The 60,948-nt window shown below is 39.1% G+C and overlaps 1 protein-coding gene across 1 annotated transcript; it reads left to right on the top strand.

Annotated features, from left to right (window-relative positions):
- Positions 1 to 16,398: 16,398 nt before the first annotated feature.
- On the top strand, positions 16,399 to 35,235 carry tars1 (threonyl-tRNA synthetase 1). Its single transcript, XM_069706562.1, has 19 exons — positions 16,399 to 16,568; positions 17,202 to 17,279; positions 17,994 to 18,184; positions 19,449 to 19,572; positions 20,735 to 20,859; positions 21,650 to 21,767; positions 21,858 to 21,922; positions 22,470 to 22,548; positions 22,778 to 22,924; positions 23,623 to 23,721; positions 25,342 to 25,508; positions 27,230 to 27,392; positions 28,742 to 28,879; positions 30,892 to 30,969; positions 31,069 to 31,169; positions 32,851 to 32,955; positions 33,160 to 33,232; positions 34,400 to 34,514; positions 34,626 to 35,235. Exons 1-19 carry the CDS (start codon positions 16,509 to 16,511, stop codon positions 34,772 to 34,774), a joined length of 2,175 nt encoding a protein of 724 aa, XP_069562663.1. The 5' UTR covers positions 16,399 to 16,508; the 3' UTR covers positions 34,775 to 35,235.
- The last annotated feature ends 25,713 nt before the right edge of the window (positions 35,236 to 60,948 follow it).

Here is a 60,948-nt window from a genome sequence, read left to right as displayed (position 1 = left end):
ATATATGGGGACATATAAAATACTGTGACAAAGTATATAGACAAACTTATAACTGTAATTCAAAACATAAGCTATGCATGCTGTACCTGACATTTACTATTTGAAGAGCCAATATAATGGAAAGAAAACATTTACCAGCATTCAGGTACAAAGAGGTAGAGTTATTATTCAGCTCGTTACGGTGCTCTTTTCCTGTGTGAATAGATTCACTCCACTGTGAACAGATTTTTTAATGCGTTTCTCATCTGAGGTGCTGAGTTGATTGTCAAACCTGAGCCACGGTCAGCCTCTTTCATGTAATACGCTACATGTTGTCAGTTCTCATGAGCTCCAGTAGACTCCACTGCTCCTGCAACCCTGTACAGAATAAGCTGAGACGGATAATGGACAAATCCCAAAATGAGAAGCAGCTCACAGCAACAGATATCTACAATTAGGAAAGATGATCAATAATGTCTGTGCTTGTACCGAGAAGCATCACATTGATGAATCCACTAAACAGAAAGTAGTTTTGATGTGTGATTCATGCAGGATATTTAGCTCTTATTTGTCAGAATTTATTTCAGATATTATTACTTTATCAAGGATATGTTGCTGTTATGAAACAAAAAACATTACATCCGTCACAGGTGGTCTGCTTTACATCAGGGTAATTGAGTCAAACTGCACTATTGTGGTTCCATAATGTGTCATAAATCATTAAAAGCTAATCATCTGTTTCACAGGAAGCAGCCTTTAGAATTGCCACTCCACAATGTCATCACCTGAACCAACATTTACCACAGAACAAATTTAAGTTTGACAAGTTTAAAAGAAGTTTGGAAAAGAACATACAATTTTCATAGAATAATTTTACATTTCCAGCCAATATGGCAGATCCAATCTTTAAGAGTCCACACGTCCATTTGAAGCATTAAAATCCAACTGTTTCACAGGTCATGTGGTGTTTGGAGTGAAGTTATAACAAGTACTTGTATGTAGTTAGACGGTAAAGTAATGGTAGACTGTGGCCCCAGGCTTCGTCTCATTTTTGGTCACTTGGCCTAACTGAGACAGATGACCCAGATAAGGTCATTTCTTTAGCTTTTATCTCTGCCAGACTTGATTATTGCAATGCACTGTATTAAAGGATCAGCAGGCTAAACATCCAAAGACAGCAGCTGATTCAAAATGCCACTGCTGGACTATTAACATGTAACATAACTAACTGGCCATGCTAACAGTTCTGTGAGGCTGGCTTTACACATCCACACCAGTTCTCTGAGCAAAACCCAAACACATCCAACATCTGTTATTTATTCACAAATCAAAGTTTTAGATAAATTAAAACCTTGACCTGCTGTTGGCACCAGATAAAAAGTCAGAGGATCAAGTCTTTACCATTTGTCCTGAGGGAGATGTAAATTCAAAATTCAATGCAATTAATCTAAAGTTTACTGAAATATGTCCAACAAAAGTACAGATATCAACAAGAAAAGTTACAAAGATTCATCCGCTGGGGACCATTATAATTACAGACTTTGATGTCAATCCGTCCAGTTGTTGTTAGTGTATTTTAGTCTAGACCGTAGTGGGAGTCAAGCTGGCTATTATATTTTTAAGCCAGCGGTAACAATATTAAACTCTTATCTGGTTATATTGCTTTAAGGAGTGTCTGTCTATCAAAAATCTGACTGTTAATCCTCTTTGACAATCACAAAAAAAGCCTCCATCAGAGATATGGAGCAGATTGCTGAATGGCAAAAAAACAACAACACATATCCTGAAGTGTTCCTGATATTTGTTACCCTTTAAAAGTCTTACTGTGAGGGGATAAACGTTGTTACATGCAGTAATTAAAAAAAACTCCAGTCATGTTACTTGTGGACAGTGAGGCACCTGCTGCCTCAGAGCCTCACTGACTTCTTAAACCATCTTGAGGGGAAAATAAGTGTGTGGATGAGTGGGAGTGACGGGACTTTCTAGGTCAAGGAAAGTGAATCCCTGGAAAGCTTTTACTTAGAGCAACACGATTTGCTTATCTTGAGTTGCCAAAGCCATAATCACATTGTCACTCTGCAAGGCTGCACTATTTATAGGGGTTCCTATTCATATAAACAGCAAATTACCACGAAAAGTAATCATCCTCCAAAGTCATAAAGCACGCCAGGCCATTAACCTTGTTGCTGTCCTTTTTATTTATTTATTTTTATTCTGACTGGATTTGCTATTAAAAAATATCACGGACACTTCTCCAAACTTTGAGTGGCTGCATATGGTAAATGGTTACACGGCTCGGTTATTCGTGTATTTGCATATTTTTGCCATATTTTCGTGGATATCTTTTGGATGTTATCCAAACACATGCAGGTCATTTGTACTGGAAACATAATTTTGTCCATAAGCGAGAGTGTGAGTGACTGTCATTCTGTGCCAGCCCTGTTATTAACTGGATTCCTGCCCAGTGCACGTTGGGATATACCTCGGGCCCCTGCAAACAAAGGAAACAATGAGTAATTTACATTACTGAAAGGTTTACCACAGTCATGCCACTGGTATTAGCTAAATACCATCACAGCCATTCTTCATTTTCACAGTCAGATTCACTTGTCATTTTGTATTGTTATGAAATGCCAAAATGTCTGCATGATTTTTGCATTTATCCACATGCTCCCTCAGTCTGAAAATGCAGATAAATCCACAGTGCCTCCTATACCCTCTTTTACAGACATATTCCACTCCAGTGTGTCTTGTTTTGAGACCAGCATACTCCTGGTCAAGTAGTCTGTGGGAAACAATTGCAGTGGCCTCCTAGCATCTATTTTGTTATCAAAGAAAATTAGAACCTGTATCTGTGTAGGCTATACCTTAACAGTAGTTGTACCAAGATAATTTTGTTTTGTTTTGTTTTGTTTTGTTTATAAAGTATCTGCAACTGATGAGAAAAGATTTGGCAATGTTTTTTTGTCCTGAGGAAGAAAGTTCAGGAAGTATTTTCATTTAGGCTGTTTTCACACCTGAAAGTCCAGACAAAGGTTTACATTTTTGTTACATTGTAAACATTTGACTCAGTTAGTACCGGTTTTGAGTTGCGATTTTGCGAGCAGAATTTGTGGAGCAGAATTTCTCTAACCTACCATGAATGTGACAACATTGTATGGTTGTATGGTCGGGTACGGTTTGTTGCATCAGGTTTCCTTTATAAATCTTGATGCATTTGCTTTGCACCTAGTTTAGCCTACCGACTTGATAACTTCTTGTTAAATGAGCTTCCTTCTGACCTTTATGGGCTTCAAGACTGTCTTACAATAAATCAAACAGCTGCTCTTCCATTTTCAGCTGTCAGATCAGTTTGAGTCCCGACAAGGTAGAACAAAGCAGTGAGCAAATGTTCTTCGAGTGCTCTGTTGTGGAGTTGAATGGACAGCCTGTAACCTTCTGCCTTATTGGATTCTGCGAGTTCCTGTGCCAGGCATTAGGCTAAACAACTTTTATTTCCCCCCCCCAAACCTTGTAATAGTGTTTAAGGACCTCTGTCTGCCAAAGGTCAGTGCCTGTCAAAGACAATAGCTGTTAAATTAGAAATGCACCATTCTTTCTCTCACTTGGCTGTTTAGTGGTCCCATCAGGTATATTAACCAAAGTACAGGGACAGAGCTTGTCCCTCAAAAACAGTTGAGTTTGTAATAGCATTTTCTCTTCATTCATCTGGGACCTATTGTGGACAAAGAGTCTGGCCTTGTCTCAAGTCCAAGGAAACTTAACATTTAGAGACAATTTATTGCATGAAAGTTTCAATGTTGTCTCCGACAGGCAGGAAATGTAATTTTTCATAGTTTGTGTTTGATCCTGAGGGGTCTTTAGAGCAGGGCACTCCACAATTCTGAAAGAAAAAAAAAAAAAATCTCAAAATGAGAAATGGAGGCAAAACTTTTCTATCAAGGCGAATAATGATGATGTGTTACCGATTCCTGAAGAAGGCTGAAGTAGAGGGTGGAAGCGAGGTGAGACTCAAAGGTGGATTGGAGGGAGGAGACTTTTCGAGTGCAGTGGCTAAATGCAATTTCCTACCAGGTGATTTCAACATTGAGAGGATAAAAAGGAGTTCTAGTACCGTTACCAAACCACAAATGGTAGAGAGTATTTGCCAAGTGGATAAAAAGGTGTCAGACCTTAAGCAGCCTCCTACTTTTTGGTAACAAAGTGGTTTAAAAAAAAAGTGTAAATTCAGTCCCAATTTTGAAAATCCTAAAATGCATTGTACTAATTAAATATTGAATTGATATGTATTGTTGTATCACAATGCTATAATTTGTACAACAGCATTCTACAATGTAGGGCTGGCTCAGTTGGATGACTGTCCATTAAATGTAGGGTTGGTGGTTCTTTCTGTCCATGTAAAAATGTTACCATTACTGAAAAACAAATTTTCATGTGCGTGTGATCACGTGTTCACGAGTTTTTGAACAAGTGAAATTTATGCGTTTTTTCTGTAAGGATAAGTTTGATGTTTTCTTTTTACATTTTACTGTGATTAAACCATCCCATCTCATTAGAGAAGCAGTATCCCTCCTTTTCTGTTTTGCAGTCATATAAATTAAAAATATATTGCAAACAATATTTTGAATTTGGCACAAAGCAATAGAAGTAGGTCAGTTTGCAACAGGAAGTGAATGTGCTACCCCATTCTTCACAGTAATGAATGCAATCTGTCCACTCATTAACAGAGTGTTTTGTTGTGCTTTGAGTGCTGAAATATTTCCATAAAACACTAAGTAGGCGGAAGTTGCAACAACAAATGTCATACTGTCTTCCTGACTTTGTCAATTTTATGGCCAATTTCATTGCTTTGTAGATTTGTTCATTGGCAACATTTCCCCTGTGTTTTGATACAAACTGTAATTCTTGTGGCATTACACTTCTTTCAAAACATATTTTGAAGTTGTAAATTACCAAGACAATTTCTGGTGTACGGAGCTGGGTTTCTGTATGCAGGGGGAAATGTGACAACTATTATCTTCCATTTTAGCACGGTTCGGCCCACTGGAAAACTTTCCCCAAACTGCACACCCTGTAATACTTTCAAACTGAGTAAAACTGAACTGAGCAAAGGTGTGTTGCATAAAAATGGTCTTTGATGTGAAGCAGCTGTCTAACTCTTGTCAGACAATGGTGTGACAAGAGCGGAAAGCTCCAAGGTAATCTTTGTTATTCTGCTAGAAGTAGTGTTGCCCACAGGGAGAGGATTCCCAGACTGTTTAATCAGCCATATTAATCATACATTATTTATTACAATTACACGAGCTGCTCTGTGTGCAGCAGTAGCCTCGGCCCTTGAAGGCAACAGCATGAAAAAAGAGTGTGTGAATAGATTAAACTGAGCCTCTGGCACTTTTCAGAGAACAAAATGTATTGTTCAGGACTGAGTGGGAAGACATCTTTCTATCAACCCTACATGATGTCAGTCCAGAGGCAAACAGGAATGACACACATGTTAGCACGGTGTAATATATCACACAAAATGTCAGAAATGCCCTCAAAGCCTCCACTTCTCAGCTGTGTCCGTACCTCGAGACACCAGGTTGGGACATTCAAGCCAGTTATCTCCTTGAGATACAAATAAGGCACAGTAGGGGAATGCAATAATTAACAGGGGAATGTTAAAAGCATGTAAAACTACATGCCTTTGTTGTCTTATTGGTTGTTTGATTCACTACCAAAGTTTTTGGAGCGTGAGCACCTGCTTTGCCAAATACAAAGCATAGCATGGAGGCTGCCATTATAGGTATTTCTCCAGGCCATCCATCATCGTGGCACAGCAGTGCTGAGGTATGCTTAGGTGAGCCTGATTAAAGCCAAGGATGCCTCCAAACCTGCGCCGAAGGAAATGAGAAGGGAGGGAGGGCTCGAGACCCTGCTCCATCTATCTCCCTACTGCTTTATTCATGTGCTATCTGGTTCACTGGCTTTTGCTTCGTGTTCTCCCTCCATTACTTGGATTTTACAGCAGGTGCTGGTGAATTGTGCATGTCTCATTATATGTTCCCCAATACATTCCTCACTGCCCTTTTGTCTATGGATGATTGTGCCTGGAAAGATTATTGACAATCATCAAAAATTAATCTCCCTTATATGACAGTAAGAATTGGTTGTGTGTGTGTGTGTGTGTGTGTGTGTGTGTGTGTGTGTGTGTGTGTGTGTGTGTGTGTGTGTGTGTGTGTGTGTGTGTGTGTGTGTGTGTGTGTGTGTGTGTGTGTGTGTGTGTGTGTGTGTGTCTGTGTGTGTGTTTATTTATTTAGATGTTTTTACAATTCTAATAAGTGGTGAAAAAAACATGCAGGTTTTTGTATATGATTAGCAGTTCTGCAATGCACTGCTGAGTCAAAATCCTGCATTAAAATGTTTTCCTTAAAATTTCATACACAAGTATTAGCTTCAACAAATACTTAAAGCGCCTACTCATCATGCAGTATGGCTCATTTCAAAATATCGTATAATTTACTGGGATCGGTGAAGTCTTATCTTCACTTATTATAATACATCATAATTTATTTGTTGATTATATCTTGTGTGATTAATCTTAATCTCAATCGCCAAAGTAACTGGTAAATAAAGATATAAAATAAATGTTGTGTGGTAAAAGGTACAATAGTGAAACACAGTATCTTACAGTTCTTTCCACCACTAAATCCAACTGCTTGATTTTAGATTATTTGTGTTGCACTGATTTAATCAAATTTTGATTTCCCCATGTTAGGCAAATTGTAGGTTTGCTTTGAAGAGATAAAGATTGATTTTAAGAAACACTGTTACAAAACAGCCTCGGCTCATAAGTAACAAGTGACAAACTGTAGTTCCTGAGGACGAATGTGGTATAAAGAGGCTTAGCAAGTTAAAATGTTTGCTGTGTGCCCCAGGACTTGATTTAACCATGCATTAAATGTAATCAGTAACATTTAAAATCATTTCTAAATGTTTAATCCGTGAGGGGATGCCTGAATTGGAATGGTCTGATTTGGTCTGCCTTTACCACTCTGAGGGGCTTTATTCAAAGAAGGAAATATTAGAGATGTGTGACTCTTGGTCAAAATAGAGAAATGCATAGCCTGCTTTATGAAATTAAGAAATTAGCAATTATGTTTGTCCAAATGATGAGTTAACTCCAAAAACTGCTCTCAAAGGGCACTGGAGTTTTTGTGTTGGTAGAACAGCCATCCTTATTTGCTATGTTTTAAGTGATGGATTGTGCTGCAGGACGCTCTACAAAAAGACCCTCTGAGGGTTAGTCTCAAAAATGATCATGTCTTTTGACACAGACTCGGTGCACAAACTGAAATCACAAGCTTCACAAAGGGGGAATTCATTCCAAGGCAATTCCTTTCCTGCTATAAGGTCACATGGGAGAAAAATTGTTAAAAGGACAGGGCCTAAGACTGAACCTTGAGGAACTCCACAAGGTAACACGTGCTGAAATGTTTTCTATATATAGTGGGAATGTTGTAGTGGTATGATGAAGGCAGTTTCGTGTTTTGCCTTTGATGTCAACTCCCAAAATTAAAGCAGTACATTTAAATTCTTGCTTGTCAAATGGTGTATTAAGATCTAATAGGATTAAAATTGAACTTTCGACCCCAATCTGCGGCAAAAGCGAAAAAAATCACTCGCTGTAACTATAGAAGTAACTGCACAATATGTTGCTCTAGAATCCAGACACCTCACACAAAACTGAGGCCATGGAAAACGTATAGGATTCGAGGTACTATCAATGTATATACTGTAGATACACTTTTGAAGGACGTATTATACTGTCAAATGTAATAAATAAAAAAAAGGGAAATTACCCGTTTCATTATAGTATAAGATGTGTTTGCAAATTGTTAGGGCAAGAGGACAAATGATTGACACTATACAAAATGTAGATTCTGTCAAACATAAGAAAGAAAATCCCCAAAATCTGTTTAATACAAGGAGGACAGAGGTAGTGAGGAATTTTTTGGCCAGATGAGGAATATTAATATGCCCTCACATAAATGCACAATAGATGCAGGTGGTGGAAAAATATTGATCTTAAAAGCACCTTTGTTAACATTATCAACATCATTAGATACAACAGAATCTCTAGCAGTGTTTAGTAAAAGGTAAAGATAGCAAAGAGAATTTAAAATGAAGATGAAATAAAAAGTACTATGTAAATCTGCAGGAATTACTTTTTTGTCCTGTAGGGTACAGCAGAAACAGCATGTGAACACAACTTTCACATATCAAGCTGATTTAGCTTATTTATTAGAGAATAGTTGTTAACTTAAGTCACGAAAAATATTTTGGCCACCCTGCAAATGTAAAGTGATGATTCTTGTAGTTATATGCAACACCTTTTAGTTTGCATTATGTTGCATCGTGATGTTGACACAGACAGAACTATTCAAAGTCAAAGTTGCTGCTCAAAGTGAAGAGTTGACTAACATTTTGCTTTGTATTGCTGATTTTGTATGGCAGAAAATGAAATATTCCATTTCACGCTCCCTGTTGGAATTTATGAGCTTCCTGGATTTTGTTCGATGCTTTTCAATTTGTAAAATGAAATGAGAACTTGTGAGATTAATACAGCTTACCTGTTTGGATCACTGAGGTTTTCTTACACAGTGCTCACCAAAGATATGGGAATGATTCCGAGAAAGTCGTGCTGAAGCCTAGGTCGATTAAGTGGGGGTTTTTTCTTCCTTGTTTTTATGCTTCTAATGAGCTGTTTCATCTCAAGAGGCTTATCCTGCTATTGAAGTGAATAAACCCGTAATATATGTTTGGAATTCAAAATGAGTTCAACTTCCTTTCACTATTGTGTAATGCAGCACCTTTTCTTTGGGAATGTATTTCTGTCTAAATTACAGCCAAGGTGACAAAATATTCATCAGAATAAGAATGAAGTAAGTGCTTGTTGCGACTCGACTCTGCATTAAAAGTCACCACAGACAATATATAGGATGGCTGCATAAATAGACAGGCCAGTGAATGCATCGGTGTGCAGTAATGTCGCCTGTCAAAATTACTTTTGAAGGCACTTTTATAGAACCCAAGAGTATTTCCTGTGTAATGAATGCGTTTTCAGGCTCTGAACTGCTATAATAAATAATTACTAATGGTATAGGTTTGCATATAAGCTCCTGAAAAAATATCACAATCTTGGCTTCTGTCAGGGGAGGCATCGTCATATTAACAAATGTATAATGTGATTTTTGTTTCGGGAGGGTTGCTCTTTTAAGGACATCAGGATTCTGTTGGCAGTAGGAGAGGACATAAAGTGTAATCCTCTAATGACAGGCAGGCCTGGCTTGGCTCACATATTACTGTGAAGAGGTAGTAGCTACAGCAGATCCTGTTAGTTTCAATTTGCTTTCTGCTGCTGAGCCAGCAGACTGAACTAAATGATAAGGGACCAGATTCGAGCGTAATCCTTCTATCACGCTCCCTCTCTGTCTCTCGCCTTTAAACTAACTGCCAGTTGATCTGCCGTCACCCCTGGCAGCAGGAAGAGGCCAGAAAATGTTCCTCTGGATGTGATGTGATGTACATTTCAGTGTTTTCTACTTTGATTGATTCTCATTTCGTACTTAAATTCAAGCAGGGATTCTTTTTTTTCCTCCTGCTTCTGCTTTTTACCCTCTACCCTGGCAGCGTACTGTGTTGGGAAAAGGCAGCCTTCCCTTGGTGTATTTGACACTATGTGGCAATACTGAAATGGCAACAACCCCAATCCAGACCCCCTACCATCTGAAATATGACTCATCCTCATGCTTTGAAGAAATAAATGTGACTACATTTTTAAGGGTATTTTGTATTATTCATTTATAAGTTTGTGGTCACATGCAGACTGGCACACCTGATTACTTTAAGTGGATACAATGGAATGAGCAGGTTTTACTTTAACACGCCACAATTTCATATCTTCATTCCACTTCATTGTCAAGCAGAGAAATGTTTCGTGGGAGTCATTCACCTTGAATTAAAAAAAAGCTCAAGCTCGGTGCTGAAACATTTTTGAGAACATATTTTTTCTTTTTCCCATGAATTTCTTTTCCCCTGTTTGTTGTGCTTCATTTGACTGCTGTCAGAGCTGTTTTTATGTGGATCAGCATTTGAATTTCATCTCAAAGGGAGCACCTCCGTCTGAACCAGAAACTCTGCAGGAAGCTCTGCAGAGGAAGGCAAGCGACCCAGAAACAGACCTGCTTGTGTGTGTGTGTGTGTGTGTGTCTCTGTGGATGTGTTGTTGAGAGGAGCGGGTATAACAATGGGCTGATGCAGATCAGAAGATCCATTTCTAAGTATTTCATCTGCATACAATATGAAGAGACAGACATCACAATTTGTTTTTTTATTTATTTAGTACAATACACAATCGTCTGGATGCTAATACATTCAGAAAATCCAGATATAAATAATCAATTAATAGTGAATTAAAATAATGTAGAATGACAACCGTATGGTAACAGTTGGCTGCTGATCACCGTCAGTTATGATTCATGGACTCATCAAATTCACATTATGTTTCTCATTGTGTCCTTGTTTGCAAACTTCCTGTACATTAGGACATTATTTTGTCAACTCTCCCATCTGAGATTTCTAAGCTAAGAACAGCCTTTATACTGTATTACCAAGAAATTACTTTCCATACGCGTTAACAGCTAATAGATTACCATAACATTGAGTGCTGTGTCTTTAGTCTGTTGACATAAACTGAAAGCATCCAGGAGAAATTTTTCTGTCTCGAAAACACAGGGAAAGCACATTTAATAATACTCTGTATAAAACTGTTGACTGTTGACTTTGAAAAATGTTTGGCAATGAAATAAAGAATTTGGTATTTAATGAGTCTGATAATGTGACGACTGATGTGGAAATTCAAGGCTGAAGTATTTTTCTCTGCACAGCTTTTCCTCGTTGGCTTCTGAATACAAATAATACTGTTTGGAAACATGAACAATTTATTATTCATGCCTTGCTAAAAGGAGTTTTGTTGAATGAAATACAGTCATTTGAAGCACAAAATGGAAAATTTACCATTGTGAGGTTTCTGTTGTAAAATATTGCTGACTCTTGCTGTCAATAATATTCAGAGTAACAATAAATATAGGTAGTAGCAGGTTTCACACTTGCTTTCATAAGGGACAAAAATCAGTTTATACAGATTGTGGGGACCCACCTCAGCCAAGTCCCGATAATGGAACTCATTAAATTATAAGGAAAATAGATGGATTAATGTTCAAACTATGTTGGATTAGGCAAGAATTGGTAATGACTATGGTAAGATCCCCAGGAAATGAAGTCAATACAATGTCCTCTGAAGTGATGGAAACACAACTGTGTGTGTGCGTGCACGTGCAGGTGATGAGCATTAGGACGGTTGGTGGGAGAGGTGTGACAGCGCCTGGGGAGGTTTAGAGCATCTCACAAAGGATTTTGCAGCAGATGGTTGTCTGCCCGGTTGGGCTGAGCAGCGAATCTCCCTGCTCCCGTCTCTGACCTGGTGTCATAGTTTTTCCAGTGCGGAGGGCAGCTGAAGGCCAGTGATTTTTCATACTGGAGCTTGCCCTTGGAGGAGGAACACAGCAGGGGTTTTTTTGCACCAGGCTGTAAGAACAATTTCACTTCCTGACCTGTATTATTAAAACTGGATTTGTTCTGAGGAGTTGATGATCCTCATTAAGTGCTCTTAAGGGGGAATTAGCTACTCTGAGCTTGAAAACATCTTCCAGCTCCCACAGCTTGTCTCATCTTTCGCCATTCATCCTTTACAGCTCCGGATTTTACATCTTTGTTGCATCACTGAGTTAAGGCTTTGTTTTGAGGATGTTGGCCATGGGTGAAAATTAGTGAGGTTTTAAATGGGCTTCACTAACATTTATAAATTCTTTATTGAAGACGTCTTCTCCTGTTTTGTTTTAGAGACATGTTTCAAGTATGACACAGTGCAGCAAATGATGATTTAGACTCTGTTTAAAGAAAATTGTATCATGTCGGAATAAAATATGTATGATGCATTTGGAACAAATCCCATCATGCATTCGCCTCTGCAATTTATCTTTGAATGTGAAGCAGAGTGAAAGAGGCAGGAGCTCTGGGCCGTTATCTCCAGAGATGCCTGCAGACAAATGCTGGTTATATCAAAACTTGAGTGAGGGAGGTGACAGTGTCAGCTGCTGGATTGTGGGGGAGTGCAAACTGCAGGCAGAGAACTGTGGTGGAGACTGCTTGGTGTTGTTGGATTCAGGGTTAGGCCTGTCCTGGGTTTCTCTACTGACACCTAATGGCTAGTGATATAAAATATTCAGTTCAATCAGAGTGACTATAGATGTGGCACATAAATCGTATCCTTACCACAGCAGAGACTCCTTATATAATCCACCTTCACAGCATCTTTACCTTTTTTCACTTTCTCAGTAAGAATCCACTTCACTTTATCTCACACCTTTTTATCCTTTTATGCACTGCTTTATCTATTTAAAATGAGAGTGGTGGCACTTTAGCAATTACTATTCTAATAATAAATAATTAAATCAGTAACCTATCAAAATATGTTTGTTTCACATCCTTAAACCTGAGCCAGTATTACGACTTTTAAAATATTGAGTTAACAAAAATATACATTAAAAAAATGTCATGTTTGTAATTGATTGTTATCCATTTTATGTACGAAATCTGCCCATGATCAAACATTCACAATTACATAAATATTTTTATAGCTAAACTGCAGTTATTGTACCTTTGTTTCACCTTGCCTGACTCTGGGTTGGAACAGGAACTGTATTCAAGCCCAAAACCGAGCCAAGAAATAGAACATGGTGCCTGACTTTTCAAGTGCATGAAGGTTAATTATTCAAGACTTCCTTCCCCTCACAAGAAGCCAAGAACAGCAGGAGAGCGAGGTGAGCTGCAGTGTCTTCTTTTTTCCCTCGGAGAGTGTCAGAAGTTTAAAACCACTGTTTGACTATAATTGAAATGCACATGTCGTCTGAAGTCTGGTGCCTTCAAGCAAGAAAGAAAAATACAGGACAAACACAACCTCCGAATGGGTCGTGGGAAGCAGAGCAATCAGTGATATGATGCTAATCAGCAACACGACTAATCTGTTCTTTGTTATTTTGATTATGCATGCATTGTGAGCGTAAATTACGGGTGTAGATTAGTTAGTTCATCAGTTTAAAGATTAAGAACACATTCCGGCACTCCATAATGAACATGTTGGACATGTAGACAACAACACAATAAGATGAATGTTTTCATAAGTAAGTTTAAAAGCAATTCAAATATACCAGAAATTCTGTGTTTTGTTTTTTTTTTTCATAAAAAGAGAAAAAAGTAGAGGTAGTGGAATGAATTTACTCTCAAAATTTCAATGTCAGCTTTGTACGAAAGCTTCTTTTATTTTGCCTTCATTAAGAGTTCCCAAACTACATTTTTTTCTCATTGTTAGTCGTCAAAATATGCAGCGAGAGGAAAAGCTAAAAAGTAGCCCAGACCTTGACCAAATCACCCCTGCTTTAGACTCTGTGGACTATTTAGCAACGATATTCACTGAAATTTTAAACCACTCACAATGGCAACAAAAGGCACCACACTGTACTTTAATTTCCAGCCCAACATCCAGTCAAAATCTATTCAAAGCACCACAGAGTACTTTTGTGCTTATACTTAATACCCTGCACCACATTCTGGATGAACCAACAACACTTTAACCATGTATGTAGGCTCATGATTATAAAGCAGGATAAATGGATCTCCAATAAATAAATAAAGACAGTATTTGTCTTATATACTGTAGTTTTTTTCTGCAAGCAACTTCAGTGATAGTGATTTGAAATCAGGAGATGAGCTTTGTTGTAAAGTTAGGCTAAAGCTATTGCAACGATTTGTTAAAACATTAACAAGAAACCTGGATTCACAAAAGACTGGCATGCTGTCAGATAGTAGCCCCACATGAGAACCACATTTTGTACTTGCTTGCTTGGTGAGCAATAAACTGGTCATTTCCAAACCAGCAATCACAGTACAGGTATAATAAAACAAGTAGCTACCTAATGTTCCAACGACGGCATCTTAAGAGCAGAAAAATTGTTTGTCATTACTGGTCAAAGAGGCAGATTAATTCAACTGCAACCAGTAATGGTTGCCACTGGCAACTTAGTGTTCAGCTGAAACCACTTACGAGTAGCAGAACAATGAGTTTCAAGATCTCCATTTCTACCCTCTCTCTTTTTTCCCACTTCATAAATGATCTTATATTCAAAAGTAGCGCTGTCAGAATATAAATGTTAAACTTGATGCCTGGAAGGCCGTTGGATTGTGCAGGGAAAAATTCATCTGTTGCTGAACAGAAGGAAAATCCACCTCGGTTTAAAAAGAAAAGAATATTTCAATCCCGATCAATGCTCCTCTAACAATGTCTCTGTATGTATTATTCTTGTTCCTCCTGGGCAACCACGTCAGCAATAATTTAACTATATTTATAATACAACTGTGAATTCAAGGCACCTCAAAAAATATGAATAAAAGAAGAAATGACTGATCTATTTAACAAACAAATGTTTCTACCTAAGCTGGTGGTCAAACTGTGGTGTATGCAGGTTATGCTCGAGCCAAACAACAACAATAACAGCACTGAGCACTTTAAGATATAGCTCTCCAGTGTTGAACAGTGAAATGAAACACTTGTAATGAACACTGGCACACATGCGGCTTCACCAATTCAGAGTATGATAATAACCTTACTGTCAGGAATTGTGTTGTGCAAGAGCATCACCAAAAAAGAGAGGAAACAGCATCCAGATATGAAAAGTCACCTGGTGGTTTCCCTTCCCTCCATACAGAATCAATACTGCAGAGACAACTACGCTGTGCTTTCTGAATGTGTGTTTACTGTCTGAACAGACTTCGCCTGGACTGTTGGAGTGTTGATGATTGGGATAATTAGGGACATTTCTACCACTGAGCATATCCTCAGTATTTTTTCTGGGCTGACAGGCAGCTCCCAGGATTTTTAGACGTTGTAAACTTATGCTGTATTTATTGCATGTCATTACACCGACAAAATAAATGGGGGGATGATGATGGCCTCGGGCGTTTAAACTCAGTTCTCCAAAAGTGGGGAAGCTTTTTACTTGTGGCTCGACTGTCCTGGTGAAAATGAATGAATTTAGTAATAACATATTATTCACTATATTCACAATTTTTATTACTATTATTATATTGGTCATGTATTTACCTCCAGATTAATAAAATCACTTGAAAAGTTAGAATAAATTTCAACTCAAAGAATAAGGAAGATCATGCCAAAAGGATCCACTGACTTTGTGGTCAAAACATTAAATGAAAAGCTTGGCACTGTTGGAAAACAAATCATGTTGACTTTTTTACAGTACAGTCTGCATTTAGGCCTAAATATTTAATTCTATGGGGAAGTATTTTGCAGTGGTAGTATTCAGATCTTTTACTTGACTAAAGGTACTAATACTGCAGTGTGAGAATACTCCACTACACGTAAAGGTCCTGCTTTTAAAACCAAACTTAAGTAAAAGGATTTAAGTATTATGAGTAAAATGCACTTTAAGTATAAAAAGTAAAAGTACACAGTGGCTAAATGCTCCTTGTCGTTAGTCAATGATGATGTTTTTCTGTTGAATTATAGTGCATTTCAGTGCTGTATTCATTTAAAGTTGTGCTTTATTTTAACAACTTTATGTTATGTAGTTTAATAATGCATCATGTTCTATATAAAATCATCATTTTTGTATAGTTTCTGTTCTGTAAGAACCAAGTAGCCTACCTCTAACAAGATCAATCTGAGTGTGTTTCAATGTGTAGTTTACTTGGGTTGAAAAATACTTTTCTCAACCTATGAGGAAACATCCAATCCGTCTGTTTATCAGAAAAATATAAATTTAAAATCAACAAATTTGGAGATGCATGTTTTTTTTTTACTGGACTAGAAGAATATGAAAAACTTTAATCTTATGGTAAAATAATAATAATTGTGGAGTGAAAAGAACAACATTTGCCTCTAGGATTTAGTAGAGTAGAAGTATAAAGCTGAATAAAATGGGGATGCTCAAGAAAATGACAAATAGCCTACCTGAAATGTGTAGCTGTGTATTGCACTTCATCAAATCTCTGCAATAGTCACATAGTCTATTTTGTGATGGTGCTGGTATATAACAGCTAAAATTAGCACTTGGCCTGTTGTAGATGTCTTGAATCATTTTCTTTCATACATTTTGTTCAAAGACACAAAAAACAACAACAACAACAACAAAAAAAAAACCCTGATTTAAATGGACTTTTAAAGCCCTGCAGGTCAGAGGGAGCCGGTGTTCCTCGTCGCACCAAGGACCGCCTCCAGCCATGTTGCATCAGAAGATCCGGGAAACGTCATCAGCCGTCGCCCGACACCGTGGCTGCTTACAGTACGGACAACGCAGACTTCGCAAAAGTTATCTTTTTAAAATCGGGGTGGCTTCTTTTTTTTTTTAGTTGGTATGGCTGAACAGACAGTCGTGGAGAAAATGAGCGAGCTGAAAGTGGACGAGGGCAAAAAGGTGATCCTTCTTTACCGGATACATTTAAGGCATGGTAGCTCGTTAGCAGCTAGCCTAGCCTGCTGACGTTTCGGCTTTCTTTCGTTTATGAGTAACGTTATTTTTAGTTTACCGAAAGTGTTGCTGTTCTCGTATTAAGTGTTCGTTTTCATTTTGGTTGTAATCTGTTTGTGGTAAATGGCGCCACGTTGTAATGAAGCGAGCCCGGTCGGCTAATAAACGGTGTGGTCAACGTTGCGAGCTATTAAACGCACGCTGAACCTTACGCCGAACTCCATTCAAAATATGGACAATTTTACGTTTCTTTGCTTATCAGAAAGCCTACACACGTCGGACCTGCTTTTTGAGGTCATGCATAACTCACTCGACATTGTTTTATAACATCGGCACACACCCAGCGCGTCAAGCAAATACTTTTTATTCATTACAACCCGTTTGTAATAAGTTTTCACATGACGACTATGCGGGCTATTTCTACCTGTAAAGGAAGGCCTCTGACGTCATACACTTGTATGCCCAGTGTTAGCTGTGAATATTCAAGCGTTGTGAAGGTGTGTACCTTTTACACCCACGTTGAAACTGTACGTGTCCTTGTTAAAAGCTCAGTAACCTCACGGTGTGGTTTTTGAACAGGGGGGACCTGAAGGTGGTAAAGATGGAGGGAAGAAGAAGGCAAAAATTGCTGCTGGGGACTCTGGAGGCAAAGCTGAGGTGAGTTACTAAAATAAGTGTCATAAATGAGGTGGATTAGACAATCTCGTGATGTCTTTTTTTACAAGAATTTGACTTGACATGTGTATTTGTGTTGATCTCTAGTTGTATGCTCAGTAATCTCAAATCAGCCACCCACTATCTTCATGGTTGTTGGAGGTATCTGATCAAAAACATTAAACCGCTCGATGAACCCTATTTTAAGGTACTTTCTACAATAAACTAGAAACCTAAAGAGCAAAAACTCAAGACATCAGCCCACTGTTTATCTGCCTGGGATCTCTTTGTGACGCGTTTGCGAGCAGCGAGCGCTGCTGCCTCCGGAGCAGACGTCGCATTTACGCTGTTTTTGAAGCAATTACTGGATCGATTTAAAAAAAAAAAAAAAATAAATAAATTACAAAACGTTTGTACTCATAAACCTCCATATTCTCATAGAAATGCAATTTCATGTCTTTCTGTAATTTTCACACTTAGCAAAGTCATCCGGCGGGCCGAGCTTGTCCCCCTGGGGGGGCCGCATCCGGCCCGCGGGCCGCATGTTTGACACCCCTGGGTTAGACTAACAAAATCATTTACAGTATTTCTTCTCCACCACCTGTAATGCCTTGAAAATCAGTTTGATGTGCACTTAACCAAGACTATTAAAAGTTATACCCAGTAGCAGCATTATCTATTATCCCCTCATTTCACAACTTTTGTGTTTCTGTTTAGCTGTCCTCGCCACCTCAGTACATTGATGAGCGTCTTACATTGTACGCAAAGCTGAAAGCTGAGCATGAAGCTCTGATGGCAGAGAGGGCTGCAAAGGACAGCAGACCGATCAAGGTGACTCTCCCTGATGGAAAGGTGGTGGAGGCTGAGTCATGGAAGACCACACCTTACCAGGTGGCCTGTGGAATCAGGTCAGTGTAATTATGGGATTGCTGTAATTGTTACTTGTTAATCGTGTCGTGTTACACCTCGATTTCATGTGGCACAAAAAAAGAGGGAAAAATTCAGGGCGCTTTGGGATTCCAATTTCAGAAAGATGAGCTGTCAACCTTTTTTTTTTTTTTTTTTTTTTTTGCAGTCTGTAATCATTTTTACAGTTTCAAAAGCCTTCCCATTACCCAAAATTATGAAAACGGTAATTAGTAATGACACCAGCCAAACCTTTGACTGTCCACTGAAGGCAAGAAAATACTCTGGTAACTTTGGTCTTAAAAAAGTAGAGGAAACCAGCCTTGGTGTTGTCTTCGATCAGCATGGTTTAATACAGTAGGTGTGAAGAGTGTGCTAAGAGATTAAATGTTGTTAACCACAAGGCACATTAACTGACTGGACAGTAAACACTGGAAAGCTTTAGGAAATGTCAGCAACTCCTCATCATAAGCAGTAGAGTAGATGCCACGCGACTTCAAAGCATCGGCCTTTCTCGCTAATGTGTTTGTGCTGCAATAAGCACATTATTGTATGCAGCTTGTGTTTTTAACTTTCTGTTGCAAATAAGTCTGTTTCTAGATTCCAGAATTCTCCAGACCAAGTCAATTAGATATTTAGACGTAACATCCTGCTGTAAGCAGCATCCTTTAATGTCTTCATAGTGCACAGTACAAAGCTCTGGCAAACCAACACTCACCTTGTAAGACCAGCATGACTACAGCTACTGTAACACTGGTCATATTCGGGTCACATGATCAGATCATTACGGTAAACAAAAAAAAAATCTATGTCGGGCTTGGAATTACGATCAATCTCACCTGCCATTATCTTGCATGCATGCACACATTGAGGAGGTGTGTAATGCTATAAATAGTAATAGGATCATTACTTTTGGAAAGTTATGGAATATTTAATACTTTGCTTTATTGGGTGTTAGGTAAACATGAAAAAAAAAGACATTTTACATTTGACCAGTTTTGAACTGGCCAATATGATGATAAAATATAATTGATGTTTTTGTACTTTGGGTGGCTGTGGTTCAGGAGGTAGACAGGATCATCCACTAATCATAAGCTTGGTGGTGCTATTACAACATCCTCCTGTCTAGTTGTCTCAGTGGGGGGGATGAAAGGAAAATTGTGAAGCGCTTTGGATAATTAAGCTCTATAAATGCAGCCAATTACCTTTTCATATGTGAATCTGCACATTATTTTGATGTGGAATATTTCATGTTTTACGGTACAGTCAAGGTCTGGCTGACAACACAGTGATTGCCAAAGTAAACAACGGTGTGTGGGACCTGGACAGACCTTTGGAAGATGACTGCAGCCTTCAGTTGCTCAAGTTTGATGATGAAGAAGCTCAAGCTGTGAGTCGACCTCATGTTTGGTCTGAATTCTTTTTTCCACTACATATGGATTAATATAGGGGAACATGGTAGAGTGAACTCATCCTAAACATCTCCTGGATAACACTGCGTGATCCTCGTCAAGCACCAAAACTATGCTCACCTTTTTAATTTTACTCTGAGAAAGATTATAAAAAATATGTCTGGCATGCTTGTAATGTTATTGGTTGTTTTTTTAATATATATTTTTGTTGGTCCTGCAGTTCTGTTTGTAAATTTTGAATAATTCATCTCTTTTTACAAATTCTAAATTTATAACTGTCGAGAAAATATTTATTTAGTCGTTTTTTTATGCATTTTAGACAGACAGACAGACTGACTGACTGACTGACTTTATTTATTTATTGATCCTGCAAGGGAAAATTTCTTTGTTACAGCAGCATGGGAGTGGGAGGTAGTAAATATATAAATATATATATATAAAAATGTGCACAGTATATACAAATAGAATAAGATTAAATGTAATTAAATTAAATCAAAAACAGTGCAACGGTGTAAATGATGATGTAGGATGGATTTGGCCTGAGGTGAGGTATTATACAGTCTGATTGCAGAGGGCAGGAAGGATCTCCTGTATCGGTCCTTGTGACAGCAGAGCTGGATGAGTCTATTGGAGAAAATGCTCCGCTGTCCCTGCAGCAAGTGGTGGAGAAAGTGGTCAGGGTTATCCAATATGGATAAGAGTTTGTTCTTATCAAGGTTTACAATCAATAATAAACTTCAAAGCTTTGTGGTTTATCAAATGTCTGATCCACAAAGACATTAAAAGGATAAGTGAGTATATAAAATGCTGCTGCAATCATGTAGAGTTGTTAAAGCAGCAGCAGGAAGAAGAGTCTCTTTTCAGCTTTTTTTTTTTTTTTTATTTTTTTACAAATGGCCTATTATTTTCCCTAAAGAAGAGGCATTTGTCAATTGACATTGTAAAGTACTTACAATAAGACAATCCAGTCTCAGTTAAGGAGTTTTACATGGTACCAGTGTCCATAGCATATTTTAGTTTTAATGTATTAGCGAAGGTTCTCAGTCTTGATTTTGTTTCTTTACAATGGTGATCTTAACAGCATACAGTTTGACTCCTGCTGTTTTTCTAATTGGACACTACTTCTTGTGAATTCTTTAGGTCTACTGGCACTCCAGTGCTCACATCCTGGGAGAAGCCATGGAGAGGGTGTATGGAGGCTGCCTCTGCTACGGCCCCCCCATCGAGAACGGCTTCTACTACGATATGTTCCTGGAGAACAACGAGTGAGTCGCACAGTCTTTGCTTTTAGATTTGTCTGTGTAATTATGGCTGTTAGTCAGCATTCAGTGTTATTTCTGATGTTTACTTCAGGGCTTAGCAGCTGTCAGTCTGGTTCACTGTCTTAAGACCGGTAGCAAACACAAAGCAGGCAGAACTCTAATGCTGTCGAGCTGGATTTTTTTTTTCTGGGGTGTGGATTTGAAACGACATCTTTCTGTATCTGCCTGCAGGATTGGAATCCTAAAAACAAATCCATTCAAAGCACAGACTGAGATATTACTTCAGTGAAGCTTTGAAAGTCTGTTAAGACACGCTCTGAAATTGCAACACTTTTTCTACGTAAACAACTTTTTTCACTTGACCTTTCCCTGTAACAGATGCATTTCTCCCTGCTTATGGCTGCAGGAGAGCTTGAGGAGTGCTGTCTAATTAATTCTACAACCTCCATAATGAAGTCATTTTATGCTAATGGAATTCTTGGGAACTTTTTTTTTTTCTTTTTTTCTACAAGGATATTTTGACATTCCTTAAGCCCTAAAGCCAAGGACTTTAAAGTATTTGCCTGTCCTTGGCAGAGGTTATCAGTCTTTGAAAGTCCAAGAATCACATCAGTGGACAAAAGGTCTGTTCACGTGTTTAAATACCTGGTCACAGCCATGATGCCCTTTGGAAATGGTGGCAGACTAAATTCAACAGTGGCTACACTTTGCATATTAATGCAGACTTTAAGTTGTGAGAGTTATCATTGGGTGAGCTGTTCCTGTTGAGTATATCTCTATATGTTTTGGACAGGGGTGTATCGAGCAACGACTTCCCCTGTCTGGAGAACCTGTGCAAGAAAATCATCAAGGAGAAGCAGCCGTTTGAGAGGCTGGAGATAAAGAAGGAAACTCTCTTGGAAATGTTCAAGGTAACTTAAAACACCCATATGTTCCCGAAATTCATGTAGAACAAAGAAAGAATATAAAAACGCTGAGACGCCACCACTTGTCCTTCACAGTACAACAAGTTTAAGTGCCGCATTCTGAACGAGAAGGTCACCACTCCCACTACCACAGTCTACAGGTGAGTCCGGGTTTAGTGCATTTAGACGTTTTTATCTTTAAAAAAGCATTCTGGTGATTTACTCTTTTTTTTTATTGTCTGCAAATCCTATTGTATCCAAAGTCAGATACACCTAATTACTCGTGCCATAGACCTACCCTGCTGTCCAAAAAACATTAAAAACACATAAATGATTAACATTGGCTCTGTAGTTTACATTGAATCCATTCCACATACACCATACTGCAGCCAGAAATACACACACTAAATATGTAACTGAAAATAGTCCCCAAAAAATAGTAAAACTAGTTACCCCTGTAACATTTGCTTGAAACTACAAAGCTCTGTTGTTTTAGGACTTTTGTCCTTTTATCGAGCATAAAAAATATACAAAATTAACTTGTACATCTTTTGTTTTGGTCTCTGTATGGAATTTGTTGGGAACAACTTCAAAATACAGTACTTATAGCTATACCCTAAACTCATCAGGTTATCCCATTCTGCCTTTTGTTTTTTGTTTTTTTAAATAATGAGTGAAACGATGTTAATAAAATACTCTGCATTTCAGATGTGGCCCCTTAATTGACTTGTGTCGGGGACCCCATGTGAGACACACTGGAAAAATCAAGGCACTTAAGGTCCACAAGGTTGGTCTTTTTGTTTTTTTTGCTGTGCGTTATATAAAGCAAACCTGCTGTTAATGTTTATGTGGATTTAAACCACGAACGATTTCAAATGCTGTGTTCTGTGCCCTGAATGTTTGGCAGTAAGCACATTCGTCCCCATTTCGAGAGTTCCCCTGTGTCTTATCCTCGGGGGATTCGATGGACCCAAAAGAACAGAGAAAACTAACATACTTCCCTTGTGGTGTGCTAGAATTCTTCTACATACTGGGAGGGAAAGGCGGACATGGAAACCCTCCAGAGGATCTATGGCATCTCCTTCCCCGACACCAAAATGCTCAAAGAGTGGGAGAAGTTTCAGGAGGAGGCCAAGAACAGGGATCACCGCAAACTGGGCCGGGTATGAACCGACATGTGAATGAGCTGTCAGTTAGCAAATGAGTTTAAAATGGTCTCCTACAGGTTTGATTGTTGCAAAAGTAGGTTATTATTGAATTGCTGTTGCAGTCAAAAAACATAAGAATCAAAAGCAAAACACTTCAAAACTGTAAGAGCTGGGATTGGGTTTGATGTCTGATGTTACCAAGTCGCACCTTTCCACCGACAGAATATTCAAAGCGGTCTCTGAACAGTGGGAAAATCGTGTTGCATTGGCAGCAGCATTGTTACATTTACTGTTAAAAACCCATTGGCTCACAACAAGAAAAGCTTTATAGTGTTTAAAATGTAAAAGACAAACACTGAAGAAAATATCACTTGGTGAAAAGATAACGTATATTGTTCTTTTAGATGTCAAGTTCAGAAAGAAATATTGACTATAGTATGATTTAAAAAATTCCCCATCACTCATTTCCATAAAGATGGGTTGAATTTATTGTACTTCACACTCTTAAATTACAGTTTTGTGTTTATTGTTAACAAGTAATTGTTTCATTGTTGGTTGTTACCGTTCATTCAGTACATGTACTAACAAGTGTGGAAAAGCAAGCTGTGCAGGATAATGAGCACATTGACAGACAGATTTGAAACCAGTTTAACCTGAGCAGTGACCCTTTAAAATGTTCAATCACACATACTAACTTTCTTTTTTGTATTCAGGAGCAGGACCTGTTCTTCTTCCATGACCTGAGTCCGGGGAGCTGCTTCTTCCTGCCAAAGGGGGCCTTCATCTACAGCACCCTGATAGAGTTCATCAGAGTAAGTCAGAGCTGTCAGCGCTCACAGCGGATAATTGCTGTGATCTCACTTTAATTAATGAGATGCAGGGAAAGACAGAGGTTATGAGGCAGAAAGACCTGAAGAGAAAGAAATGAACAGATTTGTACATTTTGTCAGCCTGTGTGATAATATTTGCTTAAAATGTTCACAGGAAAAAAGGCATTACTTTAATTCAAAATAACTTATACAAAGGAGCTGGAAATATTTCAATTTTTTTTTTTTATAATCAACTATTTTCTTTTGCTTTTGCTTCAGACATACAAAAACAAAACATCCAAAATAAATAAAATATATAGATAAAACAAAAACCCAGTGGCAACCTCCCCTCCCCAACCGACCCTCACTGATCTCCTTAAAATATATGCAGGACAACATGAGTCCACAAAATCTCAGCAAACACAAATGATAGTTATAGCAATTTTTTAATTTCATCTGCAATGGTTTTCCATGTCAAAATAGTTCCAGCTGGAGCACCGTGCACTCTTGCCTCAGACATCTCCATATTAATAATATCAATATATATGTTAATCCCTTGAGCTTCGGTAATTGTATGAGGAGGTTTTCATTGTACAGCCAGCATCTTCTTGGCAACAGTGATGCCAGTTAAGAGAATAAATCTATTAAAACATTTTCATTTTAATGAAAAGGTATTATTTAAGAGAGGCACAGTGCAAGAGCATGGAACAGTTACTTTGAATACATCAGATAGAGTAGCACAAACCACACCCCACACAACAGCTTCACATCCCTGCAGTATCTATTTAGTTAAATTTTAATGATAGAACTTTAGGTCACCGTCTTAAACAAAGGGCTAAAAAAAAAATAAAAGCTGTTGGAAATAAGGGACTGTGCCTTTTAAATTTTTTTAGCTTCACAGATAAAACAAATGAATTCTGAATCTCAACAGAGTTTATTATTGGTAGAAACTTAGTTGGAATAAATTGAAACATGTAAAACGTGTATGATTGACAGCATTAAAGAAAAACTACTGCACCTTTTCCATTATACAGAGCCACAAAATCAATCCTCATTCTCTTTCACGTTCACTTTCTTGATCTTCAGTCAGTGCATTCATAATGGAAAACACATTGGAAGCAATTTCATTTCGAAGTGGTAAAATGGATTTTTGACTGAGCAGATTTGGCGTAATGAGATTAGTTTTAATAGCAGCTCTGCCTGTACACGCAGCAAAACACCTCAAACATCCAAATATTTGGAGAATATATGTGTAAGGATTTACAATAAATTATACAATGTTTCATTTGTTTATCTATATTGAAAAATTGATGTCGAACAACACAGACACCCCCAAGGTGCATTAAAGCACTGAAATAATAACATTTTCATTTCACATTTGCCTGAAACCCTTCATAATGTATAAACAAACGGGGATGTGAATATACAGCGTTATAAACGTTCTTAGAGGTAGTTGGCTTTTTAAAGTCTCAGGCTTATTTATTGTTTTTTATGGGAGCCCACAGGTGTTGACAGAAACCATTTTAACCAGTTGTTTGTAGTTGTGATGTGTACACCGAATTATGAAGCTGAGTGTTTTTTTTAAAGTCTTAAAAGTAAAATATTTTGTTGTGTCTTTAACAGAGTGAGTACAGGAAGAGGGGCTTCCAGGAGGTGGTGACACCCAACATCTACAACAGCAAACTCTGGCAGACCTCTGGCCATTGGCAGCACTACAGCGACAACATGTTCTCCTTCGAGGCTGAAAAGGAGACCTTTGCCCTCAAACCTATGAACTGCCCTGGACACTGGTGAGGCCTCTTTCTTTCCTCACATTCAGGCTAGTTTTTATTTCAGCAAGCAACTAGAAACAAGAGAATACACAGTGTGCAGCGTACTTCTCTGAAAGAGGGTCATGGCACCATTGACCTGAGGATTTAGTTTATTAAAATTCTAAGCCAACATAAGAGCTGGTACAAACACTCAAACAACAAATATATCAATTACCTTTCTATACAGTCTACCAGTATCACACCAGTCTTACACTTGCCATTATTAAGCTGACTCAGTTAAACAAACTGCAGTTTAAATCTACCTTTACAATTTAAAATCTTAACAGCATAGCAACAGATACTGACATACCTCTTCAGGAGGGGGGGGGTCTTAATATCCTAAAACAATTTCCTTTCTACCTACCTCTTTCTTTCTAACATTTTCTCTTACATACATACAGTTTTTATCTCGGTTTTATACGAGAGGAACTGAAGCAAGTCTCCTTTCAAAAATAAAAGCATCCAAAAAAGGAAGCACAGCAAATCAACTGTTTCACAAGGCCGTCCTTCACTAGAGATACAATATATTACAAGAGATACGAGTTATTTACAGAGGAAAATGAAAAACACACCCACTTCTGTTACACACTGTGCATCAAGTCTTGCTGTAGTGTGAAATAGATATTTGTAGTTGGTTTCTGTCTGTAATCAGAGACACAACCGTTTGTTGGAGGCAGAGCTGTTTGTTCTTCAGCATTAACTGTGTTTTTACCATTGAATGAACTCGGAGAACAGAACAAAATGTTTAACCTCTGTTCAATATTTAGTTTGATATCTCAAAAAGAATTCAGCCCAGCACAGGAACCACCTTTAAGCAATGTTTTACCACAACTGAATGCCGTGAGTCAGTCTTCGACTGCGTCCACATCATCCATCTTCATCCATGCAATCATTTTAGCAACTGCTCATAACTAGTTTCCTTCCATACTAGCACGCCTGAAAACACATTTGACAACAATGTCCATGAAACAGTAGCTTGTACATTCAAAGACTATTTCCCCCTTTCTGTTAATGTAGACAGTTGATTTAGGGGCTTATTTTATTCATATGTTTGAGCAGTCAATTCATTCCAAGCATGTGTTTATCTGTGTCATCATTTTCAAAAGTCTCCACTAAAACAGGGTCAGCAGTGTTTTTAAAAGTCTCTGTTTTCGGGGTTTGAAAACATCTCAATATGGACGATGGGTGTAAAATTATGAAAATGGTGTTTTAAAATGACAGCTTACTAGTGTGGATGTAGTCTTTGTGAAATGGCTTCATATTTCACTGCTGCAGTAGTTTGTCGGTTCAGCTGAACTCGTAATAGACTGATGCTCTTGCCATGTTTTCAGTTGTTCAATGACCCAGTTCAATTTAGTGCCAAATGCTGCATTGCAGTGTGAAGAGCCAGACTGCAGCTCTTTGTATTCAAATCTTTTATCTGCTTTTAACTGTTCCAGTCTTTCTGCCATCCACATTAACAGCCTGTCTGTCGCTCACAGTGGAATAAAAAACTGAGTTTATAAACACATTTTGTGTTAAATATCAGTTTTAAAACCCAAACAATTTACAGATAATACAACATGTTAGTCAAATCTTTCACGGTCGTGCTAAAGGGGTAGACCGATTTTCAGGTATTGTAATACCTCTATGGTGAATTTGGCAGCTGTATTGTGGTGTGTTTTTTTTTACACTGTGCTTGTTCGTCTGTTTGGCACCAGTCTGATGTTTGATCACCGGCCTCGCTCCTGGAGAGAGCTGCCCCTTCGCATGGCCGACTTTGGCGTCCTGCACAGGAACGAGCTGTCAGGAGCCCTGACTGGCCTCACCCGTGTGCGCCGCTTCCAGCAGGATGATGCTCATATCTTCTGCACCATGGACCAGGTCAGATCTGCACCGAGCTCCACTCACAACACACACATTTTGGAGTTATTCAAATCTGACGGGAAAAAAAATTACAATTTATTTTTACACATGGAAGTCTGTTTACAATCCTGGGGTCTATTGCTTCATAAGTGGGAAAATAAGTTGTATAGAGCCGTTTGTGGTTAATAAATTGCACCTAGTGTGGCTGCTTGAGGTTTTGTCAGTTGAGGCTGAAGGTTTTAAGTTTGAGAATTAAAAAAAAAATCTGCGGGAGTAGAGTTATTATGGAATAAAACTGCATCAACTTTTGATCATGTTTATAGGACTGCAATAGTAAATTCATGCAATACTCTTTGGGACACATTTCCCATCGATTCATTTTAAATACCCCTTTTAAATACCATTTTAAAATACCTTTTGATTAATGTTTACTCAGGTTATAACAGCAATTCATACAAAAATACACTTAAAAGCCACTTAAACAATGTTATGACATGATTGTGAAAAAACAAGCAAACAGTTTACAGAGAAGTGGTTTTCTGAGGAGAATAGTTCATGTTTGAAGGCTCTCAGTGCATCAGTGTCTCGTTGAATAAATTCAAGAAATGTTGTCAGTGAACGATCAGTCACGTTCAAGGTGAAAGCAGAGGCGTCCACATGCTGCTGCAGCTTGATGTAGCAACTGAACGTTAAGTCCTTTGACCAAAGAACAGAACTGCAAACATTGATACACACAAACAGGATTGTGGGAGATCGAAGAGATTTCTTAATTAGTTTGTTCAAATGTGGTGATACAGCAACTTGCAGCCGGGATCCCACTGATTTTGTTTACCAGTGCTGACAGTGGATTGGATGGTTAATTATTTGATTGTACTTTGTACACAAATTATTTCACGTTCAATTTTCTCTTTTTTTTTTTTTTTCTTTGCTGCAGCAGCTGGAAATCACCGCTTGTTCTCTTATTGTCTTCAATTATTTACAAAATTTAAGCAAACTTAAAGCAGACTGAGGGAAATATGGTCTTATCTTTGTCGGCAATTAATTTGTTATCAGTTAGTCCAGAAGGTGACCTACGTTCAGGAAGTACAAACAAGCATTTCATTTCTTTTTAGGTGTTTTAGTTGTTTTATGAACATAGGACACATGATATTCTGACCAAATGTTTCTGGTAGTTAGATTGTTCATTGAGAACTGGGCAGTTCTTTGTCAAATACAATTTTGGATCATGTTTTGTTTACCTTGAATATTTAATTCTTTATTTCTTATATCACAAATCAATATAAAAGCAGTCATTCCCCCACGTTTAAACCTGCAGCCATGTCCAGATGGATGATACAAATTCTGTTGCATTTTATTATCGACCCCAGATTGAAGAGGAGATCAAGGGATGCCTGGACTTCCTGCGGACCGTGTATGACGTGTTTGGCTTCACTTTCAAACTCAACCTCTCCACAAGACCAGAGAAGTTCCTGGGAGACCCAGGCATCTGGGACCAAGCAGAGAAGGTAATCAGACGGCCTCTTGTTTCTCTCAATATATTAGAAAATATGAGCACCACTCACACAAAGTCTCGCTGGAGAGTTAAGATGCTGATGTATGATATTATCAAGAAGGAAATACCAGATCCCCTCCAGACAGCGTCAGACAGAATGAGATTTGTACACTCGGAGAACATTTTTATTTTAATGAGTTTTTTTTCTGTAGAGCAGCCATCAGCTCTGAAGAAGTAAATGCTCGTTCTTCTCCAGAGAATCCGTCCACACGTCAGTGCTATCAGGTCTGCCATTTTTCCGTCAAATCAAGTTTACTCTCTGAAGACCAGCTCCACATTTTACATCTGCGGCTCGGCTCTAATTTGCTCTAAAACAAGTCCAAACAAATAATAACTGAGTGAATTGGACTGAATGATAATACGTCTTTATTGCTTGGCGCGTCAGCATTAAAAGGAGCCACAGAAAAGATCTCTCTTGAGACAACTTTAAGTCTGAGGGAAGAATCTGTAGATTTGAGAGAAGTTAAATGGCAGTAAAAGTTCAAAAGATCCTACCTGTATGCCGCGGTGTATTATCAGTTGCACAAGTGTTTGAAGAACATCAATATGGTTTGTTAGTCTGGCAAAGTATTTACCAGCAGGCTCGGAATCTGTGAAAAGGTGTTTGTTGATAAACACAAGGCAGGAGGTGAGATTTTCTTTTCACATTGCATCCATTTTCCTCTTGATCCGATCGTGGGGTAATGCTGTTTCAACATCTGCAGTGCGCATTACCACACTCTGTTTATGCCACGAAGACGTTTGATTGGTTTGCTTTCCTCTGTTAAGTGTTGTTGTTGTTTTTTTTGCGCTGTTGGAAACTCTCATTTTACAGACTAGGCTGAGGCTCTTTTTTTTTTTTTTTTTGTGCCTCGCTGTCCCCACTTCATTGATTTTTTTTTTTTTTTTTTTTGTATTGCATTTATTGTCTTGTTTTTTTTGGCGGTGTTGGGTTTGTCTTCTTAATCCGCGGTTGACAGCAGCATGTTGTGTAGGTTCAAAATGCATCCTCTGTCCTGCTAACAGAAAATGCTCCATTGTTCTCACCCACAGCCCAAAAATTGGTGATTTTGTTTTTGGTCCGACAAATCACCAAGAACTGCAGACAAATTCATACTCGAATAAATGACAAATTAATAAGCAGGGGAAAAAGCAGAAAAGTGGTATTAACCCTTTATTCGCTGCACTCTTTGCTCTTCTGTTTGTTTGTTTTTTTAATTCATGGGTATTTTCATAAACCTCAAAGAGCTCCTTTTAATTTGTGCTGCTGTTTCACAGTCAGTGGTGTCATCGTTCTGTCCTCCGTGCATCATTTTCATTTTATTGTCAGCTGTATCTTTTGCCTGCTGGAAGAAGAGGATTACTGAATCTGGAAGTTATTTTTAACATGTTATTTTATTATCTATGAATCGATCAATACGGCGGTCGCAGGAATTATTTGAATACGAAACACTTTGTAGTGTGCTGCTGGACAGAAGTCTACAAACAGATGAAGTGAGCCGTGTCTTAGTGACTGCATGTTAATGACGTTGTGCCTCCGCCTTTCTGTAATTAACATTCTGTCACAGTTCTCAGGATAGGGATAATAACCATAAAAGAATAAATGATAATGACTTGTACAGCTGTCATACTTGACCTATCAGGACACATTTCTCTGAGAAAAACATTCTTTAACTTCAGCGCTGACTTTTTATGATTAATGTTTGGATGCACAAAGGTGGAAAATTATTTACACAGAAAAGTGGCTTGTGAACTTGGCAGAGTGACGGGAACAGAACTTGCTGCATGTTTCCCTCACCCCATTAAGTGCCACAAGCAACCATAAAATATTATTGCAACATTAACATTTCTCAGTTCAGTGATTAGTTCCAGATGAAGAAAATGTCAGGTCTAAATATGCAGCTTTACTTTTTAACACCACTGTTTACCTACATGTTGGCTAGCCACTGGAATTATAACAAAGCAGTATTGTGTTTGTTTTTACAGCAACTGGAGAACAGCTTGAATGACTTTGGGGAGAAATGGGTTTTGAACCCGGGTGACGGAGCTTTCTATGGACCCAAGGTGAGCTGTGCACCGCAGTAATGTGGTAGTTAAACTGTGAAACAGCAGGGGGGAACCTGATGATCACGTGTCCTTTTTTTCTTTTCTTTTTTTCTGCAGATCGACATTGAGATCAAGGATGCCATTGGTCGATACCATCAGTGTGCCACAATACAGCTCGACTTCCAGCTGCCGATCCGCTTTAATCTCACCTTTGTCAGGTAACTATTCACCTGCTTTTTGTTCTTTTAAAGGTCAATCGATAGAATAGAATCATATTTTGGTTTCGTTGCTGCAAATATTGGTGTGTATTACAGAATTCAACATATGGTCATACAATTAACATATCCAAACATAAAGGTTTCATATGCTGGAGAACTTAATGTGATGGCATGTGGGATAAAATTTAAGTGCCAGTTTATAAAATGAAAATAGGACTGACCTGAAAGAAGCTGTATAATATCCATTTACTACAGAGGGCTAGGCAATATGACACTTCCCAGACCAATATATATGTCAAAAATGATCTTATTACATCACGTAGTCTGACTCACTTGAACGTTATCTATGTTGTCGTTCTCAAAATCCCTATTGCAGTGGGAAAAAAAACAAACAAAAAAAACCTCCATACTACACTCTCCATGCTGAAAATGTGCGAAAGGTTTTGACAAATATTTGGATCATATAATAACACAGGACTGCAGGTTTATTTTTGCATTTTTGTTACTGTTCCAGTACTTAGTTGTCCTCCTTGTTTGCCACCACCATATTGTGGGTCCCTTGTTAAACAGTCATTTTACACAACGTTGAACTTCACCAGCCCAAGTATGAGAATAGCTTTTCCAGTAATACGGCTTTTGAAAGAGGATTTGAGCTTGTATTAGAGGATGAGACAATTACATGTTAACACCATCAGGTATTGTTTTTGATTGGAGACTTCTAGTGTTGCATTATGGGCTGTTTGCCGCTTTAATTTTGCTAGTGTGTGTTTTCAGTCCATTTATAGTGAGTCTTTCAAAGTCAGTCAGCCTGTAAAGTGTTTGGTTAACCCGGTTTAACCTGCAGGAGTTTCTGAAGGCTCGTGGAACGTGTTGCTGCCGCTGCTCCATGACAGAAACAGAAAACAAGTTCATAGTGTCTCCCAAAGTCTTTACTGCAGAAATGAACCAGGGAGAAAATGTGTCAGAACAACAGATGTCACGGATGATGAGCTCCAAAAGATTCAAGAGTCTTGACAGGAGAAAGTCCGAGTCTGTGATAGAAAAGAAACACAAACGAAGGTTTTATATACCTTCATGTTTTACGTAATCACTTATACAAGAGAGAAGGCTTCAGTGATGAGGACTCTTCCACATTAATGGTATCTCAGGGAAACTTTACCAACAGGCCAAGTTCAAATGTTTCCTCGTATTACAAAGTCTCACAATCACCCCGCACTCGGGTCAAATACAACATGCAACTGTGTGACTTTTTCAAAACTGAACAATTTTAGAATCTTTCATGGGTCTTACTTTGTCGCTGCCGCTGGCATTATTCAGCTCACACGTGTGAGCGTCTCCAAGGAAACAGCAGCTTACATTACTGTTGTGATGTTGTTTGAGAGAAAGTCCTCTTCTCGGTATTGTGATTTAGGTATTTGTAATACATATAAAAGAAAAAAAATCTCATATTGCCGGGTCCCAGTACTAAGGTGTTTTTTTTTTAGCTGCTTCAGAGGCTGTTAAGAGTTTTAACATTTAGCTGTAAAATTTGTGTTGAAATTTAACCAACCCTGTTAAGAATTAATGAATTAACCATGTAAAACAATATACAATATTTTCTCCAGGTGATCATTGTTGTTTTTATTTTGGATTTCTGTATAAAAGTTCCTACGTTTTTTTCATCCTTCAAATGCTTCCGTAGCCACGACGGTGAGGACAAGAAGAGACCAGTGATCATCCACAGAGCCATCCTGGGATCAGTCGAGAGGATGATCGCTATTCTGACCGAGAACTATGGAGGCAAATGGTTTGTCAACGATCAAAACGTTTTGTTTTATTGCCGCCATTTCAGAGGTGTTGATAATACTTTTCCAGATTCATGGGACAGGATTAAAAGCACCTCAGCTCTGTGTAGCTGTAAATATCTGCACAGGTTTCTTACAGATTGCGTCTGGCCAGCTTTTCTACTTATCACCTAAATGCAAACACAGTATGTCCTGTTGTGTTTCAGGCCGCTGTGGCTCTCTCCCTGTCAGGTGATGGTTGTACCTGTGGGACCGACCTGCGAGGAGTACGCCGAGAAGGTAAGCACCGACCGCAGATACTTACGTACATACTCAACATTATGCTGCTTTTAGAGCTGTTCAACTCGTGCAGTCGTTTTGATCAGTGACGCATTTGGTTACAGGCTAGAATCCTGTGCTGTTAAACTATTGCAGTTAACTGGGCCCATAAAGTGCTGTTGTATGCTTTACGACGAATTATCATACAGGCCCGGGTAGTATGGCCAAAAACTCAGCTTTGTTTTCATGGCTCAGAAGACGTACAGGAAGGGTAGAACTTAATGTACGTAATCGTATTATTACTTCAGGCCACTGGTTCCATTAAGCCCTGTTCAGACCAAAATTGAATCTCGAGATGAAACCGTTTAAAGATACTGCAGGGAAAAGTTGCAACAGTGAGAATCGGACCTTCTTAGCTCGGCTTAAGCCGGCTGATTGTGTTGCTGTCTAGTTATTGAATGTAAATTTCAATAGTTGGGGATTATTCGATGAGACATCAACTCCTCTAAATGATGGAACTGCTCCAGCATTGTCGGAAAAAAGACATAACTTGGCATCAGGCCCCTCGACTGTCTCGTATTTTTTTTAGGTTTTCACCATTTCATTACTTCTAAAAATGCAACTGTTGCAAGTAACTCACTATCTCTACCCTCATGCACACACAACTAGAGCCAGGAAAGTGGATCACAATTTTGACAGGAGTTTGGATGGATTTTTAGAACAGAAAGTTTGAGGGATAATTTTTTTTTACTTGCCTCAGTTTTCTTTTAGTTTTATTCAGTTGAAAGTTATAGCTGATTTAAAATTTAAAAAAAATGATTGACAGAGCTACAAAAGCAAAACTCGGGTTGCAATAAACCTGACTTTTGAAATGGGTTTGGGACTTTTCAATTTGATCATTTTTGTGTTTAGCACATTTGTAAAATAGCAAATTTGTGAAATAAATTTGTGTAGCTTTGCAGTCCTGATATCCATGTAAATAGAAAAGACAGCAGGTCCACAGTTGATTAAGTAAAAAAAAAAAACTGATGGAAATGTTCGCAGTCATGTAATCTTTGCTGCATCCAGATTGAAAACTTTTCCAAAATGTCATATTTGAAGAAAAAAAAAGATTTGTGGAAGCAGATGAATCCATTTCCAAAACATATTGACAGACTGTTTTATCTGCTGCTCTTGTCAACGTGGCAGGTCAAGCAGGAATTCCACAACAGCGGCTTCATGACTGACGTGGACCTCGACCCCGGCTGCACTCTGAACAAGAAGATCAGAAATGCGCAGCTGGCTCAGTACAACTTCATCCTGGGTCAGAGGAAACACACATTTCTTTCACTGGTCTGTCTGTCCTTTTCTCTCCCTCCAGATATTGAGTTTCTTTTTCCTTTGTTGTCTTTGCATATTCCCCCGTCTGAAAAAGTGGTGGGAGAGAAGGAGAAGACGAGCAACACTGTGAACGTACGCACCCGAGACAACAAAGTGCACGGTGAGCGCAGTGTGGAGGAGTGCATCGAGCGCCTGAAACAGCTCAAGACCTCCAGGAGTCGGAACGCTGAAGAGGAATTCTGAGCTCGCTGAAACGACGTCTCTCTCAACAGTACCTCCAGCCTCTTAAAGGGCCACGCGGTTAAAAATCAGTTTGTGATGTGGGGATGAAACTGCCTTCAAATGTCGCCTAGTCTCTGCTTTTTACGGAAGTTGGTTTTCTGATACGACGATCATGTCCTCTGTTGTCTCTTATTACTGTTTTCGGTAGCCAACGGCTGCTGTACTCCATGGAATGAAGTTTAATTGGCCTCGTCCCTTCTGCTTATAGTGACAAACGGCTCGTAAGACTGACAGCCTTTTCAGAACACCTCTGTAAATAAATAGGATCATAGAACTTCTCGCAACACCTTTGTTCATATTACATGAACCCACAGAGGGGAAGTGGTTTGTACTGTCTGAACAGTTTGTGTTAGTCACTCGTTATATCTTCAGGGAATTGTACATGAGTTACAATTTTGATAATTAAACAAAGATATTCTTAATGGAAGTGTGTTGTTGTTGTTGTTTTTTAAATATCAGATAAGACATCTTTTTCTCCTGTGGGGAAATTGCAGGATGAAACTTTTCAGTTTTTGCTGCTGCAAACCAACAGTCATGCTAAAAATCAGTACATATACACGTTGCCCAGAAAATTACAGGTCTTGCAAGCTGATAAGTCCATATGTATTGACATTGCATTATAATAATGAAGTATGAGTGCAGTGTAGACTCTCCCAACACTTGGCTAATGTAGTTTACAATCTCGTGATTCTACATATTTAGGTCAAAGTTGAAATTAGACAGTTCAGGACCGGAAATATGTAATTTTCCACAAGGGAGACGCAGAATTGGAGAGATGAGTGTGAGCGAGAATCGGATCCTTATCAGCTTCCTCCTCTAATGCATCGTCACTGAGGACAGAAACGAGCGCTGTGCCGGCGGGGAAACACCTGATGCTCCTCATTATTACATGCTTGCTGAACTCAACATTTACTTTGGCTGTCTGCACCAATACACTAAAGCATGAAAAGGTTGATGTAAACATTGTCAACTCTGTTTTATACTTTGGTATTTTTAAAACTGTCCGAAGAGTCTTATTTTTTATTCAAAGAAAATGTTTTCAATTCGACATAAGGAGGATGAAAAACCGTAAAGAGATCACACAAATGAGGGCACGCTACTCAAGTAGTGCCCGAGTTGCACACTTTTTGTGCATTTTGAGGATATTTCAAATCTGTGTATTTTGCACCCAACTCACATTATTAATCCAACCACTAGTGGGTGCTACAGCTTTGTGCTTTACTTGCACAGCTGGAACAGACACATGGTGACTTTCAGCAGTTAAACAGCTCGGGGAAGTGACCGAGCTCAGACTTAATACCAAGAGAGTTTCTGTGGAGAGAAATGCACCACAGACTTGGACAAATAAACTACAATGCTTTAGTATTTATAAAGTGCTTGAGTGGGTTTAATATTTGGAGACTCATGCTCTTCTTCCTGCTGCAGAACATGACTTTAACTGCTCCCTGTTTATTTGGAAATGACTTATTTAAATCACGCAAACGTCCTCCCATTAATTTAAGAAGGGAAAGAAGGCACGGCACGAAGATTGACGTTAGAGCGAAGGAGGCAGCAAATGCCAAACTCTGACTACAGGCTAATGAAAACATTGATTTTGGCTGCTCCACAAGTTGTGATTAATTACAATATGCGAGAAGCCATCAATTATTTTCAGCACCAAATAAAATATGTTCACAGGTTTGGTTCTTTGTACAGTTTTATATTTTATACTTAGTCAGAAACAGGTGTAAAAGCCTCTGTCCTTTTTAGTTTTGTAAAATGTTTTAACGTAAAAGCAAATGTATTTCTGTTAAAAAAAAACTATATTGATCGGACAGACTTGGCCTTCACACTGATTTCTTACTCTTAAAATCAGCTTTTGGATTTATCTGTCTGAGGAAAAAGGAGAGCAGAAATGAACAAACCAATCAGATGTCACAAACTAATGCGTCTCTGTTGGTTTGAAGACACCCTCTTATCACATCTAACCACAAGGGGGAACAGCTGAACCAGGATGTTGTGGGAGGAAAAAGGACTAATGGGCCTAATGTCAGTGGAGTGTGGGAGAGAAAAACATTTTGATAAGGGGTTAATGAAAAAGTCAATGGAGTAGGAGAGTGTCAACAGACAGAGCGAGACAGCCAGAAGACTCCAGGGACTCGGCTGTTGACTCTCAGCCTGCCTGTGAATCCTCGCTCCCTCTTGTCCCGTTGGATCCTTCCTGAATGCTTCACTGACGACCTGACCATGAAGGGTCACAACGCTCCACTGAACTGAGCAAACTTTCCTCTCTCATGCCACACGTGCATTTTGAGGTATTGATTCGCACGTTAACCGGCCTCACTGCAGCTCTTCACATGGATAATAAGATACAAGACTTTATTAATCCCACAGTGGGGACATTTTGTCTTCACAGCAGCATAGGAACACGTTTAGGGGGAGAAAAAAAAAAGACAAAATACGGATGAGTCATGATGTGAAGTGAACTCTCATTTCATGGCAGAGTTTAGTTTTTTTTTTTTTCCTGTTTTCATGACAAATCTTTAATGCTCTGTATTATTTGTTTTCTTTTTTGGCAATTTATTTATTTGGGCCTACATTTTGTCAAGACTTATATGAGTAATAATTGATATTGCTCTCATATTTGTATGGCAGAACCAGCAGTCATTTCAGTTATCTTAGCACAAAGTCTGAAAACTGAGAAAAGAATTAAATAAGGTATAACTTAACTAAAAAGTATAAAACAACAACTCACCATTTTGACTTCCTCTGTCTTCACTGGTTGCCTGGCAACTGCTCCCAGTCAAGAAATGGTTGGGCATATAATTCTCCTAAAAATCACAAAATAAAGACATTTTCAATTATTTTTCTATGGTTTCTTTTTCTCTTTTTTTCAAAGAGAGATGCTACTCCTGTGATCTAATTCCTACCTTTTTTTTTTTTTAGTTTTTATGATACGCTAAGCAACTTTCACTGTAATATCATGAACATACAAAAGTAAATAGCAAGAGAGTAATCTAAGTGTATTTGCTAACATGGGCCCCCTATGGTATACATTTAGATTTCCATTTCTTTTTTTTATTATAAAGTAGGTCTAAGTTCAATATAAAAACTGTGTCTAAGTGTCTCAACATTAATTTAATGGAGAAATGCCCACAGCCCACCTTAGGCAAATTTGCCATTTGGACTTCCTTAAGTTTGTGATGTCACAAACTGACACATGTCAGTGGTTTGCCCACCGCTCCGCCCACTCGCTAACCTTTTATGTGGTAGAAAACACCAAGCGCTCATTCTGTTGCGGAGACCAAAGAAAACCTGTGGTTGGTCTGGGAGTGCGTCACTCAAGAGTCAGCCAACCAGAAGAGGGGGTTAAATGTTATCAACGCACCTAAAAGACACAGACACAAAAACTGGCTGTTCTCGGTAGAGCTCCTGATATGTAATACTATGCTGAGATGGTTTTTGTTACTTCAAACCACAAAAATATCTTCTTATGGACACCCAGACTGCAAATAAAGCACCGGAAAAATGTAGAATAGTGGACCTTTAAACCACATCGTGTGTGCTGACATTCCTCATCCATCTGCCTTTTTCTTTTCTCTGCAGTAACAAGTTGTTTTTATGTTTATTGTCCTTTGTCACCATGACAACTGCCAGCAGTCACTGCTGTTGTCTACTCCGTCTGTATGATGTATGTAAAAGTTGTTTTTTTTCAGGGGTTTTTCCCCTCTGCTGTTTTTCCCAACAGTGAGAGTGAAAAGCCAAGACGCCTCCCCTGTGACACACTCATGTTCCTACCTACTCTTTCATCCTCAAATCGTGCTGCTTCTGGGCCAAACAAATGCATATTTGAATCCTTACCAACCATTTTCCTCTCCAGAATACTTTTCCGTCTCTGCAGCAACTCTTATCAGCCCTACCACATAGACACACACACACACACACACACACACACACACACACACACACACACACACACACACACACACACACACACACACACACACACACACACACACACACACACACACACACACACACACACACACACACACACACACACACAAATCCCTCCTGCTCCATTACCCCTCTGCATAAATGCAACAGAACCCAAAATTATGGTCAGCCGCTCGTGAAGTTAGTTTTGCTTGGGAAAACCAAGCTGCCAGCCTTAATATCATAATGTTACCAAATTATATGGTTCTAATTGGGAACTGTTTGATCGCATTTTCTGGCAGCTGGAGAGCTAGCGTGTGACCTGAGCAGGCGCTTTATTTTTTTTTTCTCCTCATCTGAAAAGTGTGACCTCTCCTTCTGACCCAGCATAAATTAAGTAAACCACTTTGCCTTCGCCACCAGTCACACCCTGCATGTAGCCAACAGCAACAACTCACTGTGAATGTCTGTGATGTAGGTCGAGAGGATCTGCAAACACAAGACAGCTGCATGTCAAGGCAAACTGAGCAGCAGCAGCACCGTCAGGCTCAGTTGCTACCACAGTGGTACAGAATATAAATATGAAGATGGGCGGCAGCAGTTCAACTGTAAGAGTTCAGAAACGTGTTATTGATTATCCATTACTATTAGCCTCTATTTCAACTGTTGTTGATCAGTTTTAGGTGATTATTTCAGCTGCCAATCCATAACTATTAGATGCCGTTACTGTTGAAACAATCTAGCAGTTTGACTTCCTGACAATTTTCCATGCAACCTGAACTGCAGCATATGGTTTTAAGGAGTTCCAACTGACGAAGGTGGGTGGAGGGTGCTCTGCTGGCAGCCTGTTGCAGCTGGTAGCCGCTGAGTGCTGTGATAATACATTTTCGAAAGATCACACAAACGTGTTAGTCTATTTGAAATAATTACACTGAGCGGCTGCACAGTCTTTCCACATATTTCCAAACACCAGCAGAAGGACCCTGTTTGGGAATCACCGACTTGGACCACTACATCTTATTTCCTTTCAGATCTATCCAACAGGACGTTTCCCACAAACTCGCTGGGACAAGTATTATTTAAACAGGTGTTTAATAAAGTTTGACATTCTTCAGCTGCAACTGCAGTGAAAGCAATTAGCTGCTGACACTTTAAAGACTCTTCCACAAATCTGAATTTTCATCAGCGCCCTCAGCATCACAGTAGCAGCCGAAGTGTTGTTGTTATTTTATCATTATTTTGTTAATATGCTCCTTATGGTAAAGAATACTGTAACTCCCCCATCTGCACAGTTCACCTTCCTTTCATTCCTGTGTTTGTTGAAATTGGCTCGGCGCACTGGTCCAGCATGAATCGAGCAACCTAATTACAACCAAGCAAAAAACCCATTACCCTGCCCTGCCCACAGGGAATAACACCTTTTTCTTCATCAGGCAGCGAATAAGAGCTGTTACCCACACTTTCCATTACTATGTACTATACTCACCACTCACTCAACGGACAAATTTGCGACAGATTTTTTTCCTCTTAAACACACTCCTTTCTCAAGCAAAAATCCGCTTAGCATTAAGCATTGTACACGTTTAAGACAATTTACTGTCGTGTCCTGATTAAAACGCGTCCTTATAATTCAGTGCAGCCTCTGACTGATTCCCAAGTAGTTCAACTGTTAGTTGGCTGTTTCAGCCATGAATTCCTCCTTTCTCACCTTGCTTTAACCCAAAAACAGTCTCTTCCTTGTGTGCAGCCTGCCAGATGTTTAGGCTGGAAGTTGTCCACAGAGGAGGCCTTAGTGGTCTGCATGGTTGTTATTTATCTAAATTCTATTTTTCTCTTTAACAGCACTTTTTTTCTTCCTTTCTGCTCTCAGGGGTGGTTTACTTTAGCCCCAAAGTAGGAGGTGCAGGAGGGTAGGCTCTGCCAGCATACCCACAATTCACCAGTGGCTGACGGAGCTGATGAAGTTGAAGCTGACAGCGGCATAAATCACCGGCTCATGGTGCTAATAGGTGGCAGTATGAAATCAAACGCAAGACCACCCATGCTGCGGGGCGGGAATAGGGAGCATCAAGTCATATCTACCGTGCAGCACTGTACAGCCATCCGAAACACTTAACCCCCCCCCCCTCTCCCCACCTCGGCCGCCCAGCCTGTTCCAGTCCGAGGGGCTCTCTTAGCAACACAGGAAAGGCCCGTCTGGCATCTGCAGTGCAGTGATTCATATTTGGCACTTTCATAAAGGTTCCAAGCTGCTGGACTTTTTTCGGGCCTATTGTCGAACGTTTTACTTTTCTCAATCGCCCTTTCGGAAAAACCTATAAATATTTCAAGGCCAATCACCGAACAGGAGCCTGCGCTTTTTTTTTTTTTTCCTCTTTCAGAAGAAGATCGCAGCACATCGCACAATGCACTTTTTTTTGTTTCACTCCGCGCGGTGAAGAGAAAGCCTTCACATTACCCAGAATCTTTTTTTGTTTTTTTGGTTTTTTTGTTTTTGTTGCTCAGAGTATATTTCCACGTATGAATGGAGAAGTGCTCGAACTCATTCAGCAGAGCTTCTCAGAGAGGTGTGAAGGTGGCTGTTTGCGGGGCCTCTCTCTTTGTGAACGGGAAGATAAAACACAAGCAGAGCGTGAGGGGGCGGACCCTCGCTGAACAAAGCTGAGCATATTGCTGAATAACAAGGCCTGGATCCCCGGGTCTAGCACAACAAAACTTTACCTTGGGTGAAGGGCCCCATTGCCATCGGGTTTGACCACGCATGTAGAGAGACATCCCCCTACAACCCCACCCACCCACCCACCCACCCACCCTCACACACACACACACACACACACACACACACACACACACACACACACACACACACACACACACACACACACACACACACACACACACACACACACACACACACACACACACACAAAACCCTGTTTTGTGGCATGTCTGAACTTCTGTTGTCCCCTGAGTATCACAGATAGTGTTTCAAGTTTCTCAGGAGTGCGATCGTAGAATAACAAACACAAATCAATAAAAATCTCATTCCCTTTAAAAAAAAAAAAAAAAAAAAAAGAACTCACTCCTGTCAGATTTTATAGATTTTAGTTGTACATATTTTGATGCCAAAACTAAAGAAAATAGACATCATTATTTATTTTATGGTTCTATTAAGCTCAGCAGGTCATAAAACATGACTGTTTGCAAAGGAGTGGTTGTAAGCTTCAAAAGCATTTATGTATAGATTATAATATTAAATATATATTAAACCTGCATTATCTGATTACTTGGCCACTTGGAGGCTGTAAAAACAAGCCTGTATGTTCTCCATATAAAATAATTGTATTATGTCCTCTAATTTGAAAAATCGATTATTGATCTGAATGTGAGAGACGAAGCTTGCATATCTTATCAACAATACTGTGGAAACAAAGCGGAAAACTAAACATTTAAAAGCTGCTAATTATTTTAGCTACAGACGGATGCTAAAATCATCTGAACTAAAGATGACTGAGGCTCTTAATAATTTATTAATTTATTAAAGTCACACTGTTTTCATAAAGTGAGTTGGGATTAATGATTCAAACAATGGACAGCGGCGTGAATATTTCTGCATGACTTCCACAGCTACCCTCACTGTTACTACAGAGCTCTACAGGTAGCAGGAACCAAACAGTCTAAACAGAAAGGGGGGGTTTCTGTTTACGAGTCGGACTTGAATATGAATATATACAGAGAACCAACTTTGATTTTTACATTTTATTATCAAAGCTAATGGAAACACATTAATGAATTTTAACGATTTCTAATTTGAAAATGTTGCCAGGGTTTGTGGCGCTGCAAGTTGAATGAGCTCAACGTTCTCTGGTTTGTCCTTAATAGAGCCGAGATTAATGGATTAATCAGAAAGCTATTTTGATAGCCAATTAATTGCTTGGTTGGTTTAATTGTTGGTTTTGAAGCAAGCGTTCCAGTTGTTTTCTTCTAAAGTGAGACTATACTGTTTTACTGTATTTATTGGACAACACAATATAAACATTTGAAGACATCACCTTGGCATCTGCCAGACAGTGAAAACATTTGTTTCCATTGTTCTGCAATCAACAGCCTAAAACGATCCCGTTTGCAATGATCTTGGTTTGTTTGTATATAATATATATAGATATATAATGTACTGTATATACTGTGCATTTTATATTTTATATTTTTTACTGCTATTTACTGCTATTTTATTGCTTTTCTATTATTCTATTCTATTCTATTCTATTCTATTCTATTCTATTCTATTCTATTCTATTCTATTCTATTATTTTATTTTATTTTATTTTATTCTATTATTTCGATTATTATCTTATTGCTTCTGTATGCTGCTGTAGTGAAAGAAATTTCCCCTCGGGGATTAATAAAGTAAATACCTACCTACCTACCTATCAAACAGAAAAACAGAAAATTCTCACTTTAGAAGAAAACGTGTTTTGCCATTGTCTGAAAAGAACTAAACAACTGATTAATCCATAATATATCTGGCAGGTTATCGATTATGACAATAGTCATTATATGTTTGTTTTGTATCTTTAAAAGTCTTTTATATTATCATTCACAAATCCCTAAACAGACCATCATCATATTACATTACATTACATTTCATTTAGCTGATGCTTTTATCAAAAGCGACTTACAATAAGTGCATTTCAACCATGAGGGTACAAAACCCAGAACAACAAGAATCAAGAAAATACAATTTCTTCAAGAAAGCCAAACTACAAAGTGCCATCAATAAGTGCCATTTTAAGCGCTACTAAAGTTCTCCTATTCAAGGTAAAGTCGGAAGAGGTGTGATTTTAGTTTGCGGCGGAAGATGTACAGAGTTTCTGCTGTCCTGATGTCGTTGGGGAGCTCATTCCACCATTTAGGAACCAGGACAGTAAACAGTCGTGATGTTGTAGAGTGTTTAGCTCGCAGCAAGGGAGCAATAAGCCGATTGGTAGAAGCAGAGCGGAGGGAGCAGGCTGGGATGTCAGCTTAATGCCCCAACACAAACTCAAGAAGGGTTTCTGCCCACTGAAATGTCTTCTGTCCTTCCTGGCCGTTCTGCTCAGCCTCTGACTGAAACCTCTGGCTCTGATGCACTTAAGCTGCTACAAGGTGTCCTTTACAGCCTATAAATGGCTTGAGGTCATCTGCCATTAAACTAGAGTGGGCCACAAAATGAGTCCTGGCTGCGTTTGCCCCCGACGATAAAGACTGAGTGTTTATGGCAAATACCTGTACTCCACTCTCACTCCCTGTCCAGGTGGGCGGATGGAGGCAAAAGAAAATAAATGATGTGGTTGTCTGTAACGAGGAGGATAGATCTGCTCTGTGGTTTATGCTATTGGAAAATGTTACCAATGAAGTGGAGTATCTTCTGTAAAAATGTGTCTTGCTTAAACAACCAGTATAAAGTTCTCTTTTCATGGGGTAAACTAGAAATGTTCCAATGATAATCTTCAAATTTTAATGACTGAAACTTCAATTTCAATATTTATGTGAGATGATGTGAAACTGTGCTCGAGTACCAGTTTGTGGTGTGTAATCTGTTGAGAGGGAAACAGTTGCAGTCGGTGGTCAGACGGTTCACACAGAAGAGAGGCCAAGCAGTGGCTGTTAGGCTGACCAGTGACCACAGCTTAGTGGAAATAGTAAAAAAAAAAAAAAAAGTGGTCAGTGAAGCCTTTCTACCAGTACGTAGGCATTTATTTGTTGTTCTGCATCGATAAAAAGTTGACTGATCTAAAACTTTAATTCTAGATTTAAGTTTAGTAGTTTTCATTAACCAGTAGGACTATGTGTCTGTGTACAATATGCTCAATGATAACTCGATGGTTTCAGTGGGTTAATTTTAGCACTTACTTTTAAACTTGGTGAACTTAATGTTCTCCTGATTGTTTTGTGCAGATGCAATTAGCACTTGGTGTGTTTCTTAAAGGTCCCATATTGTACACTGTGCTGGGATTTTAATTGCACTCCCGATATCCATAAAAATAAATGTTTGTGATTGTTTAGTATTAAGAACATCTCAATATAGTTTCACAATCCTTTCTTAAGCTTCTATCTGAAGTTCCACCAAGTTCAGGCTGTTTTGTGTCTGTGCCTGTAAGGCACATTGATCCCAATGATCCTCTCTTCTGATTGTCTGACTCTTTTCTGAGTAATGCCACCTAAACTGAGCAAAAGTTTGTCTTCGATCATGTAGCCTACTAACTTTGTGACAGAATGCCTGTCCAATGTTTTATTCCACATAAAAGATTGGAAAGTGGGCTGTGCTGAAGGTGGACATATGATGAGTTTGTGACATCACAAACTTGCAGAAGACATGTTCATCCAAACAGCACAGTTTGCAAGCATATGTTGTATGCTTTTATCTGTAGACTCAGCATTTTGACACTTTCACAGTATTTTTACAACATATCGACCTGCTTTATAATGAAAAAGACACAGAAATCGGAAATTAATTCAATATGGGATCTTTAAAGACATTTCTTGGAAAAACATAGAGGCCAAATGATCAGTTTTTTAATCCATTAAAAAAAATCATTCAAATTCTCTTCTGATGTTTCAGTTATTAAAAAAAAAAAGAAAAAAGCCCACCGTTGTCTGGATTTAACTTTGCAAATGTGAGGATTTGTTGCTTTTCTTTGTAATGTGACATGACAACTGGCTGTCTCTGGCTTTTAGACTGCGAGTAGAAGCCCTAAAACACGGTGAAGTAAAGAAGATGCTTCCATTAAGACTTTCATTGAGATTAAATCTGGAGGCTTCTCCATGAAGTAGGTACAAGGAGTCATTCTCTAAAACATGTTTTTCTGTCATAAAGTTTGATTTTACATGCAGAGATTTGGATAATTTACTGGTAAATGTTCCACTCTGATTTTGGTGTGGAGTACTGTGTGTCTGATCAAACTATTTTCTCAATTTCCAGCGAACTGAGGTTTAATCATACATATTCTTAAATTAAATTGACATTTTAGCACAAACGAAATTGCTGCCCAAACGTTAATACAGTTATATATCTGTAATAAAAGCCTTTTAAGGATTTTAGCTATAATAGTATGGAACTGTGAATTAAAATTTGGAAGCTGGGATAGGTTTTCTATTGTTTTCAAGAACATAACACTATTATATATTTTGTAAATCTTTATATACAGTTTATGGTACATGATAGTGTCTGGTATGTTAATAGAAGAGGCAGAAAAACTTCAGTTTCCACAGGTAATATTTTGAGGAGAAGGGAATATATTTTGGCATTCATTTCAGGGAAAAACTATCATTTCATTTCTCAGTGCTCAACTCCTGTCAAGATATTAAGTAATGGAACTTTGACATGAATATAAATAATAAAATACAAAGAGTTAGCTGTTATGTGTTCATGGTGACTCATTTATAGTAGTCTGGAGCCCTCTCTGCACTCGGGTAATATTACCGCAGACAGAGCCGCACCTGCTGACAGACTCGTCTCTTTAACTGAAACTCACACCTGCTTTTATTTACATCTTCACTGTTGGCAAAATATTCAGTTGCTATGTTTCAATAATTCAGTTTAGTTAAGTAATCCTTTGTTTTTAAATGAATGAAATGCTGCTCATTTCTTTGCAATCAACAGGAAGTTTCTCTCTAATGCTGTTTGATGTGACGTCCCACCCAGGAGTGACATCATGCCATGAAGAAATGTGACTTCATCCAACGCACTGAGCAGCAGACCTATCAGGCAGCCAATGACTCTGGGCCGATTTTTTTTAATGTTGTCATGGGAGAGGTGACTGCATTCGCAAGGGCCAAACAAAAGGCCTCTTTATCCCTCCGTCCACATCTGTCCGAAATCACCTCCCCTAATTACCAAGGTTAGTCTTTGGAATTGACAGCATAAATATTAAACTGTCAAACTCTGTCTGTTGGCAACACGTTCCAGTGTGAGTCACTGACTGCCGAGGTCGAAGAAAAACAACACTTTCTTTCTCTCTGCTGAGCGAGGCCGGTCAGTGAAGAGAAGAGAGCACCTTCATTTTTCCTCGTACCTGGTAGACTACTCATCTGCTATAATTGTCCAGGTTTTTATATCTGGCTAATTTTTCATTGCCATTATTTAAATCTGAGCAGTTATAACTACACACCATTCATGTTTTTTACACCACCCACGCTAAAATAATTTACATGGGTTCCTGGTGTTTTTTTAAACCATATTAATAGAGCTGAATATTAAAAGGAGACGTTTTAGACTTTGGCTTCTGGCTCTAGACAGATATTTACCACAGAGACATGAGACTGGTATTGACTGTCATGTATTCCCCAGTCACATGTCGAAACAGGTGACTTGGCTCAGTCCAATGGTAATGAAATCTACCTACAATATAGATTCTATTAATCCTTTACAAAGCATTTGTTGTGCACATCAAACAAACTAGCTTCAGAGGTGATATTAGGTGGATTTTGTTAAAACTGGACAGAGACAGGCCGATGACAGCCTTTTTCCTGAGCTGATTCTTCATGCTAAGCTAGGCTAACCTACTGGCTCCAGCTACATATGCCCTGTACAAATGTAAGAGTGGTATTTTCTGATCAAACTCTCAGCAAGAGAGCAAATAAGCATTCAGCTTAAACTCTTGCTTTACAAAGATTTGCAAATGACAAAATATGGAGGATTGATGTCCGTTTCTGTTGCAGTCACCTCTCCTGGACACGTCTTGGACCATCTTGTCTTGATAATAAAAGTGAGATCGCAGACTTTCAGTGACAGAAAGATGTTTTCTTTGCTGCCGCTTAGGATGAAACACACCATTGACCTTTATCATTTTCCAGACAAAGCCAGGGATTTCATCTGAGGAAACGTTCTGCCTGCAAATCTATCAGCGGTGATCTTTTCAGATGTGGGTGATACCTTGAGACAGGAGGAGTACAACTGTATTGACTGTCATAAAACCTAAACAAACTACACTGACAAGACGGAGAGCTGTGCAAACAGAAGATTAGAGGGGAGATGAAAGAAAGAGGAAGCCGGTTCAGTCGGTCGCTGCCAGAAATCTGTGGCTTGTTGCTACTGTACTTAGTGGAGAGTTCTGAAACCTGAACTTACTGGAATCTGATTTCTAAAATAAAAAAAGTTGTATTTCTCTACATTAATAAACATACAGCTTTTTGTTGTGCTGACAGTGGAGACAAACTGCTTACATCAATGTGGTTTTTAATTTTTTACTTATATTAGAATTTGTACAAAACTGTGTTTTTAATGAGTTTGTTATCAATTTGCCTTTTTGCACAGAGGGGAGTGGCAGGGTTTTACCAGGTCTTTGTCATGATAATATGACAATCAAAAGAAAACAAAACTAGAGCCAAAATTTGTAAATTATTCATCAGTCTAACAAGTCATCTAAATTGAACAACAGAACACCTGGACATATTTCTGATGTGATTTGTCTGTGCCTCCCAAAACTGTCAGAGATCAACCTGTGTATTGATTTAAAGGTGGGACAGCAAGGTTGGGTTAGGTTTGGGGAAAGGTTAACGTTAGAACAGCTACGTTGCCATGGTTACAGTAATAATCGTGGTAATGGCGCAATCGTGGCCATGCTATAAAAAACAACTTTGTCCATCATTTAGAAAAAGTGAACAAGCAGCAGTCTCTCTTGTTCCAGTCAGACATTTTGTGGTCTCATCAATCCAAACTGACTTCCTCCTTTGCTACTGCGACAAGAGGTGTAATGTAAACGGATGTCGATTACTGGCTGAAACAACTGATGCTGTCATTTTCCTTGGAAGGACAGTCTTCTTTAGACCCATCAAAAGTACTGAAAATACTCTATTTATGACTCTTCGGATGAGATGTTGGCAATATTTACTGTCCTGGAAAAGAGACACTTGGGCCCGACTGATACTGGGCCATAGGGCTTTTCTTAATGGGCTATAAGGAAATTATATGAGTGCTGAAGAGCTACTTTTACTCTCTACGATGTCTCCAGCAACAATATACAGATACAGAGTATACCGACTGTCACGAAACAAGCAATTTTCTTGGGCTCTGGAAAATTGTGTTGTTTTACTATTTCCTGAGCTTTACTTAAATCTAACTGTGATACGTGTGATTAAAGAGAAAAACCTTTTTAGTGACACTCATACAGTACTCTACATTGTGCATTGTGCGTATGTGTGTTGTGTAGGTGCTTGCTCATGACTTGGAGGCACGAAAGGACACAGTGTGATCTCCTGATAGCTCCTCCTCTTTAGTGAGGCAACAAAAGCGCCCATCGTGTTGTTTGGTTAGTTTCGCTGTAACCCCCACATTCACTGCTCCATCACATGGCAGCCAAACACAAACGAACAAATGCTGTCAGCCACAGTCGGTTGCTAAACAACCAAGGTAGGCATCCTTGGAGATGAGCAATGCTGCCCTGGGTCTTTAGGACCCCTAGCTGTGCTGTGGGCTGGCCATGCCCTGCCTGCAGAGAAGTGTGACAGAGAGACCTGACAGCTCTGCTGCCTTGCCCAAGGACACACTGTCACGGAGGCATAATAGGAGTGGACTGAGTGGCCCCTGGCCGTCACCAAAACCGCAGCCCCTGCTGCATGATTAGAAAGAACTTTTCAACAAAAGGGCAGCCAACAAAAGGCCCATGTTAAATTAGGCATTTAATTCAACACTCGGTCAAAAGGGCAAAGTAATCAGAAGGAAATCGTAGAAACATTCAGAGGACAAGAAGAGACACAGTCTCAGATAAACCTGCAGAAATGACTGGTTATACACAGAAATACTGCAGATAACCTCATCAGAAAACCTCATCTAAATCTCATCTAAACTCCAAACTAAAAACATAAGAATGCAAGTTGCATTTGTCACAAATCTAGACGCTTCAAATTATTCTCAGCAAATCTGAGAATGAGGCTGGATTTTATATTTACAGATTTCTGTTCTCATGGTTCTTGGTCACTCTGCCAGTGGCCTTCAGTGAAATTAAAACCACAGTTTAGAGCAACAGAGCAGGCCACAATGTCCAGAAACAGACAAGACTGTACCAGAGTGGGAGGAAAACACTGTAAACTGTAAAGCTCAACATTTTTGAAACATCAAAAAATATCAAAGCCTGAGAGAGCGGAGCACAAATTGCTCTCTGCACTGCTACACTGGGAGAATCAGTCTGTACCTGTTGAAACTTGTAATCTCCTGAAGTGTGCCACATTACACAGTGACACTCCTCAGGATGCCGGTCCTGCTCTGTGCCCCGCTGTCAAGCCTGAGTGCTGAAGGCCCAACAACGCCAGCACAATAAAAACATGATATACGACACAGGTTTAAAAACTGACAGCAATGAAGTCATCGGGCATGCACCCGTTTCCTGAAATCATAGTCTTCTCGTGCCCGTTTTGAAAACTCAAGAGTTAGCAGTTGTTGTTATTTTATGATTTAATTAGAAGTGTAAAGCTCTGAGGTATTGCGGGGGGTTAAAGGAGAGGCGCACTCTCAGCACTTGTTGAGCAGAGGATAATTATATGGAGGGAAAACCTCGTCAGAGTCAGAGGAATTCATTCTGATTTATTCAAGAGTGAAAGGATTCCTTGTAAGCCTTAAATAAATTTTAATTGCAGTAAGCTGTCTAACACAAGAGACCCAACCCCTCCTCTTCCTCCTCCTGGTGAGGTGGGAACTTTGATTAGATTACAAAAAAAAAAAAAAAAAAAAGAAGAATTGAAGCGAGTATTGAGGAGCCGCAGGGGTCCCCGGACTCTCACTAAACACTGCATTTATATTTAAGGAGTTTTGCTTCCATGCCAAACACGCACCACGTGCATGAAGTCACACAGCAGCACACTCACATAACATGTGGATTTATTGAGAAAAAAACAACTGATGTGACCTTTCAGCAAATACAAAACTGATTTTATGTAGCGTGAGTGTAAACTTGTAAATGTGGAGTTTAAACACAAAAGTAAATTAGTGAGGAGACGCAACCTAATTGACGCGCTTTGGAATGCATGTTTCCGATGTCCTTTGGCAAAACAGCCTCCTGCCCTCATGTCTCACTTGTCAAGTCATGTTGTGGTATTTATAGATTTGATTCTCCAGCTTTGTTCCTGTATTTTATGCCCTTTAAACCTCCAACGGCAGAACATACGTGCTGCTTTAATGCATGCATATGTCTTTGTAGTGGCATTTTACTGGAGCTGCATTATTGTAGTAATACTTTATATTCATGGTGGATAAGAAAAATTATAAATAACTGTGGATTTGTAATTTCTGATATTTCTGGCAAATGGAACAAATATGTAAACTTATTTTAGCTGTAACGGGTCCCCAAGGAGTCTGAGATATGTGTGTGAAACATGGATTTGGAAAATATATAGTGCCACATCTTTCAATTTTACATGTGTTAAAATGCATTATTACCCAGAGTTTTAGCAAAGGAAACACATGAGTTGTAGAGCCCGATTAGACAAAATCATTGCAATTTTTAAATATGTCAGACATCAAATCTGAGGTTATTGTGACAATCAACAACAGAGCAATGACCTGACCAAAGTTTCTTCAAAATCTATTCTAAAAAAGTGACCGTCATTTAAATTGTGGGTGGAAGAGGGACGGACTGAGGCCGATGGGGTTTAAAAAGTACACTCCGAACGTCCCTGCCTCTGCATGCGTGTGACCCGGAGAAATGGGCCAGTAAAAGTTTTAAATGAGCACGAGACAGGTGTCTGCAGTCTTTTAGGAAGGACAAATCTGTCCACGGCATTCGATACTTTCCCTGCAAAGTACAGAAGGAAACTATCTGGGCGGACAGGGAGAAAGATAGAGATGGATGGATGGAGAGAGGAAGGAAATTATTACCTGTATTTCTCTTGCTTCTTTCTTTTCTGTAACATGCTTGCATGTCTGGTTACAGGGAACTACGACTAAGAATTAATTTACATGTTGGTTTGATCAGCATTACTTTTCGGTTTTATTTAACATTACTATAAAAAAAAACAAAAACAACTGTGTTTTATAGTTACAACCGGTTTGCCTTGAGATGACTTGGCAAACCAAACTCTTGCACCACCTCCATGATATCAAGACTTAAAGAAGATGAAGGGTGGAGAGTTTGAAACTTTATGTCTTAAAGAGACACCGATTTGTTCTGGTTTAACCAGAGTTTCAAGACCCCTGCACAAGTTGAAGCTTGCTGCTTGGTGCTCCGGCCCTGAGGAGGAAAAAGAGCAGATAACTGAACTGGAAGGAATGGAGGGTAAGAGTGACGACAATGAGTCCAAAACAAAACTCCCGGTAAATCTTCACATTTTTCAACTGTCTCCTCCTTTGGACATTTGGGGACTAAATTGAGAATAACTTTGAAGGAACCTTGCCCAAGTTCAGAGTAATAATCTCAAGGATTTTAATTTATACAAATGGTTGTTTGGTCACCATCACTGAGTGAGCTAGGACAGGTGATTGAGCCTGCAGCCCACTGATGAACGCATTCACAGCATTTAAAACGAAACAAGCTCGGGCTCTGTGGTGACATTACCAAGAAAATTAGCAAGCGGTAGGACTCCATGGTTAGTGACACATTTTTCATCAGAGAGAAGGTGGGCGGAGCTAACGCAACAGGCTCGCTCCTCAACTGCAAACTGTGCGACGTCACACAGGCAACACTGTTTGGATCTCCGGGAAGTGAAGTTTGAAAACACAGCTTCAATTACTGCTTATCTCCACAACTGCTGCTTCCAAAGAGAATGAAACGGTGCGCTTCAAAATTGTAACTGTAAGGAATAACTTATTCTTAATAGGGAGGGGTCGTGATTTTCAAATATTCCAATACTCATTGAAATATAAAAAATAAAATACGGTATGCAACTATTGTCCTTCTTTAATTCCTCTGTTTTTACTGGCGGCTGGTTGTAATAGTTGATTGTTAAACGTCAATTATTGGTTAAATAGTTCCAAGGGTATATCGAATATTACTTACAATATTATTAATATTACTCAATTACAAAGATGACTTTGTCAAAGAGAAGTTTTTTAAAGACTACAGCTAGGAAATGTGATGGAAGTAACATTTAGCTTTAGCTAAAGGTCACCGCAGTCTCACCAATGAGCTTTAAGTTTATTCAACTTTCTTAGCTATGTATAGTTGCGCCTCTCAATTTTGCTTTCACTTCTGAACTGCAATGAAAAGTTTATATAGAGGAGATATTTCTGGTCACTTTTTTTTTTTTGCCAAAATGTCCGGTGGATATAAAAAGTTAGTAGAGCAGTAGTAGCCGACGTTAAAGTCAAGTCTAAGACAACAAAGTAATCCAGCATGAACACAACAGTCATTTTAATGAGTAAAAGGTCATCAGTCAAACGACCATAGAAGGATTTGATTTTCAAACAAATACCTATCTGTATGTTAGACAAGGCATTCAGTCTAGTGAGGAAAACTCAGATTTAAACTGTGACCTCTGCTGTTTAAGATGAGATGATCTCAGTGGAGATGACCCTCGAGGCTGAGGTGGTGTTGGCTGATTGATCGGAGCCTGTCAAAGGTCTTCAGGCTGCTTCTTTTGGTCTTCGACCGCTCTGATGGCTCAGCAGTTTCCCTCAACAGACAGATCATTCTGCAGCAGCTGCTCCATCCTGCAGGGTCACAACCTGCGCTGGACAGGAAAGACCCTGCAGGCTCTTAAGTACTGTGGCAAAGACCTTCTACATCTGACTGAAAGCTCTCCCTCTCTCTGGATCTCTTCCTCCACTTCCTCTTCATTTTTTTCATGTGGATTTAAAAACTTCTGTGTTGTATGGTACATGCATTTCTGCATTTGAAATTACATTAAACAAACGCCCGATTGGAAATATCAGCCTGCTTTGGTTCAACATTCCACTGAAGCTGAGCAGATGTTTGGGTTGGACTGCGCAGACATCCTGCTGAGATGCTCATGAGCGCGACGGTGGAAGAAAAGAGGAAACTAAGAGGAAGAACAAACCACAGGCGTTTCTGTGGAAGGCCTTAACCTGCCTCTGGCTTGATCCCCTTCCACAAAGGAGAGCTTTGATGGGCTGATGCGCTGGCTTGTAATGAATATCACTGACAACATCTTCACACCTCCTTCTCCGCACCACTGAAATGACACAATGGCTGTGTCAACAGATGCTCCGCTGTGTAAATGCAGCTCTGAAAGAAGAGCGCTGTTCCTTATATATACTTGGTACAGGCATTACCTACCTTATAGATGAACCAACATTTTTTTTTACAAACGCATTTAGGTTCTTTAGAGAAACTTTTCACTCCTATATGCAGCTCTGAGGATTTTTATTTTTTTTAACCTGCTGGCTTTTCTGCTTTACAGATGTAATTGCAGCTGTTGGATTATTTTCCATTCATTTTGTACTCAAATAACAGTGTTGTCATCTTCCCCTCCCTTCCTCCTCTGCTCATGCGAGGCTTCCTAATGGCTGTGCTGTTTTTCACTCATTCAGGATGGTATGAGTGCTGTTACTCATTATCCCAGGCAGCTAACCCCACATCTCACTGACCTGTCAGAGAGGGCAGCTCCTTAACTTGAGATCTTCATCGCCAGGTCACTCTCCACTGACACTTGTTATGGCTCTTATGGGGCTGTGAAAGGCACTGTAGTTACTTTTCACTTTTTTATGTCATTTCTATCGGCTTTTGTTTTTCAACCTTTCTAGCAGTTTGTGTTGTTGTGTTGTACAATAGAAATTGTACAAAAAACACGAGTTTGCTATAAAATACAGTCCTTGTCATCGAAACATCTAAATCTCTAACGCTGACTTCACAAAGCCACTGGCCCGGTGCATGGTGGTAAGAAAGCATGCAAAATTTGAACTTCACATTACTACTTACATCACCTCTTGTGTGCAACACATAGTGTATATAAAAGTGGACGTAGCATCTGGATCTGAAAAAAAAAAAGGCCAATGCAGAAGTACCATTCAGTGCAATACCACTGAGGGCTGCTAGGACTTGGCTCCATAGACTCCTATTCAACTTCTCTCATGAAATATGAAGTCAAAATGTTTTCTCCATGTGATACAATGGTGTCGTTTGCTCAAGTCACTCCTTCTAATTAGTTTTCTGGTGGTCCATCTGAAAATAATCACATCATTAATTAGATGTTAGGCCTCAAAAAGCAGTTTGTTTGAGGGCATGTCAGTTTAACTGGCCTGTGGTGCAGTCAGGTTTGCGCTATCGGTGGGCAGGGCATATTGTCCTTGGGTCTCCAGTCTGATCGCGTAAGATCCACCGCTGGCCCCTCCCCAGCTCGCCCGAATATGTTCACTTCTGGCTTCAAACTACTTCGAGCTAGCAAGATAGCAACAGCCGAAAAGAGAAACTTGAGGCTTTATAACGGTAGTTCACAAACCAATGGGTGGTGTTACTGTTGGTTGCCACTTGGTGGAACACCACAAATGCAAAATGTGCAATATCTGCAATTCGTTCATGCTTGGCCCTCATAATGACGTAGGCTTTTCAACCTGCCTTCAGGTATAGCCAGTCAGAACAGGTATAAACACTTCAGCCTTCAGTCATACTCTAAACTAATTCTTTCCAAGCCAACCCACTTAAGGTGCACACCATGTGACTATATGCTGTGCACTTCTGGTTTCAAATCTGCCCACTGATTTTTATTTTTTGCATGTCGTCATTTCTGTTTTACCATTTTTACTATATTCACTATCAAATATCAAATAAAGCTAAACATTAAAAAAACTAAAATTGAAATACTGCACAACAATAAATCTCATGAATCCACATACTATCCTCACGTCTTGTCTTTTGTTGGATGAGAAAGACCTAAGGCCTAAATCTCTTCTTTTAACAAAAGCAACTTGTTCCGTGAGAGGCACAATTAAAGAGTGGGAGGCAGGAAGATTACACACAGGCTTTATAGGCAATTCCATATGACTCAAGAGCAGACTATTCACCAGCTGGTAAAATGATCCACTATTGTCACGAAACATCCAAAGGCAATCTTTCCCCAGTAACGCACCCACCTCTCCCTCTTCCTACGAGGCAAAGGCTACCTCTACGGGGGTTACAAAAGTCGAGGGGAGATTGAAAATAGTTGTGGCGTTTTGGTAGAGTAAAAAAAAAAATGGTCTGGCTGCTGTCAGGATAGATAAAGCCACAACAGTCTTCAACATCAAGCACAGTAGATTAGCGCTAAGGAATTGGGTAATAACTTTAACACATGACATCTACTACTTTGCATCATGTATGAAACTTCAAAGAGGGAAATATGGTATTTATTGATGGGCCCATAATTCAATTCTCCTCTAAAGCAGGTCAGATTTCATTGGACAGGGTAGAGAGAATAGAAAACAGATGATATGAAGTCTGGGCCCAAACTCTGGCAGCGCTTTCACTTTAGGCCTGCAGATTGCCAGGTCAAATCCTGATAGGGGAGACCTGGATCATGGGTTAAAGAGTAAAAAAAACAACCTCTCAGCTAGTGGTTCCCAACTTTTTGTCTGACGTACCCCCACATCACAAGCTTAAGTGCCCCACCAACACCAACGATCTGTTCATTTCAATGTATTTTAAAGTAGGTGTCAAGTAATGCTCAATAAAAATGGATAACAGGGATTTTTTTTTTTTTTAATGCAGCTGTCATGTTTTTAAGTTAGTTTTGTCAGGTTTGCATCCATCACACTACTCTGCTTGGACTGACAGAACTTGAGCATGTATTACTTTTAGCTAGCTATCTTAACTATCATAGCCTAGCTTAGTATTTAATTTTAGCTGCTTTTTCAACTGGTTGACCATTTTGTTTGGCTAATTAAAATAACATTTTGTGGTAACTTTTTGGAAAATCCATCCTATTTCACCTAACCAGGCCTGCATCCATTACTTTGACCTATTTTAACTTCTGAACTCACTATCTGGTTTTCATGCACTCTCCGGCACTAGTTGTGGTTTTATTGTGTTACAATTTGTTACATGCTGGTACTTACTTGAGAAAGGCACCATGCATCAGAAAAATGTAATTTTACTTGGATACTGTTTTTTGAAACACAAACATCCGCCCATTTTTTTTTTTTTAGGAATCAATGTCTAGCTGATGTTTTCTAGAATCAAACCTTTATAGTGTACTAAAACCTTTAAATTACCTTATATTTATATCTATTTTACTTGCAATATGAAAAACATGGCCACTCCTTTTTTTAATGTGCTGTTTAGTTCTTTTATTGCATGATCAGATGGCTGATTTTCTCATTTCTGTAACATGTATTTTGCCCCACCAGCACAGTTACGACATGGTTTACTATAAACACACAGCCTCTAACGCGACATGCAACACGTCACTAAAAGAGAAGGGCAGCTGGCTTGTGTGAGCCATCCGTCCCATCTCGCTCTGCAAACGCCAAAGGGATTTCCACAAAGCAAACACTGGTTAGCCTCGCTATTTAGTGTGGAGAGCCACCGCAGCCAACAACATCACTTCCAGAAAATAGCTCAGTCTGCCCCTGATAAGTCACCAGTGTGTGTGTGAGAGTGTGTAATCCATATGATTCTGCACTGGCCCAGATAGCTGAAGCGATGAATAATTCTTTGGCAAAGGTCCAAACTGGATGTGGTTTGACTCTGTGCTGTAGCTTTTCTCCCAAAGGGGAGATGGTGGTTTGACTATCAATTACAGTGGCTGGAGCCCTGCAATCTGAGATTCTCTGTGATTCAACCATACTATGTCTGCATGCTTGACTGGTAATCATGTTCTCTGACAATAATCACTGTACAGATTTCAACAACAAAAAAAGCCTTTAATGTCTGCTGTCATTTTACTCCATGCAGTCACTTTTTCATATTACTGTGGACATCTGTGAGCAGCCGAAAAAAAATATTACAGTTGAAGAAATAAAGAACGAAACATGGACAATTTCTTACATACTGCAAAAGTTACTTTTGGTCTGCAACTGTTTGAAAACAGCTGTTTGTAATGTACTTTGAATTCTCTGAGTGTTCTGAGTTTTTTCCCAGAGATAGGTTGGAAGACATGATGTCATGTGAACAGGCAGTATTTCATGTGCAGTTTTGATGTAGTGTGATTGTAGAGCATTTTTCAGCAACCTAAAACATCTGCAGTGTCAGGGTTATCCTTCAGAATAAGGCCTTTTCTAATTATGGTTAACAAACATACAGTAATAAAATCATTATGAAACAGGCAGAGATGCCAATTTTCCAGGACCATTAGCCTCGGTAGGCCAGATACAATGCAACCTCTAGACATACTGCAATTTGAGTGATGGACAGACCCACAATCTACGGTAGGCCCCAGTGTTCACAAATCCAAAACTTCTTTGGTTGAAAGCAACAAATCTAACCCCTCTACTGCCCTCTACCCTCTTGTGACATGGGAGTAGGAGAAAAGAGCTCTGATGTACACAAAAACAAATTCAAACAGCAGCAGCTGTGGTTCTGTACTGGGTGTCATGTTGCATGAACAAGTTTCTCTACATGCACTCTAAAAATCAAAAACACCAATGCAATCAGCACACGTATGTATGTCAGTGCAGACTCTCTGGGACGTGAGAAACTCAAAAACGTTATGTAATGCAGATACATGTGGTTTACTCAATAAACCAGCTCTAGATACAGTATACTAAGGAAGTGTATCTTCCAAATTAAAGCTTTGTTTTCCCAGTTTGTTTGATTGTTGCTATGTTGAATGTTTATACTGTTTAACTGACTATGAAACAGCTTTGGTTTAAAAGTTGTTTTACAGTAGTTTTACATGCATTCCTGACCATAACTGTATGTAAAAGTGGACATAGCTTTGCGGTCGGAAAAGTGAAGCCAGTGCATAAGTGCCTTCAAGTGCAATACCAGTGAGAGCCACTAGAGGTTGGCTACAAAAAGCCTCTGGTTCCATAGACTCCCATTCAACTTCTCATGAAATACAAAGTCAACACATTTTTAAAAAAAAAAGTAATTTATGGTGTCATTTGCTAAATTCACTCCTCCTTATTAGATGTGTGGCAGTTTATCTGAAAATAATTTCATACTTAACTAGATATTAGGCTTCAAAGAGCTATATATTTTAGACAGGCCTGTGGTGCAGTCAGGCTTCCGCTACAGGTGGGCAGCCATAGTGTCCTCGGGTTGTCAGGCCGTGTCAAATATGGTCACTTCTGGCTTCAAAAAACCAAGATGGCTACGGCCGAAATACTAAGGCTTCAAAACTGCCATTCACAAACCAAAGGGTGATGCCATGGTTAGTTGCCGCTTGTTTCTGACTTTATATCACTGAATAGAACAACTGAAGGGTCAAAAACGAGGAACAAATACCAAGAAACTTAAATCTGGGAGTGGATATATGTACAGTTAAGAGTATGCCTATACATGGTGTGTTTTCCTGTACTTTTCTTAAGAGAACAACATTTCCCAAACCTTCTGAAGAGAGAGCATCTCAAGCAAACCAACCAAAATCTCTTGATCTGTGATGGACGACTTCAACTGGAGCCCATTCTGTCTAAAATGTAATATGGAGGCTGTTGCCTAACCTGTATGACATTTGCCTTGTTTGCCTTCTTTTGCCTTTATTTGTTTCCAAAAATTACTGGACTACCACTTACAAAATGATAGATAGGAAAATAGTGGATAATAACAAGAATATACCAAACATTGCAATCTATTAGTCCACATATAAGCCATATCTATCAAATTATAAATTAATTTTTTTGCTTCCACTTTTTAATAAAATTGTTGGTGTTATCTACACAATTTTGGACAGACTTTATTCTACGTGAAATCCCACAGCCATGATGAGTATTTTCTGGTGCAAGCAGCCACATTTGCATCATTCATTAAAGACCAGGGAGTGTGTAACCCCCAAAGAAATGTCAGTAGCTCTGTGAAACAGTCATTCACGAGACATTCTTTGATTGCTCATTGGACAAATTGATATACAGTGAATAAAAGAGCTTTTTACATGCATACATTAACACACACGCAGAGAGTTTCCCGTTAGAGTACGGGCCTCTTATTGTGCAGCTCAGCCATCTGTCTCTCAGCAGTGGGTCCTTGTTACCTGTTGTACTCTTTCTTACCCTCCTCATTCACCAATTCACTCTCAGTGCCAGCAGTCCCTTTCACCATCTCGTCCACTGAAGAGTTCTCAATAAAAATTCCTCACAGAAAGAAGGATCCAAGTGTCTCAGACTTTGACAAAAAAAAAATAGAAAAAGGAGCCTCTATGTGCTGTTTGTATAAAGTCTTAAGTATTAGTTATTAAAACTTTCCGACCTCGGTTCTTTTGGATGATTTGTTCTGTATAAAACTAGATAAATGAAGAAATCGCGGTGTGTAATATTTCAAATATAAGCCACATCACTGTCAGAGCCTTTGGCAGTGGGTGAGGTGGATATTGAGAGCGATGGGATACAGATGCTTCTCCTTAGAGCATGGGAGGGGGTTTGCCCGTGGCCCCTGCTCAGATGAGATGCTAAGTTTACGTTGAACCAGTCTGAAACAGTCTTAGAAGTCAGTTGGATGTCCAGACCTGTACCATATGGAGTTAGTTAGAAGCAAGCCTTGGGCCCTTTCTGTCTCTGTACGGGACCAGCAGTGAGCAGTCGCCTCAGTGAGACATTTTCCAATCGCTGCAGGCAGCATAAAGCTTCAAAGATTACAGTCAAAGTTTATGTTTTTTGGACGCGAGAACAAAAAGCTGGCATCTAATAATGATGAAAGGATTCCCGAGAAGTGCAATGAAACTTGGATGGAGGTTAATTTTCAGCTTTATTTTGATGGCTGTTTACCATTTACAAGCATGCTGCTGAATGTATTATATGTGTAAGTATGGAAGTTCATACATAGAAAACTGTATATATATAAACATACTTCAAGCTGTGTGTTTTTAGATGACTTTGTCTACTTGGTCCAATTCTGACCACATAAAAATGTCAAGACATTTTTGTGAGCTACAAATCACCAGGCACTAGTTAGACCTCATTCATGCAAGTTCCCACAGAGGTTTGGCTAAACCTGTTTGATCCTTAATCAGCGTGTTTCTTTAGAGCTGTTTTCCATTCAGTAAATTCAATAAACATTTTTCTAAAAATTCCAAGCAGCTGTTTGTGTATAACAGTCTCACTAATGACCCTTAGTTAACTTTGCACCTAATGTGGTCATTATCATTGAATAACAGGAAGTTAATTTTCCTGTTCCTAAACTACCCAAACTTTTCTGACCGATGACCTCTCAGAATAAGGGATC

This window comes from Brachyistius frenatus, unplaced genomic scaffold (assembly GCF_029030835.1).
Source record: "Brachyistius frenatus isolate BFR_SWC_R1_liver_20210118 unplaced genomic scaffold, ASM2903083v1 Contig_63, whole genome shotgun sequence".
Taxonomy (NCBI): Eukaryota; Metazoa; Chordata; class Actinopteri; family Embiotocidae; genus Brachyistius; species Brachyistius frenatus.
This window is presented reverse-complemented; position numbering and strand designations above follow the sequence as displayed.

Bases quoted from the DNA above. Each gene is read 5' to 3' on its own strand.
- tars1 (XM_069706562.1), top strand. From the start codon at position 16,509: ATGGCTGAACAGACAGTCGTGGAGAAAATGAGCGAGCTGAAAGTGGAC. The intron at 17,280-17,993 runs GTGAGTTACTAA...GTTTCTGTTTAG, and splicing joins ACTCTGGAGGCAAAGCTGAG to CTGTCCTCGCCACCTCAGTA. The intron at 19,573-20,734 runs GTGAGTCGACCT...TGAATTCTTTAG, and splicing joins ATGATGAAGAAGCTCAAGCT to GTCTACTGGCACTCCAGTGC.